This window comes from Monodelphis domestica, chromosome 5, assembly GCF_027887165.1.
Source record: "Monodelphis domestica isolate mMonDom1 chromosome 5, mMonDom1.pri, whole genome shotgun sequence".
Classification (NCBI taxonomy): domain Eukaryota; kingdom Metazoa; phylum Chordata; class Mammalia; order Didelphimorphia; family Didelphidae; genus Monodelphis; species Monodelphis domestica.
The window spans coordinates 44,531,536-44,603,624 of NC_077231.1; the positions used below are offsets into that span (position 1 = coordinate 44,531,536).

The 72,089-nt window shown below is 38.5% G+C and overlaps 1 protein-coding gene across 3 annotated transcripts; it reads right to left on the reverse strand.

Annotated features, from left to right (window-relative positions):
• Positions 1–21,093: 21,093 nt before the first annotated feature.
• Positions 21,094–58,168, reverse strand: MDM1 (Mdm1 nuclear protein). Of its 3 annotated transcripts, none has more exons than XM_056798445.1 (15): positions 57,994–58,168; positions 55,242–55,356; positions 52,138–52,514; positions 50,934–51,074; positions 46,435–46,596; positions 37,330–37,412; positions 37,140–37,239; positions 30,196–30,234; positions 29,668–29,843; positions 28,184–28,348; positions 27,501–27,649; positions 27,301–27,413; positions 24,048–24,297; positions 23,460–23,525; positions 21,094–21,973 (listed from the first exon to the last, which is right to left on the reverse strand). In XM_056798445.1, the coding sequence occupies exons 1-15, from the start codon at positions 58,009–58,011 to the stop codon at positions 21,861–21,863; spliced, it is 2,067 nt and encodes a 688-aa protein (XP_056654423.1). In that variant the 5' UTR covers positions 58,012–58,168; the 3' UTR covers positions 21,094–21,860. The 3 variants fall into 3 exon arrangements, with proteins under 3 accessions (XP_056654423.1, XP_056654421.1, XP_056654422.1); XM_056798443.1 differs by having other exon boundaries at positions 28,184–28,486; XM_056798444.1 differs by lacking the exon at positions 30,196–30,234 and having other exon boundaries at positions 28,184–28,486; positions 57,994–58,167.
• Positions 58,169–72,089: the final 13,921 nt, after the last annotated feature.

The following is a 72,089-nucleotide window of genomic DNA, read 5'->3' on the forward strand; positions in this document are numbered from 1 at the left end:
ATTCACCCATAAATGGACATCCTTACGGATGGAAGCTGGCAGTTGGGAGTAGAGGGGCTCATAGAGGCTGTATTCTTCTGGGAGGGTTAAAGTCAAGACCTGTAAGGAGGAATCAGTATTGTCTGTGACAGAAACTGCTGAGTCTGTAAAATCAATGTGGGCCCCAATTTTGTGCAAGAGATCCTGGCCCAATAAGGGAGCAGGGATCTCTGGAATAACAAGAAAAGAGTGGGATGCCAGATGAGATCCTAGATTAATGGAGCATTTCATAGTCCAATTATAGTGGTGGGTTCCAGTGGCCCCTTGGACCCAACTAGCCCATGAAGAAATATCTCAAAGGGGGTTTCTAAGAATGGATTTGTCAGCTCCAGTGTCTACCAAAAATTTAACCAGTTTTCCCTCCACTTTAGCAGTTACCCAGGATTCAGGGAGGGATGACAAGTCCTGTCCTCTTCAATCCTTTTTTATTTTTTATTTTGCCTTCTCTATCGCTACCCCCGGCGGGGTTGAGGGCAATTTCATGCCCAGTGGCCCTCTTCACCGCAGTTAAAACACCTGTTCTTCCGCCCCGGTAGTCTTTGGGGGACAGGTCTATAGGGTATCCCCTGAGGTCTTGGATTACCCATTGGAGGAGTCTGAGGAGTCTGAACCAAGATGGCTGTCAGGATGTGGGCCACCTCTCTTTGGCATCTACGGTCCTTTAACACAAGCTATAGCCTGGGTCTTCACAAGAAGTGAGACCCTGAGCCTTTCCTAGAGGAGGTTTATATAGGGGCAGTAAGGGAAGGGGGTGGTCTTACACTTGGGCGCCAAAAGGAAGGACACATCAATCTTAGTCTTTGGTACCCAGATGTTCAACATATGGTCATGAGGACCTAGGTCAGGTCAGTGACCCCTGAGATAATATATCTTTGTGAAACCTGAGATAACATATCCTTGTGAAGCCTGGGATAACATATCTTTGTGAAACATAAATAAGGATATGTCATTCTTAGTTCTTGGGATATGGAGCCCATTGGGGATTAATCTGGAGGGCAAGTTCCCATGATATTAATCTGTTTCTTCAATACCTATCAAACTACCAAAATATTTTTTTATAGAATTAGAAAAAAGTATTATACAGTTCATCTGGAAGAACAAAAAATCAATAATATCAAAGAAACTAATGAAAAAAAATGTGAAGGATGGGAGCCTTGCAGTACCAGATCTTAAACTGTACTATAAAACAGTGGTCATGAAAATAATATGGTAGTGGCTAAGAGGCAGAAGGGAGGATCAGTGCAATAGACTTGAGGTAAATGATAGTAGCAAGATAGTGTACAATAAACCCAAAGATCTCAGCTTTTGGGACAAAAATCCACTATTTGACAAAACTGCTGGAAGAATTGGAAAGCAGAATGGGAGAAATTAGGTTTATATCAACATCTTACACACTATACCAAGATTAACTCTGAGTGGATAAATGATATAAAGAAGGAAATCATAAACAAATTGGGTGAACATAGAATAGTATACCTGTCAGATCTATGGGAAAGGAAGGAATTTAAGACCAAGCAGGATATAGAGAACATTACAAAATGTAAAATGAATAATTTTTATTATATTAAATTAAAAAGTTTCTGTACAAATAAAACCAATGCAACCAAAATTAGAAGGGAAGCAACAAATTGGGGGAAAATATTTATAACAAAAGTCTCTAACTAAGGTCTTATTTATCAATTTTATAAGGAGCTAAATCAATTTTACAAAAAAATCAAGCCACTCCCCAATTGACAAATGGTCAAGGGACATGAATAGGCAGATAAAGAAATCAGAACTATCAATAAGAACATGAAAATCTAAATCTCTTATAATCAGAGAAATGCAAATCAAAACAGGTGAGGTATCACCTCACACCTAGCAGATTGGCCAATATGACAGTAAAGGAAAATAATAAATGTTGGAGGGGTTGTGGCAAAATCAGGACACTAATGCATTGTTGGTGGAATTGTTAATTAATACAGCCATTCTGGAAGACAATATGGAATTGTGCACAAAGGGCTTTAAAATAATGCATACCCTTTGATCCAGCCTTACCACTGCTGGGTTTGTACCCCAAAGAGATAATAAGGAAAAAGACTTGTACAGAAATTTTCATAGCTGCATTCTCTGTGGGCTTTTGTTTATATTATGTCTAATGTATTTCTTGGGCAGAGATCGCTAATAATTTAAAATGCTGGTGATTTAAACGTTAGCAAATAATGTCTAAAGTTGTGTTAATAATGAATTCCTCCCAAAAGTTGAAGAGACAGGACTAGAGCTGGCGATCTGGAGATGGGAATATCCAGCAGGAGGCAAAAGGAGGTCCAGAAATTCTTTAATTTAAATTAAAATTAATTTAGACCTTAAAATTCTTTAAGGTCTAATTTTTCTTCCCAAAGTTTTGGTATAGTTAATGTGTGAAATATTGTGTACCAAGTGCAGTTAATATTGGCAATGAGATGCATTTTATTCTAGGGATTAACTTGATTATTTGAGGACTGTCATTTCACTTTTTTTTTTCCAGCTGTTAATTTTTTCAAATAGGCAGGCTTTTCTGGAATGTGTGTGAGTTCTGGAATAAAGAAATTTCATTTTGGGATGGTCAACTACAGACCTGACTGGTCATTGAATTGTTGTAAATGACAAGAAATACTGGGGAAAAGCATCGCTTTAAAGGGTGAGGAAACCCTGAACATTTTTAAACTGACCAATAGATTTCCTCTTTAGGAGAGGTTTAACCTTAGGTCAAAGTGGTTTGAGGTAGGCTAAGAGAAAGGCAAATTTGGAGACAAAAGTAAATTAGAGTTAAGGTAACAAAAGGAAAGGAATTGTAGAGGTATTCAGAGTTAAAGGCAATTTTTGAGCTTTTCCTTAGTAATCCTAAGTTTTGTGTTTGGAGAAAAATGTTATGTCTGGGTTTTAGTTTTGAAAAAGTAAAAGGATCCTGGACTAACCTGATTTTGGAGTTTTAAGGTAAATTTCCAGAGTGCAACCACTACAACAGATTTGTGTTTTAAAAGTCCAGTGAATACTGATAACTAATTTTCTTTTTTAATTGGAGAGAACTAATGGTTTTGTGAGCATTGTTTCTGATGATCCTTGGCACATGACTGCTGATAGAGAAAGGAATTTCTCACCTCCTACGAAATTTCTAGGAATGCCCTGGATTTTGCCACCCCAGTTCTGGAGTGTGGCTGAAGTGATTAAAACTCATTAAAGTTAAGCTTGGCCTCAAGATGCTTCTTAGGAGCCAAAAGCCTGGACCAGATTTTCCTGCAGCCCAGAATCTGAAGAAGACATCTCTAGGAGAAATCCGAAGGAGCCCCAAGATACGGAATCCGGATCAGTATTGTTTCTCATCATTTTCATTGACTTTAGAAATATTTCTGTAGCAGACATAAAACTGGCCAATTTATTTCCCCTGAGAATTCTATTTCCCCTGAGCAAAGTCCCTTTAAAGTAGAGAACCTAGAAAAGACAGAGCTAGTCCCCAAATTTAGTTGAAGTGGGAAAGTTTAAATAGGAGCATTTTACCTAGATTTGAAACTAACATTTGTTAACTTGAGAATTTGCAGCAGAGATTCCAGAGTGCTATGTTATCTTAAAGTAGTATCAGAAGTTTGGAGTAAAATGATGGAGCCTAAAGATAAAGGGGAGTGAAAAGAAATTCTCAAGATCCCTAGTATCTCAACGTCCCCAAAGGGAGGTGTGTGAGAGGTTTTAAAATTAAGGAAAATTTAGAAGCATTTTTAATCTTGGGAATTTTTGGAGTTCATTTCAATATTGAGACTTAAAATTTGACTTGAAAAATAGTTTTGAAGCTGAAGTGGCCATGCAGTCATTCTAATGTGGTTTTGGATTTTGGGGTGAGAGAATATCTTGTTAGGATATTACTTGGTGCTAGCCAATATTATAATTTTTGGCCACAAACAAGAGGTAGGACCACTTCCAGCTTTACAAAGTACTGAGTAACCTGTGATATGGATTTGTTTTTGCCTTTATACTTCTAAAGTTTGTAGGGTTTTATATTCTGGTAAAGTGAGGCAATCTTTCTGAGTAAGCATGTAAATTACATAATTTTATAATGGAGGAAAAGACACGGTTAAAATTAATGAGATGGGATGGCAGATTTAAGGTTAGCAGCGTGGATGATCTTTGTAGTGAGTAAACATATATGGAGTTGGTCAAGTCCTGTTAAAGAATGTATTTATGGATTTCTCTTAGTTTTCTCTTGCGGCAGCAACAAAGCTGTCTGGTACAAAAGGAATCTGCAGGAGGATAGAATGGGAGAGGAGGCTGAAGGCATCATCAGCACCCACTAGATTCAAGAGACTTAAAAACTTTGGGAAAATGGGGTAGTGTTTTGATTGTTAGATTTTGCCAAGGGCAGACTGGCTGCCTGCCTTTCTGGCTCAGTTGTCAATGCCCCCAAATGCCAATCACCAGTACCTGTATCCCTAGATTTGCCCGCCATTAGTGATGGAGTCCAATCCCATATAGCATTACTCATATGTTTGGTCAGCAATGCTGGGTCTTGACCAAAAGGGGTGTGTGCCCAGGTGGAAATCTAGAAGGGCTGTAGAAAGCCCAGGTTTTGACCTTGTCACAGGAGAGGTTTCCCCCTGCGGGAAGGTCCCTCTTCACCAGACAGGGAACTTCCTGGTAGCTTGGGTGGGAATAGCTGATCCCATCTGATGTTAAGTATCTCTTTTGTCCCAGTGGTTTCTCCCCCTAGGCTAAAGTCCTTTACCAAGGTGGCCCAACCCTGGGCTGGATCTTTCCCTTTTCTGTCCATTGTAGGGCATCATCCCCTCACTGTTATTCCTGTCTGGAACTCCTCATTTTCCTTTCCTACCACAGTAAAGTCAATTGACTGTCCCTCTCACCCTAAGCCCCCAGGTTTCATCTAGAGTGGTCTATAGGCTCCCCAAGTTCTTTTGTTCCATCCTGAGCTGGTGGCACTGCCAGGGGTCAGTGACCAGAGCCAGAGTTTAATCCTCAAGCTCTGTTGTCGAGTCTCTTGGCGCTGAACCCCTTTTGCCCTTGATTACAAAAAATTTGACTATTTAATAGTTCTATGTTTTTCCCAGTTGACAACAGCACCCCATGCATATTTGTCCATCCTATGCATGCCTTGTCCGTGTTACTCCATAAACTCACCACAATAAGTTGTTCTCTCCTGGCACATGAAAGACACCAAAGGGATACGAGGCTGTTTATTGATTATTTCTTGCTCTTTCCACATGATCAATCCACTCATAACATTTCTTTTACTCCAATTCTTCATTCTCATTCCCAGTAGAATTCCCTATTTGTAAGTCATTGTTGCCTGATCATGCCAACCATGCATTTCTCTATTATCTTCAATAGGGCACACTCAATTTCCCATTGATCCTCTTTAGTTTACATGTATGAGCAGGTCATTGAAATTAGAAGTACAGAGATTAAATTGACTGTGTCCTCAGGTCTAATAGCTTTCCTTTAAGGAGAAGGAGTTCTTAAAAAAGCTTTATAGGAACTGAAAATCAATTCTAATCAATTCCACACACATTTATTAAACACCAACTGCCCATTAGCCTATAAGTAGCTTTAAAAATTTTTTAATTTAGGGGGCAGCTGGGTAGCTCAGTGGATTGAGAGCCAGGCCCAGAGACAGGAGGTCCTAGGTTCAAATCTGGCCTCAGACACTTCCCAGCTGTGTGACCCTGGGCAAGTCACTTGACCCCCATTGCCTAGCCCTGACCACTCTTCTGCCTTGGAGCCAATACATAGTGTTGATTCCAAGACAGAAGGTAAGGGTTTAAAAAAAAATGTAAAATTTAGACAAGACAGGCCATAAAGTTGATCACAGAGAGACTCATACACAGATGATTATAATACACATTAATATATGATAAGTGTGAAGGGGAGGTGCTAAATATAATGCTATGGGCAGTCTTGGAGTTTTATGGGACACTACAGTGATATGCTGGTCAACCAAGTCTCTGAAACAAAAAGAAAATGTACATGATACATTTTTAAGATTAATCCTTATTATTAACTTTCTGTATTAATTCTTATTATTAACTTATTAACTTTCAAAGTTATTTCTTAACTTTGGTTTCTTAAGTCTAGACAATTAACAAATGAAAAATTCAAGAACAGGTTTATGTTTGCCCATTTCCACTGAAAATTTGTTCTCTTCAGCTACTTTGAGCCTTTGGGAAAATAATCATTCAACTTCTCCTATCTCTAATACACAGACTCACATTCGTCCCATAGGTAGGACCCCAGCCCTTCCTGGTTAGGATCGGTGATATGTGGTTCTATGCTAAATCAAATGGTTATCTCACTCAACAGAGTCTTTCTTTGGGTTTCTTTGGCTGATTTTAAATAACATTATCAGCAATTCCATTATTTTCAAGTCATTTGGGAGCTGTTATTTAGATGTAGAAATTAGCCAAATACCCCCCCCTCAGAGTGGTTTGGGGCTCTCTCTCCAAAATGGCGGTCACTCTTGTTGAAACTCCCAATAGCAGAAAGAAGCGTTGCCATCTTTTGTCATTGCTAACAGCAATGGGATGGGATCAATAATTGATCAGCAGATTCTTTTTAGGGGTGACCTCTCCTATCAGATATCTAGAGCCCAAGTCAAGAAGACATTCATCACTAAGGTGTCCTTCCTCTCCTTGCTCCGGGGAGTACAATTTGAACCAGCCACCAGGAAACATTTCATTTGATATCTATAGATCCATTCTTCCCTCAACTCCAAGAGATAAGGTGAGTTCCAAGCAATCTCTGGAAATTAGCTCAGGAGTCCTAAAAGTGACCTCTGAGTCATTTCTCATTTTGAATTACATGCCCACTTCCCAGGGTTAAGCTCCCCTCCTCATTACCCCATGCATCAGTAACCCACCGCCCAACATGACCGCAGTCCGATGCACTAGTGTTTGCCCATGCAGGCAGGGCTACAAAGGTAGGGAAGCTGTCCCTGAGATTGATGAGTCCAGGAGGTTAGAGTGGGTGGTAGAGGCACAGCTTCCTCATTATGCCAACCCAGGAAGATTGGGTGCATTTCAGACTTGAAAGATGTCCCACTTTCATGTGAGTCAACAATCTTTGTGCCTTAACGCCCTTCCTGGTCAGACATGTATCCAGACAAGCATGAGGGGAGTCGTGTCTACCATAGTCAGTTTGTCTTTGTTAAATATTTCCATGTTGTTGTTCAGCCAACTTCCTTGTTAGATGCTGGATGGACTACAAGGGTCTCATTTCATTCTAATTCCGAATTGGATCCATTGGGCCAGCTTGAAACCCATCTAGACTAAAATAACTCCAAGCTCTATCCATGGCTTTAAACAGTCATGCTTCATTTAATCTTGGCAACTTTTTTTTTTAACCCTTACCTTCTGCTTAGAATCAATATTGTTATTGGTTCTGTCAACATGGAAATCTAGAGATCCCCAGTTTATTTAGTTGGGAGTAGAAACCCCAGGTTTTGACCTTGTCACAGGAGAGTTTTCCCCCTGAGGGAAGGTCCTGAGTTCCATCCTCTGAAGGAGGGTGTGATATACTGGAAATGGCTTCTGGGGACAAAGAGTCACTTGACTTCAGATTGGGTTTATCTCCCATCTGAAGTGGATGTCTATTGTCTGGTGAAGTAGGACCTTCCCTCAGGGGAAAACCTCTCCTGTGACAAGGTCAAAACCTGGGGTTTCTACCTCCCAACTAAATAAACTGGGGATCTCTAGATTTCCACGTTGACAGTTCCAGGGCAGAAGAGTGGTAAGGGATAGGCAATGGGGGCCAAGTGACTTGTCCAGGGTCACACAGCTAGGAAGTATCTGAGGCCAAATTGGAACCCAAGACCTCCTGTCTCTAGGCCTGACTCTCAATTCATTGAGCTACCCAGCTGCTCCCCAATCCAGAGAAATTCTTACAAATCATTTCCTTAGGCATAGCTATACCTTTACTCTGGGAATATCAAAGATAGGTTGACATATAGATATCTGAAGAAAAGGTGAAGGGAACCTCAATTCCCTTGCAAGCCTTCAAGCTAACAATATCCTTAATACAGATAATTTCCTTTTTTTATGTAATTACTTAATTTAGAATATTTTTCCATGGTTACAAGATTCATGTTCTTTCCCAGCCTTTCTCCAAGCCCCCTCCCAAGAATTTATTTCCTAACCCAAAGAGAAAAACACAAAATAATAAAAAAGAAAAAGAAAAAAATTCACCTTTCATCTATAATTCCCCCCTCCCTTAGGGACTGGGATTGCAATACAAACCAAATCAAGGATTTCAAGCTGGTTAGGAACCATTAAACCCATCAAGAACAGTCACTTCATTTTACACATGAGGAAACTCATTTTAGTAGACAGCTGGGTTTGTTCCTCCACATCATGGCTCTGTCTACACCTGAGCTCCAGCTCCTAGCTAATCCCTAACATAGTCCACACTCAAAACTGCTTCATCTAAGAACTCTTCTTTGCCAGAAATTTGGGCCAAGAACTCAACATCATTCATGAAAATGGGTCAAATTCTGAAGTCCCCAAGTCTCAAGCATCTTGAATAGAAAGAAAGAGTCAAAGATAAAGATTTGTGAGGGATGCTTCCAAGATTGAACTCAATCAAGCAAACCTAGAGCTGTGGTTCTGGACCTCTAGTTATACTAGATTTCCTTCTCATTATCCTCATCTGTCAAAGGAGCTAGAGAAGGAAATGGTGAACAAGCTATGAGACCCTGGGCAAGTCACTTAACCTTGCTTGCCTCCATTTCTTCATCTATAAAAGGAACTGGAGAAGGAAACAGCAAACCATTCCAGGATCTTTGCCAAGAAAATCCCAAATGGGGTCACAGAGAGTTGGGCATACAAAACAACTGAAACTACTTGGATGTATTAAGAGGAAGGGGAGAGGGTTGCTAGGTGGCTCAGTGGATTGAGAGCCAGTCTTGGAGTTGGGAGGTTTGGGGTTCAAATCTGACCTCAGACACTACCTAGCTAGGAAACCCTAGCCAAGTCACTTAATTCCATTTGCCTTTGGAACTAATACACAATATTGATTCTAAGATGGAAGGTAAGAGGTTAAGGGAGAGGAAGGGGAAGAGGAGAAGGGACCAGGCATCTCTTAAGCACTTACTATGTGGCAGGTACAGCACTAAGTGCTCTACAAATATTAGCTCACCTGATCCTCAAAATAAACCTGGGAGGAAGGTGCTATCATTATCCCCACTTTAGATATGAGAAACTGAGGCAGGCAGTGGTCACGTGACTTGTCCAGGGTCTCCTAGCTTGTTCACCATTGACTTGTTGGATTCACACAGCTAACAAGGGTCTGAGTTCAGGTCTGAGCACGGGGGTCTTCCTGACAACAAACCCAGTGCTCTGTCTACGGCAACCCCCCAGGATCCTTGATGAAAGAGGACACAAAGACAAATGACACACAAGGAGAGCTAGCAGAGGGTGATAACTGAGCCAGCAAGAGATAGAATGGGATGGAGGATAAAATACTGACCTTAAAACCAGGATTCAAGATCTGCCTTGGGTACATACTGGCTATTTGACCCTATGAAAGTCACTTAATCCCCTCCTGGATCACTGCCTTGTCATGGCAGAAGGGCTGGAGAGACTTAATGAAACTATGAGCTTTACCAAGCAGTTAGCCAAGACAGAGAAGACACAGTGGAGAGTCCAGACAGAACTGAACCCCTGAAGAAGGAAATGGCAAACCAGTCCAGGACCTTTGCCAAGTAAGCCCAATGGGGGCTCTATGTATGATCTGTGGGGCCATAAAGAATCAGATAGGACTGAATGACTGAATAGTGAATGGCTTAATCGTTTAGTGTCCTCAAGCAATTCTCTAAAATGAGGAGTGCAGAGTCCATGCTAATCTCTCCTGGTGGAAAGCATCTCCTCATCTGGGAAATCTCTAAGGATACAAACCAATTGAGCATAATTGCAGGGAAATAGAAAGCACAAAGATCCTCGAGTCAAGAAAGAACTGGGTTTAATCTTCCCTCACATCCATGCTGGCTGTGAGGAAGGCACTGAGCTATCTCAAACCTCAGTTTCTTCATCCATAATATGGGTGCATCTGGAGTACCTGCCTCACAGAGTTATTGTCAGAATTAAAGTAGAAAGAAAGAGAGCTACATATGATAGAATTGTACAGAGCTATATGTATTAGATAAATATGGAGAGAGAGCCATAATTATGGCTTCACATTTGTAAGAGTGCTAAGAACAGTTCAGCTAGCCACCTTAACTATTTCATAGTCTGACTTCCCTGCCAGTGCTCACTGGGAATGGATGTTGGGGCAGAGCTAGCTAGACACACTAAATGTTGACCTCTGAAATCAAAACAGAACCCCTCTCTTCCGAGCTTTGGAATGTCTCTGTCTCCAATACCAAGAGGTTATCCCATGTCAGCAAGAAATGAGCTTAGTTTGTGGCATTATTGGATGTGAAGTGACAGCGTGAATCAGTAGTCTCTACTTTTTTCCCCCAATTTATTCCAGTTCGACAAGTGGGCTTGTTTTCTCCTAAAAGACACCGAGGCCAAGTGATGAGTTAGTAGCCAATTATTTGTCTTCCTTGTTCAATTTAGTCCAATAAGCATCCATTGAGCTAGTGATAGATCAATGGAAAACAATGACTGCATCCTCAAGGAACGTACATTCAACTATGAACTGGTTACAATCCTATACATGAATCAGTTATGATGCAGAACACCCAGTGATGCACAAAGGAAGAGTCCAGACGGCGTCCAAGAGTTATGAAAAGGGAGAGAGAATTTTCGGTTGGAAAGGATCAAGGAAAAGTTCTTGGAAGAGATTGAAGCTGAACTGGACCTTGAAAAAAGAGAGGGATTAGATGGGGCAGACAAGAGGAAACATGGCCCTAATACCTCCCAAGCATGGACAATGCCTGGGCAAATCTGCAGAGAGTGGCAGAAGAAGATCAATGAATAGTTTCTAGTCCAATTTGGATAGAATACAGAATGTTAGCAGGGTGGTAGAGATAGCTAGTATAGAGATGATTTCTGAAAGGCTTTAATGCCAAGCTAAGCAGTGAGTATTTGATTCTCCAAACCACTGATCTCCAAAGTAGAGGCTATAGTTTGAAGCTAAAAAGTGTGTGATCAACCAATAAGAGTATAGGAAGATGGGTCAGAGCCCACTTTTCTCACAATAGCCAATCATAGTGTTTGACTCCAACACAACCAAATCCAACCTTATCCCTCACCTCTACCACCTCAAACTGACAATTTATATAAAATGGGTGAATAGTTACAAAAATGCAAATTTCCCAGATTAACAGAACAAATAATAGCGTATTTATATGACTTCATTTTAGAAAAAGAAATTGAGCGAGCCACAAATGAGTTCCTTAAGGAAGAAAACTATAGACAAATAGATTTACAAGTGGATTTAACCAAACATTTAAAGAACAATTAATTTAAATGGTTTGAAAAAATAGATAAAGATATCTGTTTCCAGTAGCTAAGATGCTAAAGTAAAGAATGACCAGAGCTTGCCAAGCATTCTCCAGATAACTACAAAAAAAAATTTAAGGTAAAGAAGGAGTTCTACCAAGTTCTCTCTATGATATAAATATGGTTTTGATACCTAAACCAGGGAGAGTCAAAATAGAGGCAGGGAAAGTATAAACCAATTTACTTCATTCATTTGGACTTTATTAAATTAATTTGAAATTTATCTTTACACTTTGATATAAGACAATTTGATTAAGACAATAACATGAACAATATTCCCAGGAAATGTTTAAAAAGCAAACAAAAGGAGTGGAACTATGATTTCATTGGTATAAGAAGCTCCCAGGGTAGAAAAAACCCTCTCAAATGAAAGTCAGTACCTTCTCTTCAATTTATGCTTTTTAGAGAGTTTCTTCAAGCACTTAACAAGAAAGTGAATCACTTATGGGACACAGAGTCAGCCAGCATCTATCAGATGTAAGAAGACCCTCTTCAATAATGTCATTGCATCATTTATGAAAACTGATATGCTAGTCATAGATCATTTTGTTTGTTCACTGAAGCAGGGTCCCTAAACTTTATTGGACAAGATTTTGTTATATCTAGATAGCTGAGTGGATTGAGAGCCAGGTCTAGAGATGAAAAGTCCTAGGTTCAAACCTGGACTCAGACACTTCCTAGCTGTGTGACCCTGGGCAAGTCACTTAACCCCCATTGTCTAGCCCTTGCCATTCTTCTACCTTGGAACCAATACACAGTAGTGATTCTAGATAGAAGATAAGGGATTTTAAAAAAATAAAACCCTTATTTCCTTCCCTTTCTCATCTACTTACAGGAGAAAGTTATAACTTTGGTCTCTGGTGATGTTATCAAGACAAGAGGGAACAGGACAGCACCTTGGGCATCACTCACATTTGGGGGAATGAAAAGAGGTCATCCTGAATGTTAAATGAGCAAAGGAGATCAAGAAGGAGGAGTCACATAATTAGAAAGAGAACTAGGAGAGAGTAGTGTCATGGACAGCCAGGAGAGAGATAAGATCAAAGTAGAGATTGATCCCTCAGGCAAAATGATTCAAGGAGGTCAAGAAGAATTAATAATGAGAAAAGACCATCAAATTTGGCAAGTAAGAGATTGTTGGAAACTTTAGAGAGAGGAGTTCAGAGATGAGGTCAGAAACCAGACTGCAAAGAGTTAAGAAGAAAGAAAGTAGAGGTGATAAGCATAGACAGATTTTGAGACATCTTTTTTTCCCCTATGAGTTTAACTAGGAAAGAAATGAGACTTATAAGACAAAAACTTGAGAGGATGGAAGGGTCTAGGGTAGGATTTTTTGTTCTTGTTTAAGGATGGGGGAAACTGAAACTTGTTTGAAGTCAGTAGGGAAGAAACCCATTGATAGGGAGGGAGGAGTCGAAGATTCAAAAGAGAAGAGAATTGATTGAGAATGCAACATGGTACCCTTTGACCCAACAATACCACTACTGGGTCTGTATCCCCAAAAGATCAAAGAATCAAAAGAAAAAAAGATCAAAGAAAATATTTAGAGCAGCTTTCCTTTATGGTGGCAAAGAATTGGAAACTGAGGTGATGTCCATCAATTGGGGGTGGCTAAATAAGTCATGGTATATGGCTGTAATGGAATACTATGGTGCTAGAAGAAATGCTAGGCAGGATGATTTCAGAAAAACCTGATAATACTTATATGAAGTGATGCAAAGTGAGCAGAAGCAGGAGAGCACTGTACACAGAAACACCAATACTGTATGATGATTCACTCTAAAGGACTTAACTATTCTCAGCAATGCAGAGATCCAAGACTACACCAAGGGACTCGTGATGAAAAATGCTCTCCACCACCATAGAAGGAACTGATGGGAGTCTGAATGCAGATCAAAGCAGACCATTTCTCACTTTATTTCCTTCACAAGTTTCTTCTTATATGAGTGACGTATCTTATTTCACAAAATGATGGATATGGAAATATATGTCGCATGCCAGCACATGAGTAATCTCCAGATTATCCGCTTTCTCAGGGAGGAGAGAGGAGAGGGAGAGGGGGAGAGAATTGGGATCACAAAATGTCAGGAAACAAATATTAAAAGTTGTTTGCATATTTAATTGGGGGAAACTACAATAAATATTGCTGGAGAAAGAAAAAATGACGTTATGTACAGAACAACTTGGGAAAAAAGAGAATGCTATATGCTAAAGATAAGCTAAGACAGAACCTAGTGTATGTGCCTTGGCTCCCCTTTGTCAGAGACTAAGGGAAAGGAGGAAAGTGGGGGAGATGATGGCAAGAGATTTTGAGATAGAGAAAAGAGGTAATTCTCATTAAAAGGCTTCAGTTTTCTCCCATGACAGAGTGTCATTCTTTGGTTAAGAAGGTGGGATTGAGGGTGAAACAGAGGAAGTGAATCTGAGAAGGGAAGAGAAAGTTTGGAATAACTTCATTTGAGGAATGAGATAGTAAATCAATTTGAGAGTAATAAAATTACTGCCTTGTTGTCTGTCCAGTGAAGGTTGGATAACATGACTTTATAATGTGCCCAGTCAGTATGGGACAGCAAAATGGTTCAGTGGATAGAGTGTTGGGTCTGGAGGCAGGAAGACTCGTCTTCCTGATTTCAAATCCAGCCTCAGACACTTCACTGTGTGACCTTGAGCAAATCATATAGGTCCTAGATGATATTAGTGTTCCCAGGTGCCTGCCCATTGGATATAGCTCCCCCCAGAAATTCTCCCCCATGCCAGTTATAATCAGTTATGCCGCATTATGGGTTGATTCGTCAGGGTAACATTGTGATAAGTTTAATGGTGGTTTGAATGCAATGAACAATCGTATACCCTGTTTGCCTCAGTTTCCTTAACTGTAAAATGAGCTGGAGAAGGAAATGGTAAACCACTACAGCATCTTTGCCAAGAAAACCCAACTGGGGTCACCAAGAGTTGGACATGGCTGAAATGACTGAATAACAACCACAGCCAGTATAGTCATGAGACTTCTTTCAATTTTATTCAAAAGCTTCTGAGTTTGGAGTCCAGAAGGCAGATGGTGGCAGTAATGCACAGCCAAAGTTTGGCAGAAGAAAGTGGCAATGGGACAAAGAGCTGAGGGATCCAAGAATGTGTAGGAAAACAAGAGCTGAAGTGGCTGGAGGGGGATCAAAGGCAAGGTCTTGAGTAAGTCCTTAGGAGTGGGAAGTTTGGATTGCCCAATAAGGGAGAAAAGGACTGAGGCAGAGAGGCTTTGAATAGCAAGAAGCTATGGTTAGATAGGGGAATGTCAGAGATTCTAATTAGGGAAGTGGAACATTTATGAGTAATTGAGAGGTTCTAGAGTGCGGCCGTCCCTATATGTGGTTGAGGTGAAGTTTAAGAGGTCATGGTGTTTAAAGAGGCTGGACAATTTAGAGACTAATTGATATTAGTGATATTAAATTATTTAAATAAAAAATTAAATATTGCCCCTCGTATGAGGGTAAACCAGCATGTCATAGAGCATAGTTTCATTGAGCTACACAAGCCCCTCCACCATGATGAGACTGTGCTCCAGGACAGGTTCTAATGGAGAGTTCTGACAAAAGATGACCCACTGGGGACAGCAAGGTGGCTCAGTGGATAGAGCCAGACATGGAGACAGCAGGGACTGGGTTCAAACCTAGCTTCAGATATTTCCTAACTGCTTGACCCTGGGCAATTCACTTAATCTCTGTTGCCTCACCCTTTTCATCTTCTGCCTGGGAACCACTATCCAGTATTGATTCTGAGACAGAAGGTAAGGGGTTTTTAAAAAGAATATGTGAGAAAGGCATATTCCACAACACATCAACATGTTTATTGTTTGTTGTTATCATTTAGTCATGCCCATTTCTCCATGGCTCTGTGGACAGGACTGTCCATGAGGCTTTCTTAGAAAAGATACTGAAGTGGTTTGCCCTTTCCTTCTCCAGTAGAGTAAGGCAAACAGATGCTAAGTGACTTACCCAGGGTCACACAGCAAATAAGTGCCAGACACCAGATTTAAAATCTGGTCTTACTGATTCCAAGTCAAGACTTTACTCACTGAGACATCTAGTGCCTCTTATTAAAATATACCTAAGATTAAAATTATACAGTATATATATTTTTTGTTTGAAGGACAATAAGCATTTTATAGTACTAGAGAATTAGAAATTCAATACCCACATCCTAACCAAGCTCATCCTTTCTCTCCAAACCTTCCCCTACTGCTGTTTAGGACAGAAGAGCCAAACACCCAATCTTGGTTGCTGCCCGTAACACTCCATAGTGAGGTTGGTAGGGCCAACTTAAAATATATAGTTGAAAAATATTTAATAAAATTAATTAAAAGAAAATAAAATATAATGTTAACATATGATTTTCCACGTCAACATGTACAGGTTAGTGACCCCCATTTCTATCTGAATTTGGCATTGCTGGTATGGTACAGCACTAAGTCTCCCAGACCCACAACCTCCGTGCCATCTTCCTTCTAGTTTTTACTCTCACATTACACATCCAATCCATTACCAAATTTTCTTGTTTCTACCTTCCTAACTCTGGGCGATGCCTTCTTCTCTACATTCATCACTAGCATAGAAGCCTCTCACCTCTTGCTTAGACCATTACCATCACCTTCTCTCCATTCACCACCCTAGCTTGGAACCTTCTCACCTCTTGCTTGGACCATTACCATCACCTTCTCTCCATTCACCACCCTAGCTTGGAACCCTCTCACCTCTTGCTTGGACCATTACCATCACCTTCTCTCCATTCACCACCCTAGCTTGGAACCCTCTCACCTCTTGCTTGGACCATTACCATCACCTTCTCTCCATTCACCACCCTAGCTTGGAACCCTCTCACCTCTTACTTGGACCATTACCATTACCTTCTCACTGGTCTCCTGGATTCAAGTCTCTTTTCACTCCACTCCATCTCCTACTGAATTGTCAAAGTAACTTTTCTGAATAGTAAGTCTGACCTTGTCAACCCTCCTCCTGGACTCATTTAACGCCCTAACTTTCAATAAAATACTCTGTTGGCCATTTTTTGGTTGTTGTTGTTCAGTCATTCAGTCATGCCCAATTTTTCATGTCCTCAAAGACCATAGAACACCAGGCATTTTTATATCTCTATGTAATATATAACTTTCTCACATTAAAATTCCAACTCTGGTTGTCCTTATAATGCTTTGAGAAGAAGATTGAAGGTTTTTCTCATTTGCACTTCTGGTACTGATAGCCATTTTTATATGGCTCCCATCATCATGCTTGACATGATGGCAGTCGGTTTACCTAGCACTTTCAGTTATTCTGTTGGCCATTTAACAGAGAGATAACATTAACTACTTCCTGGGCACATCCAGTTAGCTCACTGGCTATTTCTATCTCATTCAACACCATCACCACCCCCAAAATCTCTTTGCAAAGAGCAAAATCTTTTTTTATTTACACTCCATCCCATGCATCTTGGTTATCAAAAAAGAGACAAAACTTATAAAGGTAGGGGGCAAGTAGGTGGTTTAGTGGATTAAGAGCCAGGACTACCAATGGGAGGTCTTGGGTTTAAATCTGGTCTCAAACATTTCCTGTGTGACCCTGGGCAAGTCACTTAACCTCCATTGCCTAAGCCCTTCTTCTACCTTGGAACCAATACACAGTATTAATTCAAGGAATAGGTTAAGGGTTAAAAAAAAAAAAAGCAAAGGTAGTATATATTCTTAGAGCATGCCTCTTCTTTTCCAATTGGGAAAAGATTTTTCTTGGTATATTATAAGATTACATATTATAAGACTTCAAGTTAGAAGGAACTACAAAGGTCCTCTAGCTCAATCCCTTCATTTGAAGAACAAGCAAACAGATCAAGGGAGGTTGCATAGCTTCACTTATTTCCTACTCCTCCATGATAAAAGGGATTCTTAATAATGAAAGTTGTAATGGGCTTCTAGCAAATTGTATAACTGGTTTTGTAAAAAGTCTTTTTTTCTTCCCTATGATAAACATAAACAGGGAAGTTTTTAAACATTGAAACATAGTAATTTGATGAACTGAAATGTGTCCAGAAGTGGGGTACCCGGGATGGTAAGATGGTCTATGAAACACAGGGGAACTGTTGAAGAAACTCAAGGCTCATAGATGTCCTAAAATATTTGAAAGTCAGCCCCATGTAAGAGAGATTAGACATATGTAGTTTTAGAACACAAAACTGGTTGGTGGTTGTTGTCCTTAGTACTCGAAGAAGACCAAAATGGCAGATCTAGTGATGTCTTTTGACTGGAGCATAAATTGGATTTCACTATGGATCCACTGATGGTAACCACAGAGTCATAGATTTGAGTTCAACCTAAGGAATAAGTAATGAATGGAGAAATTCTTGAATGAAATGGGCTAGTTCATATGGTAGAGTTCACATAATCCAAGAACTTCCCTTTTACAGATGAGGAAATGATGTCTAGTCACACCAGTAGGTACATTCAAGATTCCAGTTTTCTTGTCTCCAAATCCATGTCTGAAATTGTATGACTTTAGGTATTTTTAAAATGTGTCTTCTTGAATAATGATGAAAGATACTCCTTACCAGAAAGATGTGTGTGTGTGTGTGTGTGTGTGCATGTGTATTCTGGATTTTACATTTCAATTTGGGATTCTGATATCCCTTCTAATAACAGCTGGGACAAGTCCCCAAGACTCACTGCTTGGACTTTTATTGCCTAAGAAGAGCAAAATATAACAGGTTAGTCCCAAATGCCTCCTCGCTTGTTAGGGAAAACACTGGATAAACTTCTATTCCAGAATCTCACCATTCTATCTACTCTTATTTCTAGAAACAAAGTATTGATATTGTCATGTCAGTTTGATGCTGAGTTTTTATGTGGTTTCTTCAGAAACTCAGCTCTTTTGACCTAATTTAATGTTTCAACTGGAACATGATATCAGCTAAATTGTTCATGATGGGTTTGTTCCTCCTTGATGATTTCCTCAGAACTTTCACTCATTACAGCTCATGGAATTGCTCCTGGCTTACATATTTCTACTATCTTAATTTCTTCCATCATGTTACATCCCACCTCCAAGGCTGATTTACTGTTTCTTCAACACTGTTAGCACCATGGAAACTCTGACTTCCAGACATACGCAGATCTAAGTGAATTATCAGACAGATCTGAACTCAGAAAGCCTTTTTAGAATTGGAAAGTGAGTGGATACCCATCCACTGGGGAATAGCTAAGTTATCTTACATGATTATAATGGGATTGTGCTGTGCTGTAAGAAATGACGAGCAGGAGGAGCTCCAGAAAACCTGGAACGACTTCCACGAACTGAAGCAGAGTAAAATAAGTAGAACCAGGAGAACACTTTACACATTGACAGGAATACTTTACAATAAACCACTGTGAATAACTTGGCTGTTCTCAGCAGCATAAAGGTCCAAAAACATCTGAAAGGACTTGTGATACAAAAAAATGCCGTCAACTACCAGAGAAAAATTGATGGCATCCAAATACAGAACAAAGCAAACTTTTTTCACTTTCTTTTTTTTTATTGGTTCCTCCCACAAAGGATTAATATGGAAAAATGTTATACACAATTGCACATGTAAAATCTATGAGATTGCTTACCACCTCAGTAGGGGGAGAAGGGAAGGAAGGGAGAGAATTAGAGCCTCAAAATTCTTTATTTTATTGTTGGAAACTGTTTTTACATGTAATTATGGGGGAAAAAAATTTTTTTTTAATTTTTGAAGTCTTTTAAAGGCTAATGAGACCTACAAGAGCTTGAGCCAAATTGGCATGGCCTTTGAGAAATCAAGGTCATCTCCACATGCCCCACAAGCACTGGAATAATAGCTAATATTTATATAATGTTTGCTATGTGCCAGGCATTGTATTTCTATTCTCATTTGAGCCTCACAACAACCAGTGGGAGGGTTGATGCTACTATTATCTCCATTTTACCAGTTGAGGAAATGGAGGCAAGCAATGGTTGAGTGATGAAAGTGTCTGAGCCTAGATTTGAACTCAGATTTCCTGACTCCAACCTTGGTGCTGTATCCATTGCACCCTCCAGCTGTCTAGAATTTGGTCTCAGAAGTTTTCATTCTTTTCTTGGAACAAAGGTCTTGCAGTCTACCAACCCAGTCTTTGCAAGCGTGCACATACTCAGAGGAAAACCTAGTTAAAGTTTCCTTGATCCCACGTCACAGCGATGAGGACGGGTATTTCACCTCTGGATTTCCTGACCCATGGGACAGGACCACGTCCCTTTACCAGACTTTGCATGTAATAGGTAACTGATTCCACACAGTAGAGTCGCTGAGTCACTGCACTAGTCAGAAGCAGGCACATCTCACCACACAGCGGAAACAGAAAAATCATTTCAGCATCTCCACCCAAAAATGCCTTTGCATTGGCTACAGATGTAGGTCATTGAGGAGAGCCCCGAGATGCCTCAAGTTACTGGGGAGGAACACAAAGAGGTGGTTCTTGTGCCTTAGATTTCATCCAAATACTAGCTCCTCTATTTTCAATAACAAATAGGGTTGGAAAGGGGGAAAAAATAGTTACATTTAATGAGAACTTGGGAGTTAGAAAGAATATTGGATGGTTGATTCCCCAGCCCATATGGTGATATTTGGGGGAAAGTGTCATTCTGAACAGCTTCCCTAAGAGAAAGAAGCACCTGGGAATGATGCTAAGACACTGATCATTCTGCTAGTCAGCAACTGGTCACTCACAGAGCCCTCTGCCCACCTTCCTTTTGTCACACACTTGGTGCTTAATAAACATCTGTTGAATTTTACAGCCTGCTGGCTAGTCCTTCCTCCAGTAGGCTGCCAAAGCGATCTTCCTAAAATGTGGGTCCAGCCAGGCCCCCCCTTCAGTAAGCTCCAGGGGCTCCCTATTACCTCTATAAAATCCCAGTTGGGTTTTAAAGCCTTTGCCTGCCACACTCCTGGCTCCCTTTCATGCACTTACTCTGCAGTCCACTGGTCTTCTTGCTGCTCCGCCAACAAGACCGTCCATCTCCTGCCCCCATCGGGTCTCTTCCATGACGATCCCCCAGCCAGCAGGCTCTCCCACCGCTCAGCCCTAGACTCCTGGCATCCCTCAGAAGCCTATGTGGGCTTCCTTCACGGCTGCCGTCTCTCCTCTGGACTTGCTCCCATCAACTCCCATCAACACTATTTCTCTTGTTTGTACTTGGGTGTTTTCATTAGAATGTGAGGCCCTCCCAGAGGACAGAGACTGTGTTTTTGTCTTCTTTGGTATCCTCAGTACCTACTTAGTACAGGGTCTAGCATAAAGTGAGTGCTTAATATATAAATTCTTGAGGACTTGTATGTACCCCATCAGTAAAGAGAAGAGATTCAAAATACTGGTTTTCTCTAGTTTTAGTAAAATAATGTTCTTACCCTCCCCCCCAACTCCCCACCAAAAAAAGGGTGAACCAGGTGGACTCATCTTCTATTGTATTATAACAAAAGCTTTTAAGGAAGTCTAGAAAATTTTGGTCACCTTGCTCTTGGAGGAAAAACCCTGAAAAAAGATTACCACTGTTCCATGAAATAACTTCCTGGAGAAACCAAATACACAATCTTTTTTTATTTGAAAATGTCTACAAAGTTTCAATGCTTCATTGTACAAATAACTTTCCCAACTTCAAACATTATTAAAATGTAAGACAAAGTTCTTATACAAATGAAAAACAGAGACCAAAAATATACATATTCTTTAAGCAAACTTTCTTGTGTAAGGTAAAAAAAAATATATTTATATACAGTTCATATTTTCAACCTAAGCACAACTGCCTCAATTATACTAATAGAGTAACTCTATTCTGAAGGAAATTTTTTTTAATTAAAAAAAACTAGAAGTGAATATTGTGGGCACAAATTCAATTTCAATTTATAATATCTTTAATTTATGAAGACAGGTAACCAGTCCTATAGAACCACCCATTTCAAACTTAGTTCCTAGCTTCTACATAGTTTATCTTTTCAAAATACTCTTGGTAACATAGCTGTAATTCTCAATTCTACCAACTCCGCTGGATGACAGTGAGTTCAGAACATGTGAAGGCCTGACTAATCCATTCATATCTTTTCAGATAAGTCTTACAGGGAATTAATTTAAAATTAAAATTCAATTAGTCTACATAAAGAAAAAAATGGAAATAACTAAACTGAAATAACTATTAGAATACAGTTACTCATTTGTATCCTTAGAAAAAGACAACTTTCCCTTCCCTCACAAATATAAATCTCAAATACTTTAAAAACCTCAATCCATATGTAATGAAAAAAAAATCATCACACAAGAGCGACCAAAATGGAAAGAGCTGGCCATAAAGAGCACTATTTTTTGCCCCAAAAATTCTCTTTCCTTTTCTGAGCACGTGCCAGAGTTTGTGAAGCCATCAAACTAGAGGCTGCAGACCGCGCAGAGATCTGGGATAATCTGTCATCATCTACAACAGAAAAATCCACAATTACAAGTCAGGGTAATAAAAATCCATTCTTCCTTATATGCGTTTATAACATAACCATAAATACTAGCAGGCCCTCTAGCTTAATAGCATCAGAACAGGAAAGCTCAAAATATGAAGCGTCAAAATCACTTATTAGTCACCCTTCATTTTCTAGATGAGAGAACTAAGACCTAGAAACCTGAAGTGACATAGAACAAGACCACTACACTGGCAAACAAGAAAAGTGGGCCTAGAACCCCAGTCTCCTCACTCCCAGGCCATAAACACTATTTATCATTCTGGGTTTCTTAAAAAGGTAACTCTTTTTTTCTCATCTTAAACTCTGACCTTCTGTCTTAGAACTGATGCTAAGTAAGAGTTCCAAGGCTAAAAAGTGGTAGGTAAGGGCTAAGCAACTGGGTTTAAGTGACTTTGCCAGGACACTCAGCTAGGAGGCATAAGAGATCATTATTTGAATCTAGAATCTCCTATCTCCAGGTCTGGCTCGCTAGCCTCTGAGCAGCCTCATTGCCTTTTTAGCTTTCCTCTTAAAAGCAGAACATTTGTGAAAATGTTCCCTAATTAGTGAGTGTTATGGTACACATCTTTAAGACTTTAAGGTAATTTGTAGAAAAAGAAACTGCTCAAATTTTAGGAACCTGTAATTTAGTTGAGTGAATACAGGCCCCACCTGGAGTCAGGACGACTCATCTTTGTGAATTCTGAACTTGCCTCAGACACTTATTAGTTGTGTGATCCTGGACAAGTCACTTACTCTATTTGTCTCAGGTGCTCATCTGTAAAATGAGCTGGAGAAGGAAATGACAAACTACTCCAGTATCTCTGCCAAGAAAACCTCAAATGGAGTCATGAAGAATTAGGACATGAGTGAACAATAACAAATCCAATTAAGTACTGTACTCCGTTTTCTTTCTCTGAATAATCAATTCAGGAAAATTTGGCTGAATGCTTAATGGAAAAAACAAATTCTAACTTTTAAAAATGTGCATTAAGAAATCTCAAGTATTCATATTTTTAAATGTATAATGATTCAATGACCATTTGCTAAATCTTCAGAAAGAGACTTCAGAGGGTCTAATCAGAAGAAAAAATATCAAACCCTTAAACATGTGGATAAACAAGTACTTTAGGGATTAAATTAATAACTGGGAAATTATAGATAGAATACTTTGTTAAGAGACATTTACACCTTCTTCAAATGTTTACATCAAGCTTTCCAAGCTCTTCCTTTGGTACTAAGAAACAATTTGCTAGGGTGAATATTATGCAGAGAAAAAATATATTTGTTCTTCAAGTGAGGGGAAGGGATTTCTGAGGAAAAAATACACAAACATGGGCTATTAAAATATGAAAGATTATTCTTGACTCAAATACTGATTGATGTGTGGGCGAGATCCAGGAAACTTGGTCTTTTTTTTAGGAACCTTACATTTTATCAAGTCTCGCTTGGTTTTTAGTCAATTACCTTCATCATTATAGACTTCTTGGTGAGGTGAATGATAGTAGCCTGTTCTTGGGCTCACAATATTTCCTATAAGGGGGAAAAAAGCAAAATAGATTTGTTCTCACTCCAAACAGCCAACTCATTTATTTAAAAACACTTGGACTACAAAAGCATACTAATTTGATCATTTCTGCAAATATCAAAGCAGTGTGATACAGCTCTCTAGTAAAGGTGGCTACTAGCCAATAGTGGGCCAGGCTGGCAGAGCTAAGGCGGTAACTGGCAAGCTAGAAATGCCCACAACTGGGCGATGCCCATTACTCATTTGATTTATAGAGGGGCCTCCAGCTGTGGTTGATACCAATTTGATATCAGTTGTGGGACACACACTGACAGCATATGCAACACTAATGAATTACTTTGTTTTCACCATAAATGTAAGGCTATGAAGTAAGGAGTCTCCAGCAATCAATCCCATTACTTCAGTTATAAAACATGCTAAAAGATGCTGATGGCGCCTTTATAAACAATGTCATTTACATCACGTATGTGTGTACCCATCCATGTTTGTGTGTATGCTGTAGGTTTTAAAGAAAAAGAAAAGATCACCGTTATGCTGGAACTCTGCATTCCTCAGTGACCCCTGAATGCGACAAGATGGATTCCAGTAAGATGGCGCACCGAGAGGCTTAGACCCCTGCATGGGGACAGTTATGGAATGTTCGGGATACTTGGGGCCTGGACGGGCTCCCTCGGGTTTGGAAATATTGATCTCAATGTCATCTCTCAAAGGGAGGGGATCCATTGTTTTCACACCAGCTGCCAGAGGAGTCGGTAAGGGTCTAGGCACATGTTCTTTCTAAAAGATAAGAAATACACTGAGATGCTGATCCAGGAGAGAAGTAATGAACTGGAATGGAAGCAGTCTCACAGGAGCAATGCCTCCTGTGTAGAAAGTCGAAAGGGGAAGAACATAAGGGTCTAATGGATATTCATTGAACTGCTAGTCACCCATATTCCCCATCCTGCCTGACAATACCAAAGTGACTTCCTGCAATATTTAATGTCTCTTTAGGCTTAAGGATAAACTCTTTTTCTCCTTTAGATTTTATTTTTTTCTACAGTAAGAATATGCTGAGGGACAGCATTGAGAGCCAGGCCTGGAGACTGGAAATTGTAAATTTAAATCTGGCATCAGATACCTCTTAGCTGTGAGACCCTGAGCAAGTCACTTAGCCCCAAAGGGAAAGGCCTTACTGCTTGTGGACTTTAGTACTGATTCCAAAGGTACAAGGTAAAAGTTGGAAAGGACAGACAGGACAGGAAGGGACAGGAAGGGTTGACTCATTTTAAGGAAGAAAAAAAAAGAGGTGACCCTAAATATCATGGAGCCTTTATCAGAAAACTGTGGTCCAACTCATTCTTTATATGTATTTTAATACACTCCTTTCTTTTCTTTAAATAAAACTATATAACTAATAAAACAGATAAACATAGCAAGTTAAAGTAGGTAATCTTTATAAAGTATAATTCTTTTAAAAAGATAAAGTTGATACCTTTTTCACTAATTCTTAACTATTGAGGTTCCTAGTCTCTTCTTGGATCTTCAAAACAATATATTTAGTGCTTTCTCTAATCTATTTGCTTCAGTATTAAAATCCCTAGGCTAATTCACTGACTCCTAGTTCTAGCTGGTAGCAAAATCCTACTAATCTTTCATATCTCTCTTTAGCTAATGGCTTTATTTTCCCTCATAATGATGAATGGAATCCTATCACATGAAAAACTCTGATTTACCTCACTTTTGCTAGTTCTCAATTCTTCCTCAACTCTAAGAGAAAAAGAAATAGAAAAATCACAGCTATATAATACAATATCTCTGCTAAAAACACAAATTCCTGGAGTGACTATCATTCAGTAGTCAAGGGCTACCTGGCAGAGAAACTTTCTATTTCTTTAGCTGTTATTTTTTTTTCTTTTTTGGAGATAAACTGCATGGAACTAGTATCTACTTGGGCCAAATTACCTCAAAGAGTTCCTCCTCAAAAGAGTTCCTCCAAACTAACTTCCAAAAGGTCTCATTAAAACAAAATACTAACATGGATAGGGATTCTTAACCTAGGGTCTGTGAACTTTAAAAAAAAAAATTTTTTAGTTAAAAAATCTTTTAATAAATTTCGATATTTAATGATATTAATATTACATTTTAAATAATTTATTATGATAAATATTATTAAATAATATTTTAGTAACCACATTTCAATACAAGTTTCCTTTATAATCTTATAAGATTTCATTTTATGTTTCATTTTATTTTTTAATAAAACATTATTCTGAACTAGAGATCCATTCATCAGAATGCCAAATGGATGCAGGATACAAAAAAGTTAAGAATTCCTGGACTCACATTTTCAATGAATAGCTGAAAATCACCTGTCAATCTACAGAATGAAATATTTTCAAATTCAAACTTGCTATTACCATCTTATAATACTCATCTATTTGAATGTAGCTTGTATGTTAGTGTGGTAGTTACTTCACATTCTTTAAAATTTTCTAATTTGACCATAATAAAAAATTAACTACAGAAATCACAGATTTGCAGCATAGAACATGCATTCAGTAATGCTGTTACAATCTAGTACTACTTCAGAGATTCCAAGGACAGAACAAGAACTGGACAGTCTTATAATTCTACAAGTTTATTATGTACCCCAAATAATGACAATATGTGGTTCTAAAAATTATGCATCACAAACAAATTAGAAACTCCTAGATAAACTTAAACCAAAAGATGAACTTTAGCCTTCATTCCCTCTTGCTTATGCTAGTCATAAGAAGTCATGTGATTCTAAGCAGCAGCCAACAATGTGGCCACGCAAGCAGAGCCATACCATCCAAGTCGCAACTGGCTCTAAAAGGCTGAGTCTGAATTTTATTTCTGATAAAGGTTTGATATGCACTTATTATACGAAAATAGTTCAGGATTTTTCTCTTTTGAAATGATACATGAATGGGATTAAAACTCTTTAATCCTGAAACCACTACTACAACAGATGATGTCAATCTGCTTGTAAAGAAACTGTTCTGGCATGCTCTATTGTGCAATAGTAAATAAATTAAATTAAGAATAAAAATTAAGTTACCAATAAGCCACCATGACTCATTCTAAGACTATATGCATGCTTCACCTATGTACAGTCAGCTTACTTGATCAAACTTCAGAACTAATAAGGCCAGAGTAACAGTTTCAATTTCTAAATTAGACTGCAGGCTACATACCCTTAACCCCAATAAGCCATCTCATTAATGTTTCCTTCCTCATTCACACATGGCAGCAGGTGAGAGACTAGTCAGCAAATTCTGCTACTATTAGGAAAACCATGTAAAGTGTACATTTCACTAACAGCAAATCATGGAGTCATCTTAACTTCTGAAAGATCACTTTTTGATTATTTATTTAGAATATTTTCCCATGGCTACATGATTCATGATCCCCCCCTTTCCCTCCTTCCTCCCTGAGCTGACAAGCAGTTCTACTGGATTATACATGTATCATTGTACAAAACCTATTTCCATCTTATTCATATTTGCAGTAGAATGATATTTTAACACCAAAATCCCAATCATATCCCCACCAAACCCCGTGGTCAATCACATTTTTCTTCTAAATTCCTACTCCCACGGTTCTTTCATTAGATGTGGATAACGTTCTGAAATAATATTTCTTAAAGAGCTAAAATTGTCAGGCATTTACTATATAATGCTAACATATTTATTTAAACTGAAAAGAGATTTGGCTTCCTTGCTCCCTAAACATCACCCTATTAAAAATAGTCCCCAAAATTGAGTTTTATCTTACCCTGTGATATTCATTTTTTGAAATTTCTCCCAATATATGTGGGGAGGCCTTTTTTTCCCTATGTTCTGGGAATGATGACTTCACTTTAGATGGAGACACTAAAACAGCACCCCCTGGGAAAATACAGAAGGCAACAGATTTAAAGTAAACTGGACAATGTTCAGCAGAAAGTATTTTGCTAGCTCGTCTTTGCTTATTACCAATGGCTGGAGTAGTTAGATCATGATGAGTTCTTGGGGCTCCACCAAGTTCTCTTAGCTTCGGAGTTGGGAGCCGGCCACCTTTTCCTGAGGACACAGAAGAAGAATCTGATCTATCTGCTGAAGTACTCTGGAGTGAAGCAGTCTCTCTGCAAAACAGGACCAAAGACATTTGTGCCACTGACATGCAATGATAAGTTCTAAACTTACAAGAGGGAGGTTTCCATTAACAAATATAATCAAATCTAGGTTACCAAAGAGAAGAGATGCCGTAAAGCACAGATCTTTCACTCACCTTGCTGGATGAGGGCAGATCCTTTTTCCAAGTAGCTATCCTGAAACAACCCTTGACAAGAACAACCAAAGCCCCGAATTCATTTGAAAGTGGAGTTGAGAAGGGCAGGGAACTTTGCTGAAGGGAAAGGGGCCATGGAACCACTGTCCAGGGCAGTTCTACGTTCCACATAAAATAACTGAGCCAAACTCTTAACCCTAGCAGTGTCACATGTAAGACCTCTTTTATGACATTTATGCAAAAACTTGACTACAAATTTCAAAACTTAAGACATTTTACTTTGTTACTAAGAAAATATAATACCAACAAATCTTAAACAAAGGATACAACTAGAAAGCCCACTGTAGAGAAAACGTACTTTCCTATAAAAGGCAAAAAAACAACACACCTTTCTTGGATCCTATCTCTCTTGATGTCGCTCTCATGTTCTACTACTTCCTTGCCCTCCTCCAGATGATCCTGCTTGTCATTTTCCCCCTTCTCTTCATCTGTTCTTATTTTATGATTCTGTATTTGATCATTGGTGCTGCCTTCGTCCCAAGCCAGTTTTCTCCTAATAGGAAGGGTGGGAGCATCAGACACACCCAATTTTTCTGTAGTATCTTTCTGGCATGCTATTGCCAGAGGTGGCCTTTCTTCTGCTTTTTTTCTGGAATCATGGCCCTGCAATGTCTTGTGACTTGCAGGAACTCTGTATGACCAAAATAAATTTAATTATAAGCTACTCCAGTTTGAAATAATTTCAATCCAGCTTATTTCCCTCCATTATCCATAAAAATATATCATTTATGCATACATAAATATAAATGTATATCTGTGTATATATACATATATATGCAATGTCTTATATCAAAGCATTGGATATAGTGAAAGAGAGTTAACACACACAATTAGGTTTAAAGAACAGTAGTAAGTTAAAACAGTCATCTGGAGTTTACATAAAATTCAGACATAAAAGCAATTGTTTGGTGTTGCACTTACAGGAAAATCCAATCATGAAGACACAGCCACAAAGCCCACACCTGCCAGCTGCCTTCACACAGGCGCTAGCCTGGATGGCCACTGGCACTGTTACTCAGGCTTCATACATAAGCGCTCATCAAAAGCACAAATATGTTTGAAAACGTGGAAACCTCCATTCAAAAGAAGAGATCAAATTCTCCTTTGGATAGATGAGTGTTTAAAGATAGCATTAAAGAAATCTGATTGAGGGGGTAGCTGGGGAGGTCAGTGGATTGAGAGCTGGCCTCAGACACTTCCCAGCTGTGTGACCCTGGGCAAGTCACTTGACCCCCATTCCTAGACCTTACCACTCTTCTGCATTGGAGCCAATACACAGTATATTGATTCCAAGACAGAAGATAAAGGTTTAAAAAAATTTGATTAAAATTGGGCACTCTCATAAAGCAGGGACTTTGCACTTATTGAGTATGTACCAGATAGACTCATGTCATCCTACACACAGTAAACAAAGACAATTTGCTCCTACTTCCCACAGCACTTTTTCTTTGGTGCATAATTACTGGCATTCAATTCACAATCAACAGGATCTTACAAGTGATCTTCACTTTTCAAATTGCTTTGGAATTATCTATTTCAGAAAAAATTCATCCCTCAATACTCATTCCCCAAACTACTATAAAAAATTCCAAAAGAAATGCATCAAATACATATCTTACCTTCCACAGTTTTATTCTATGCATTAATAGTCAACATTATTTTAATTTATCAGATGACCGATGTTTCATTAGAGATAAGTCTGAATGATAGGTGTCATGCATTATCTGATACTACTATACCTTTTTTTAAAAATCTCAATCTTATAACTACAAGGAATTATTTCACTATCAAACTAAAAAAAAGGATTCACACCCAGCAAGATCCAGGGCTCTGATGTTGTTACTAATAGTTCCTTCTGAGCTGGTCACAGAAGAGACATCCCATAAGCAATTGTTATCAGAGAGAATCTGGTTCAGATGATCCCGGGAAAAATGTGTCCCATACACCCGTTTTCTATACAATTCAGCTTTCTCTCGAAGTTCTTTAACCTATACAAGAAGAATCCAGATGCCAAGCATCACTGTAAAAATCTAAGTTTTCTGTTACAAATATCAATAAAAAGCACAAGACACAATCTTGAACATTCACAGCACAAATTAGGCCACAAAATGAAGAAAAAAGAAAAGAAAAATTAGCCACAATTACATGACTATATGCATTCTGAAGCAGAAATCAGAAGAGTCAAGCTAAAGCACAGTGCTAGTTAGTTATTCATTCAGCAGGCAGGGAGATGATGTAGCAACTAAGAATACAGCAATTTTGGAGTCTATTTTATTTTCAGTCTGAGCTTGCACAAATATTCTATGCATTAGATTTTTTAAAAACTCAGAAGTAACCAACCTCAGCATACCACATGGAATTTAGGGTGTTTTGAGAACCCTAGGAGGAGGAATATAGAAAACACATTTGAAATAGATCAAGTATGATAATGTATCACCACCACTAGGAACCAGTTAATCACATATCATCATCCTCATTTTCAGGTACACATAGAACTGATCCAACAGTATTCCTTTAACTCCCCAAATTTATTTTAGTAACCTTGGATCTGAATATCTTAAAACTGCATTGAAATTCATCACTGTCAGGAGCAGCTGGGTGGCTCGGTAGATTGAGAGCCATGTCTACAGATGGAAAGTCCTGAGTTGAAATCCAATTTCAGACACTTCCTAACTGTGTGACCCTGGGTAAATCACTTTACCCCCATTGCCTAGCCCTTACCACTCTTCTGCCTTGGAAGCAATACACAGTATTGAGGTAAGGGTTTAAAAAAAAATTCATCACTGTCATGCATGTCTGAGATAAATCACATAGTCTCAGAGCTAGAAAAGACCTCATTAACTCCAACTCTAACCAGAATAAAAACTCTCTACAATAAACTTGATCCACTGGTCATCTAGCCTTTGATTGAAGACCTCTAATGAAGTGGAAGCTACTTCTGCCTTCTGAGATATACATAGTGGAAAAGCTCTAATTATCAGATTTTTCCTTTGTAAAAAATAACATTACTTAAATTGCAAAGTTTAAATTCCCTTTAAAGAAGAATTTTAGGTAAAGAAACATGTTACCTCTCTGAATACAGAAACTGAACTGTTGGAGAAGATACCATGAAGAAGCCTCCAACCCATAAGCTGCACAAGAAGATCAAAATTGAACTTTGGGTGTAGTTGATTGAACATTCATTTGTATGTATACTTTCATGCCAAAGGGGACTGCCCCCTAACTGGCTTTTTGTCAATGCATCCAGCAATTATTGGTTTTGTTTTTTTCTTTTCTCACTTATCCTCAAATTATTGTAATCTTTAAGTTGATTATGTTTTCATGATCCTTTGGGAAAAAAATATTTTTTTTCAAATGATCACATGGAGAAATGTAAAAATGGGGACTTGAATCCAGGACTCCAGTCCCCAGAAGTCCTTGCTAGCTAGAATGCCCTCTAATCTCACTGAGATTTCCACTTGGGCGAGGTCAAGAATTTCTATTTAACCTGGCTGTAAAGGCTATTGGGGCTCTTTCCTACTTCCGCTTCCAAGCAGACGCGTCTCTTTCATGATATAAGTGAGGTTGTCTAGGCCTCTCTGGGCCTAGACATGTGCTTTCTTATTCTGTATTTTCTTTAATCCTTAACCTTTAATAAACCTCATAAAAATATAATACTCCTTCCTTGCAGAGGGAAACTAATTTCTATCTGCCTCAGTTTCCCCCCTAAATTTTAACTATTACACCTTATAAGCCAAAACCTGTCTCTCTCCAACTTAAACCCTCTGCTTCTGCTTCTACCCTCTGGGTCTGAGTAGAACAAGTCTAATCCTTTTTTCCAAATGAAAGTGCTTTGAATGTGTGAAGATTGTGATCTGTCCTCCACAACACTACTAAAGTGATATTCCTAAAGTAAGATTGTCTGACCATATCACTTCTCAGGCTCAATAAACTCCTTACTATTCCCTTTCAGATCAAATACAAATTCCTCTATTTGGTACTTTAGAGCCCTTTAAAAAGGGGCCCAACCTGCCTTTCCTCCTTTCATCTAAATTACTCTGCTTTACAAGCTGTGGTTTGATCAAACTGGCCTTTCTACTGTTCCTCAGACACAATAAATACTACAATGTCTTGTCATCAGGCCTGGAATGCACTCTCTCCTACACACTGCTTATCAGAATCCCTATTACCTTTCAAAGGCCAGCTCCAGAATGAGGCTATGACCCTCCTCACTGCTGGTGTCTTCCCCTGCTCCTTCCAAATAAATCCTGCTTGTATTTGGGACACACATAATCAATGTAAGCAATCTCTGAGGGTAAGGATTGGGTCATTCCTGGTTTTCTATCTCCAGCTCTTAGCAGAGTGCCTGACACCTGATAGACATGTAATAAACACTAAGTTGATGATCCTGCCCCCAAAGTGTTCTCTTCTCAAGGATAAACATTCCCAGGTCCTTAACCAGTCCTTCATTCATGAAGCCCTTCACCTCCTTGGTCATGCCCTTCTGCATGACCTAAGACCATAAGACCTTCTGGGTGCTCTTAAGTTTATCAACCTTGTCCCTAAAAGGGGACTCTGAGAACTGAACAGAGAACCCTGAGGGTGGTAAAGACCAGACAAATACTAGGTAGTCCTTAATACATGACATGAGGTTTTTGGTGGCTAAATCACATTGTGAACTCATACTGATACTAACCTCCAGGCTGTTTTCCAAAAAAAACTGCTATCTAGACACATTTATGTCAACTCTGTGAAGTGTATTTTTTTAACTCATGTAAAATTTTATATTGATCCTAATTCAATTTCATCCTATTTAATTAAACCCATTATTCTAGACCATGGGTTTTTACCTTTTTTTTTTTTGGTGGCATAGACCCCCATCTGTCAGTTTGGTGAAACCTATGGACTCAGAGCAATGTTTTTAAAAACATAAAATAAAACATTACAAAGGAAATTTGTGATTACAAAGGAAACTATAAGTTTTCGGACCCGAAGTCTATGGCTAGATAGTAAGTGCATGGTGTTCTATTAAGGACCTAGAGTCAGAAAGCCAAGTTCATATTCAGCCACAGACATTTTCTAGCCTTGTGATCCTGGACAAGTCACTAAACCTCTGTCAGCCTCAGTTTCCACAGTTATAAAGGGGGGGGGGGGGGATAATAACAGCGCCTGCCTCTCGGAGTTGTGAGAATCAAACAAGGTATTATTAGTAACTTCAACAAAAGTCTGGAACATTAGAGGTGCTTAAAAAGTGCTTGATTCGTTTCTTCTTTCCTTCCCAGTTCAAGACACCTCTTCTAGCCAAGATCTGTTAGTCTCAGATACTGCCTCTGTCCACTCAACCCATTAGTTAGACCAGGGTTACAAATTTCCTTCAGTTGAAGGTGACCAAATGCATGCCAAAGGAGCTGAATAAACAATGAAGAAATTGAGACTCAGGAAAGTTGTTACTTGTCCAACTAACAAGCAGCAGTGTCAGACTCCAAACCGAGGTTTCTGAATGCAAGTCTAACATCTTTTCTCTCCCAACTAAACAGTAAGCCCCAAGAAGGCTGAGCCTATTTTCTTCCTTGTGTGCATCCCGGCCTCCATTACCTGGCTCAGGGCTCCCTACAGATACAGCCATTGCACAACACACATTTTTAACATTTGTTAAAAGAATCTTTGGGTTTCATGTGCTACTGCTCTGCTCCCTGAGAAGCAAAGGCTATTTTCTGAATTCCTGCACTAGTCTGTGAGCTCTCTTAAGAAAAAAAGGCTATTTCTTCATAATATAGGGCTTGGGATTAAACTACAACAAAATATGCATTAGGAAAGGACAGGATAGAAATTTTTTTTAAATGTTCTTAATGTAGTTTTATCTTCCTACTAATAAAAAAAAAAACTTTTAACTGCTTTTTTTTTTCAATAAAAAATGACTTTCAGAACCCTGTAATTGTTTGAAATCCTTTTAATTATGTATATCACACTGCCACCTGTTGGCTTATCACTAAATACCACTTTAAGATGTTTTTAAAATAAATGTCTCAATTATACATTTTCCCCACAAAAAAAAAAACAACTGTAAGACCTATAAAGTTATCTTTGTTTATGATAGCAAAGGAGGGAAGTTAAAGGAATAAAGGCACTAAATCAAAAAAGAAAAAAAAGGGTACCTTTGGGTAGAAACTTACAACTGCTTTTACCTCTTAATGTTTATATTTGCATATCTTTCCAGCCAGAAGGATCATATTTAATAAGTCTTTTTTTTCCTAACTAAAAACTAAAAACAAGTAGGGAAGTTTGGCATTTACTGAAACAACTAGAGAAATACATTCAAAGCCCTGTAACAGAGCCCTGAGGAAAGTAAAGGGAGAATGATCATGCCAAGACTCTAGAGAATCCATCAAGTCCAAAGGAAGCCTCCCTCTTTGTGGCTCCAGCATCCCTAGTAGCCTGGTAGAAACAGAGTCCTGTCAAGTTTTTCTACTCTTGAATAGCACTAAAATTTAGTTTTAAAATTAATAATTCAAAGAATCTATTCTTCATTTGGAGATAATCCTTGTCATTCAATAATTATTCCTACAAGTTGTCTATGAAAGGTATTATTGTAAGTCTGATGAACTGCACAAATAAACACTAAAAGACATTCAATTTTTTCCCAAATGTTTCCTTTTGTCCAATGTTACTAAAATACTCCTATAGTTTAAATACATAAAGTCTTATGAAGCACTGTACTATATCACTTGCTAAATGATATTGCAAAGGAAATGTATATACATATATATATATGGAAGCATTACAAAGATGCCTTCAAGTTCAAACAATCTATAATTCTGTGACTGGTCTAATAAACATATCAAGCAAATTAAAAGCCATAATGCTGTATTTTTAATTATTCTGTCTTTTACACTATAGCCAATTTCATTAGAAAAAGTTAATTTTCATTGAAAATTCCAATGAGAAGCCCAACAATTTTCATGGTCATCCAACATATTCTATTTACATAATAAATTACACATAAATGAACTGCATTTATTTCTGGTCATGCCATAATTTTTTGGCCATCAAATCAGTTAAACTGCAATTTGAAGCAAATACATATTTAAAAGGAAAAAGAGAAAATTAAATGCAAAGAAAGAAGTGTAACTTAAATACCTTACATTTTACATATACATGAGAATTAACACAGCTAGAATATCTTCCATCTTTGGCACTTTTGTGTCTAGTAGCAAATGTTTCCTTTCACAAAAACTCCAAGTAATCTCTTCTTTTTAGAATTTGTTTTCTTTTCTATGTAATTTCACCTAACAGCCTCTGGGACAAATGCCAACATTACCATTTATTGAAGCTAATGTTTATAATCACTACAGCAATATCATGATTTTCTACCCATTCAAACATTTTCATTAAAAGGATAAACAATATTAATACAAAAACATAGGGAGTTTTCTCCTTTCCAAGAATTATGAAAAATATTGGTCTTTCATTAAAAAATTACCTCCATCCTGTGTGACCCTGGGCAAGTCACTTGACCCCCATTGCCTAGCCCTTACCACTCTTCTGCCTTGGAGCCAATACACAGTATTGGCTCCAAGACAGAAGGTAAGGGTTTTTATAAAAAAAAAAATTACCTCCATCTAAGTTCCCAGAAAATGTAAAACTGAGGACTGAATAACCTGGGAGACTCATTAATCTTATTTTACTTCAGTGGAAGAAAAATATTCTCTCATGACAAGAATTTATAGTCAGTAGATTAAAGGTTTTTAACCTGAGGTCCTTGAACATGTGGATTTTTAAAAAATATGTTCATAACTATTTCAACATAATTGGTTTCCTTGGTAGTCCTATGCATTTTATTTTGCACATTTAAAAACAATATTTGAGAAAAAGTCCACAGGTTTCACCAGCCTGCCAAAAGAGGACTCCTAAAATGTCTTTAAAACTCCTCTAACCCACTACCACCCACCAACAGTGTCTTCTTCCTCTGAAACCCTGGAAAACATTCATCATCTATATACAGGCCCCTCTCACAGTCAGTTTCCTGTTCTGGAAAATGGGAATAATAAAAGCACCTACTTACCAAGTTTTTATGAAGAATGAATAAGATAACATAAGTATTTTTATTTCAATTGCCTTTTTTCCTGTACAACTCATCCCTATTCCTGATTTTTTAAAAGTGAAATCAGGTCAAAATTAGCATAGAGGGTAGATCTGAATGGAAAAAGATGTTACCCTCTTGTGAAATGTAACCAGAGGGATGTGTCTAACCTTTGCAAGTAATAGGAGGCTTTAGGATTAATCAAGAAGCATTTATTAAACTCCTACTATGTGCCAGGTATTATGTATGTAAATACAAAGAATGAAACAATCTCTACTCTTAGTAAGTTTCTATCCTAAGGGACCAACCACATGTCTAAAGTTCATTTAGCTCCAGCTAAGAAAGCCACCTGCTTCCTAACAGCAAAGGGACACCGACTGGCCTCAAAGCACAAAACCTGGGACAAATTGTCCCTTCTTCATCCCTCAGTAATGGATCTGGTTTTCAACATGCTGCTACAAGACAGAATCCTACTCCAAACTATCCTCTTTCTCAGACTTAACCTATTTTGAAACTATGCCAAAAAATTCTTGATCTAGACAACTACTAGATCTCCACTTAAATTTTTTAATCATCTAGGTATGGAAAAAACAGACAACTCTGCCTATTAAGCTAAATTTTTTCACTAATCCTAATTCTTTCATAGACTAAAGTATTTTATTATTTCCCCTAATGGCTTCAAATGGCTTCTTGGCATTTTCTAACTCTGAGACTGTCTCTGCAAGCCACCCTCATATGCTATAGCAGTATTTCAGATCACAGGAATTATTCTCATACCTGTAGATTTCCCAACTCCATATTCAAGACTCCCCTAGCATCTGTCTTCCTTCCTGAATACTCCTATTATCTAATAGTTGACTGTAGTACCACATTTTTCCAGTAGGTGCCACCATCTAACAAAGGACAGCCTACAGCCTAAAAACTCAGGTTGTGGACCTCTACAATTAATGACTGGACTATATAGCTTTCTGCAGGGAGATCTGTCTAGCTAAGTTTACGCAGACAATGGACAACCAAATGGTACAAGAAAATTTTTCAGAATATTTTTAAATCCCTTGGTCTAAATCTGCCAACCACACACCTGGGTTTATGCTCTATTTTTAATGATACTATTTTAAAGGTGCTATAAACTTTTCTTTATGTATTCCATCATTAACACAAGGTCCTCAAGAAGAATTCAACATTTCCATAGCTTTAGGGAAAACCTAAGCTTACAAATACTCACCTGATTCTGCATATTTTCCTTCACCCGTTTCCAAGCACCATCTCTGTATAAATACTGAGATGGGGACAAAAATTTAGCTCTATATTCAGTGTTTGTTTTCCTAAAACAAAGAAAACAGTAACAAATAAGTTTTTACTAAATCCAAGATCTAAAAGTCATGATATTTTTGTTTTAAAATATGTGCCCAAACCTTTGATATTTACGGGGAGAAATTTTGTCTTTTGGCTCCATTTCTTCTTCCCTTTGTTTTGATGAATTTTCTTTTTTACTACTCTGAAATTGAAATAATTTAAATAGTTTTAGTTTTTAAAATACTCCTTTAGAAAATAAAAAATTCTATAATGTTAGAATCTATATTATGATTTTTCTTCATGAAGGAGACAAATTAGATTTGTTATACTCATTCAATAATTAAACCTAAGCACTAATATCAAACACAACTATGAAGTTTTTATGTTTTACATGAGGTTGTTAAGCCAGCCTGGTCAGTGATTTTTCCAGCTAAATTCCAGATATTGCATCATTTTATGACACAAAAAAGATTCTGAATATAGTTTTTTTTTAAAGAATACCTAAAAATGCCCACTATTTTGTAAATCAATGTTGGTACATATCTGACACTGCTACTGCATTCACCCAGTATTCTGAATATTTGTATAACCATTTAGTAGCACTATATTCCAGATGCAAAGCAATTGGGAAAGTGAAAGAAAAAACAGGGGTATAGTTCACTCTAGTAAATATTACTCTCTTGTTATTCTGAAAAAGAAAAAAATATGCCCATTACCTTCTCAACAAGTACACTAATAGCAAAACTTCCCTCCCCTACAAAGTAGTAATAATAATAATAATTTAAGGTATAATTAACAAGTTGCTTTAATTTTAGTTATTTATCTTTTGTGAGAAAGACCATGTATTTACAGGTGTGTAGATATATATACAAAATATATATACACATATATTTATATATACACACATGCATATTTCTGTGTGCATTTTTACCATGGAAAATTTTGTTTGAACTACTATGAAAATGACATAGAAAACTATGAATTGTTATACTAGGTCAACCTTCTCAAGAATCTAGCCAGATAGATAAGGCAGTCTCCAGGCAGTACACACATGCTCCTTAATCTTAATATCACTATTTTAGGCCCACAATAAGACATGGGATACAGAGATAGCTTCAAGGGGTTTAGTCAGAAGCAAAAATCACACACTGTACTCATCAACCTGAATTCCCAGTTCCCAAAATGTCTTGAGATCAGTGAAATAAGGTTAAAAAAGAGGAAAAGAAGTCATAAGAAGCCATTTTGAGTCATGCAAAATTTAAAAAAGTTAATACCAGCTTTGCCTTTGGGAAGAAAGGAATTTTATGAGAATGCTTGTGCCAGGCCATCTCCACTTCTCAACCCTCCTTCACAGCTCTCTTCCTAAGTCACTGTCCAGCTGTCAACATAGCCTCTGCTTTTCCTGCCCCAAGCAAAAGCATCGTGTCTAGGATGCCTTAGACAAATCTAGGGCAACTTTAAGGGTTAGGCATAATTCGGCTTCTTCTAATATGCTCCCATGATTCAAGAAATTGTCTCCAGCATCTTTTAATATATTTATATTTCTTATCACTACATCAGGCTTTGAAGGAACCATTCTAATAAATAGAGGATTGGCCTCAAACCCAAATCTGAATTTAAGTTCTGTCTCTGATCCATACTAGAGGTACGTTAATGCCTCCAGACAACTCTGAAGACACACAAGTTAAAAAGCGTACAGTAGTAAACTATTTGCACTGGTAGGTAACCTACCTACCTGAAGTTACCTACCTAGAGCAATCCATTTATAAGTCTATATACCCCCCTCCAATAAAATAAATATTTATTGAATTCTGGAAGATACAGGCTCAGACAACCAATCATGGCCTTTAGAAAAGAGAACAGGGGGGGCAGCTGGGTAGCTCACTGGACTGAGAGTCAGGTCTAGAGATGGGAAGTCCTAGGTTCAAATCCGGCCTCAGCCACTTCCCAGCTGTGTGACCCTGGGCAAATCACTTGACCCCCATTGCCTAGGCCTTACCACTCTTCTGCCTTGGAACCAATATACAGGATTGATTTCAAGACAGAAAGTAAGGGTTTAAAAAAAAGAAAAAGAAAAGAGAACAAGCATAGCAAGAGCAAAGGTAGAGACTGTCATAGGATTTAAAACATGGGGCAATTTTTACCATCCACCATTGAGTCTGTCAAATGTTGATTCCATCATGAATATCTGTAAGAGTAAAGTTCTCTAAAAGCAATAGTAAACTTCTTGGAAGAGAGGAGTCAGATCTGGCATTTCAAAAGCTTTCATCTCATGGGGTATACAAAGAAGTTACAGAAGGAATATAAGGTATAAAAATTTCAGAATAAAATTTCAGGATGTAAGGGAAAGGAAAGGTAATCAACGGAGAATAAAGAAAATGAAAAGTCATAGCTACATCCAGATGACAGAGGAAACAGGACCAAGGAAACAGGATCATCCAGGAGTTACCAGAGGGAGCTGGCACAATCATGAAGTGAGGTTGAAAATATAAATGAACAGAAGAAAAGAATAAACATTCCCTTTGACTCAGGAATGCCATGACTAGACATATACCCCTGGGAAAACATATGTAAAAAAAAATTTATAGCAATACTTATAAGCATAGAACTAGAAATGAGCAAGGGTTCATTAATGATGAGTGGATTAAAAAAACAGATGTAATGTGACATACTGCAAGAATGAACATTGAGAAATGACTGAAATAGTTCCTAAAAAAAAAAAACAACCTAGGAGGATTATGAAGTAATCCAGAGTGAAATGAATAGAACCAGGAGAACAATTAATACAATATTGACAACAATGCAAAGGAAAACAATTGCAAAAGACTTAAGATCTCTGATTAATGCAATGATCAATCATGACACTGAAAAAATGATGATGAAGCGACAAAGCATACTCCTCACCTTTTGCCAGAGAGGTAATATCTGAAAGATGTAAAGTGAGATAATTTAAAGAAAAATTAATATGTACTTTTTAACACAACAAAAACAAACCATGTGTAATAAATATTTGCTAAGTAGCTACTATGTGTAAGGTATTATGAGGAATAATGGTAGAATGGTAGAGCAGAAACAACATTGGTTCTGGAGATCAATGACTTGAGTTCAAATCCCACCTCTGAGAATTATTATCTGTGTGACCTTGGGCAGGTCATGATATTTCCCTGGGCCTCAGTTTTCTCATCTGTAAAATGAAAGTTAGACTAGATGTCTTTGGAGGGGTCCCTTCCAGCTCTAGATCTAGGATTCCATGACATGTTTGTGGTTTAGATCGCTTAACATTTGTTGGTAAGAAAGACCTAAATCTTCCAAGTATCTTTCCAGCTTTTAACTACTCTTCTGGGGTGTTGGTTATACTTCCAACCTCCTATAAGCTATCCTCATCTGTGCCAGGAACATCTTAGACACAGGTCTGGCATTTAAAACCCTTGACAACATAGTTCCCAATTACCTTTCCAGACTTATTTCACATTACCTTCTTTTCATAAACTCTATATGCCAGATAAAATGCCCTACTAGCTGCTGCTGCTGCCAAAATTTGGTATTCCATCTTCAGTCTCTGTCTTTGCAAGATATCATCCATGCCTGGGTGGCTAGGTAGAGCAATGGATAAAGCAGTGGGCTTGGGGTCAGAGAGGCCTTAGTTCAAATCCAGTCTCAGACACTTACTAACTATATGACCCTAGGCAAGTTACATAACTCTCTACCTCAGTTTCCTTATCTGTAAAATAAGCTGGAGAAGGAAATGGCAAACCCCTCAAGTATCTCTGCTGAGAAAAACCCACATGTCAGAGTCAGACACAATTGAACAATAATGAAATACGTGCTTGAAATTCTTCCTTCCTTTTAGAATCATTGGTCTCCTTCAAGTCTTAGTTTAGATACCAAGGCCTCCAAAAACTTTTCCTTACCACCCTAGGAATTAGTGTTCTCTTCCATGAAAATTACCTTATATTGCCTTATCCTTGCCTTCTAATTCCCCCAATAAAATGTAGGCTCCTTGAGAAAAGGGATTAAAGGCTTTTTGTGGTTATATTCCCTAGAAAAGCCCTACTAAAATTTAAGTTCCCTTAATAAGTGTTTGAAATGAACTAGAAATAAACAATAGGAAACCAAACTCATTTTCTTTCCTTCAAAACCAAATCTTGTAGACTTCCATTTTTCTTATATCAAAAGTCCTACACATCCCAAAACCTCATAATTATCTATAACTCCTTCTACTTCCCACATCCAAACAATTATCAAGTCTTGTGGCTCTAGGACAGTATCTCATGACTACTCTCTCCTTTCTATAATTATAAACCTTAAAATTTCTCAGACTTGTGAATGTTAAAAGATTCTCAGACTCTACCTTAGAACATTTGGTTAAGACCATTCCCCATTTTTAACAATGAAGGTACTTGATCAGGAATGTGAGAAGTCTGACCTTATTCCACACATACTTAAGCATACTTTAGGGGAAGATAAAGTTGTAAACCTACTGAACAATGAAAAAGTACTTAACTCATACTAATTGTGAGGCAAAAGCCCTTAAGCTAAGTACCTATAAAGATCAGGCAACTGACCTTTTACAAGGAACAAAGAACTGGGAAACTTACTCAGAGCTTTCCTGGTGTGAATTACTCAAAAATCCACACCTTCTTAGGTGTGGACTAAGAATGGTCTGTCTTTTGAAAAACGTCTACTGTGATTGGTAGATGTAAGAATTTAGGGGAGGTGACAAAGGAAAATTTCCCTTTATAAGGAAAGGAAAAGCTGAAAAACAGGATCTCTCTGGATCTCTGGTCTCTCAAAAGACAGTCTCTAAGGAGGTTGTTGAGAGAAACTCATTCTGAAACATTCAGATTGAGGATTGAGCTGGTGAAGTCAGCTGAGATGGAGCTGGCCTGGTGTCACTAGAATCCTTGCTTGGACAGATCTTGTGATGAGTGATTAAGATATAAGGACTGATTGATCTTTTCTTTTAGGGCTTGGGCCTGGGTTGGCCAGGGCTGCCTGGGCCGGCCTATTCTTTTCTCATTTATTTCCTTTTTTTCTCTCTCTCTTTCTTTGATTCCTCATTGTAGTATTAATTAAAATTCTCTATAAAACCCAGTTGACTTGGGTATATTCATAATTGGGAATATTTCCCTGGCGACCACCTTATATTTGATTTAAAACAAGACACTGTGGTGAAAACATATTTTCTGTGGTCACAATTTACTCACCCACTCTTATATTGATCACAATTTATATCTTCAACCATTTTAACTCTTACAGTTTATGGCTCCCACTCTTTTAAATGCCACAGTTTAACCTTTTAAATATAACATAACCCAAGCTATTCTAGTTTAGACCCTTGTTACTTCCCATTTGAAATACTGCACCATATAACACCACATATTCCCAAAGTATTCTTTAGGCATGGATCTAACCCTATCATTCTTCTGTTTCAGTGACTCTTACTACCAGCCCAAAGTAGTCCAAAGCCCAGCACCTGGCACTGAAGGAAACTTCATGACCTGGCATCTTACCTTTCTAAATGTACTACACACCAGCCAAACTTGATTACTCTCTTTCCAGAGTTATCTATTCTCAACTTTCAATTCAACAGACATTTGTCAAAAATGTACAAAGGACTGCTATATTCTGTGGATAGAAAGAAAAATTCAAAAGGGTTCTCCTTCCCTCCAAGAGCTTGTGTTCCCAAGCTGACCCCACACTGCCTTTCCAGACCTAATATACATTATTCCCATACATGCACTCTTTTGTCCATACAAATTGGCTTTCTCACTGTTCCTTGTGTTCACTGTGCCTTTCTTTGCTTAAGCTGTCCACCATGTCTGAAAAGTTCAGCCCCCATGTGATCTTCATGTAAGTGAGGCCTTTCCTGATTCCTAAGCAACTAGAGTCTAGTGCCCCCCACACTCCTGGGCCTCCCAAAAATTGCCTTGTATTGATTTGCATTTCTAAGAGTCTACTCTGAAAGAATCTAAATTTCTTGAAGGCAGAAATTGTTTCTTTGCATCTATATGTCCATCATCTACCACAGCTCTAGGTATGCACTTACAAAGAGTATAATATAGCTAGTACACAGACATGAATTTAAGGCTTTTGAGGACGAAACCTGTGATTTTACTGGTTAAGAGAACTCCAAATGAGGAAGCTCTTTCTACAAATACAAGTCAGCACCTGCAGCACAACTGAGGCCCTTAGAGAACACACAAGTGAAGAGGAAGATGAGAGTACTCAAAATGTCAGTCAGGGGATCTAGGGGAAAGAATCAAGGAAAGCTTCTTTCCACAGGAGATGGTCCCTGAGCTGAGCCTTGAAGGAAGCTAGATGCAAATATAGCAGGGATGCATTCCAGACATAGCAAAGGCATGGGAATGTGAAGTGACAAGGTCAGACCTGGGTACAGTGGTTGTGCCTTTGATCATGTCTATGCTATTATACCCTCCATGAAGCCTTTCCTGATTCCCTTAGTGCCTTTCTTTCTTTCAACCACAGAGACCTTTTTTTTCTTTTCTTATTTTACAATTATTACATAATGCTACATATTTGTTATAAGCACATGAAAATGAAGACTCAAATTGCTGATGGCCCATAGACAATGGACAGACACGTGGAGCCAAAGAATATTACCAATAACCCCCAAATGCAAGAAATGGTATAAAAGATATCATCCAAGAAATGGAAAATTAGAAAATGAGAAGGGTTAGTTATATGAGGGATAACAAATTAATCAATGGTCTTAGTCTTATACTTCTACCCAAATAATCTCAAAATCCCTAGAAAGTGGCCTGGAGAAACCTGTGAAGAATATGGGAATCCTTAATAAGCATCACAAATGAGAAGAACCACAGATGGGTTTTGAGCTATATCTTTCCAACAGAGTATTGGCATGAATGAGATCATAGATTCACTGAAGTTTAAGAGACCATATCCCTATCCCACCCCATGACAGCAAGGCTACATCCAAAGAGTAAGGAAAGATGGCTTATCTTTCTATTTTCCTCACTATATCTTGCATAGTGCTTTAGGATAATGGATCCTGACAACTACTTAAACTGAGCATGGAAAGAAGAAAAAGATTTTAGCAAGATGGTATTTATTTTACTTCTTGTTATGAGAACATGAATAAGTCATTCAGTGTTTTGGATCCTCAGTTTCTCATCTGCAAAATGAAATGTTATTTGTATCCTCATATCTATAAGATTGTTACAAGGTCAGCACTCTGTAAGTCTTAAATCATTACCTTAATTTATTATTAATATTAATAAATGGTTATTGAAATGTATAATTTCAAACACTGAAATAAATAACTGGCTATTGCAAGACAACATCCATTTAAATAACATTTTGAGATAAAAATAGATTACTTATGAAGACTAATTGTCAAATGGTACCAATAAGAAGTGTTAAAGGAAGTTAAAAGAAGGAAAAAGCTCTTAGGGATGGAATAAGTCAGAAAGATCTTATGAGAAGAAAGGATTTAGGACAAGTTGCTTCAACTATGTGGAAGTAGCTCTCCTGATTTGTGAAATGACAGCATTAGACCAGATAATTTTAGTTCATTTACAGATCTAAATTGGATGACCTGTTATTTAACTAAGACCTTGAGGATGGATAGTAATTTAAAAAGACAAGATAGAATGGCATTCTCATCAGGGAGAGGGGCAAAAGCAAAGAACAGAAGTAGGAAAGGTTGAATGAAGTTTGTTCCAGGGGCAAGGAACAATGAGGTCTACAAGTTTATTATCACATTATAGTTGGTATTTCCTCTTATTTTGTCATAGATTTATTTACCTCATCAAGTTTTAAAAGATACTTTACCACCCACTCTAGTAACTCAGGTCATAGAAAACAAACTATGTTTACATCACACACATTCCTGAGATTCCAGATCCCATCATATAGCCTTGCAAAATAGAAAGCCCTTAGTTCTTCCCTGGTACAGTTTCTGGATTCCAGGGTTATTAGCCAAATAAGGAAATGGAGATTGGACAGCAGGAGCTTTGGCATTCCTTCTAACAGTATTTCTGTGGTGATGAGCCCCACTCTGTTCTCAAATAACAACATTTCTCTAATATAAAGCAATAGCATGACCAGACCAAAATAATGATGATAAAGATGAGTTTACCTGTCTCTCCCTGAATCTTTCCCACTTCTATTATATCTTTCTGAAGCTAACTGAATTACAGTATACAAAGTATTTCAGGGAGAAACATAACATACTTTGTAAAGGGTAGAATAATGTTTTTGTATTTTATTTCTATGGATCTCAACATAATGCTCAACATATAACTCTTTCTGGGTTACAGTAACATTTTTCTGAAGACATCTATAGAGCATTTATTAAGTATTTACTATATGCCAGGCACTGTTAAGCACTGCTGATACAAGGCAACAATACAGTCTTCTCAAATTTTCAATCAAAAACTCCCAGAACAGGCTCATTTTCTAGCCAACTGCTGAGAACCTTTGCTTTTATTCCTTAATGTGGACTGTTTATATCTAAAATCATTATCTTTCAGAGGGCAACCTCATATCTCTCTTACTTAGGATGTGGTCTTCATGACCAGAAAGTCCCTTGAAGTACTACAACACAGTCATGCTAAAAGGGACAACAAAGGGGCATCTATTCAAACCACTTCATTTTGCCACTGTGATAACTATAGTTCAAGTAGTTAAGCAATTTCTTTGAGGTCAACTCTAGCTCGTATTCTAATATTACTGACATTTAAAAGGATTAGAGCACTTACAAAATGCTCCATTATCTTCCTGAGTTTCAGCGAATTTTAATTTTCATCATTTATGAATTTAGTACAAAGAAGAGAAGCTTCCCTAAGGTGAAATTAATATCGCTGACATTCCAAAGAAAATACATGATGTATATACAGAGGTAATGCATATGACATTCATTACACTGGATAAAATCTTGTCTACTATATCTTTGCTCAAAAGAATGAAACAGCCAATTCCTACAACCACATTTCTTTTTCTTTATTTAAATTCTTTCTGTACCCATGGTTCTTTGAGAGCTATGATACACTTCCTAGCTATGTGGGCAAGTCACTTAACCCCAATTGCCTAGCCCTTACCACTCTTCTGCCTTAGAACGAAAGTAAGGGTTTAAAAAGGAAAGAAAGTTATGACAGGCTATTTTTCTAGTAGACTAAGCCATTATATATCCAATAGGAAACAGAAAATGGTGGTTAAAAAGGATAAGAAATGATAAATACCTTCTCGGGGTAATCAATTTCAGGATTTTCATTCTCTTTCAAATCATGTCTGAATCTTTCTTTCTCTGGAGACAAACCTTTGAAATTCCTCTTGTATTCTGTTTCAGGGATAGTTGCATCAATTTTGAATGGTGGAACAGATTTATTTTTACTAAAAAAAATCTTAAAATAAGAACAAGAAAGTTATCTTTCCCATTTTCAAAAGTCAACCACATAAAAATGAGATCACTAAGAATAGAAAATAAAATACAATAGAAAATTATGACTAGAAAGAAACAAAGGGATAATTCATCCAACCCATTTAACTTTAAAATGTGAAAAAAATACAGACCAGAGAAGTAATATGACTATCCAACTAGTTTATAGCAGAGCCAAGAACTCGACCCAGGTCTCCTGATTCAGAACATAACACACTTTTCACTAGACTACACTGATAAGAGATTAAGTTACAGGACACAAAACTGTATTTATTGTTCCTCACACTTCCATTTGCATGCCAAGAAGTTAACACCCAAAGCGTAGTAGATGTTAATACTTCTATTCTGTTCTCAGACTGTTTTAAATTATAGTTACCATTAAGGGCTGTTAGCCATAATGTTGAAAGATAATAAAATGTATTTGTTTGCTTCTCAAAATGAAAGGAGGTTTCCTAACTCTGACCAAGATTACCATTGATCTCTAAATCCAATGACCTTTTTCAGGTCAATTCCCAAAAAGAATTGTCAACAATGACCAAAATCCCCTCCATCTACTTTCCTCCCCTCCCAATTCCTACTCATCTCTCAATCCCTTGTAATTTGGCTTCTTACTACACCACTTTACTGAAACATATCTCTCCAAGGTTACCAATAACTCTTTTGGTCTTTTCTTATTTCTCATCCTTTTTTTTTTTAACCTTTCTGCAGTTTTTGACATTGGTCCATACCCTCTCCTCCTAACAGACTCTTTTCCCTTGGCTTCCATACACTACTCCGATTATACCTTCTCAGCCTCTGTTGCTGAATTATCCATCTCCCACCTTTTTAGCTTAGATATCTCCAAAGTTCTACCCTGGGCCACCTTCTCTTCATTTTCTTCATGGCTTCAATTTCTTTAAGCAGATGGCTCCTAAATCAATAAATTCAGCCTTAATTTCTCTTAGTCTTAACAAAAATTGCCTTTTGGCACATAATGAATACATCCAAAGTAGAACTCTTCTTTTTTTTTTTTTAAGAGTCATTCTCAACTCTTCCCTTTCCTTTCACCCTCACCCCACTCCACATAGCTGAAATTTGTCAATTCTTCCTTCTCAATAGCTCTCAAATCCATCCCTTTCTCTCTACTCATACCACTACTATCCAAACTTGCCCCCCTAATCATTTTTTTCCTGAATCTCTGTACTAGGCCCCAAACAGGTTTTCCCCATCTCCATTCTCTCCCTCTCTCTACTCCAGCCCTCCAAACGCCTGCCAAAATGATAATCCTAAAGTATAGGTCTGAGTACATCACTCCCCTGCACAAGATTTGGTAATTTACTCTAGGAGAAAAATACAAATTCCTCTGTTTAACACTGGAAATCCTTCACTACTAGCTCCTGATCTATCTTTCCAGAGCTCCTGAATTAGCCATCATTTCCCCTCACTCAGTCTACACCCCAGGCAGACCAGCCTCCTTGCTATTTTCTGTAGGCAACAATTCATCTCCTGTCTTTCTGTGTCTTGGCCTATGCTGTCTCCCATGCTGGAAATGCTCTCCCTCCTCATCTTGGAACCCCTGGCTCTCTTCAAAGTACAGTATAACTGCCTCCTCCTTTAAGATTTTTCCAGTTGTTAGTGCCCTCCCAAAAATTATCTGTACACACACACATCCTACACTTACTGGTAATCATGGTTTATCTATTTCACCAGTGAAATTTAAGCTCCCAAAGGCAGGAAGAAACTCTCAATTTTACCTCTGTATCTAATAGCTCCTACCATAGTGTCCAGCACTGTGCTTAATAAGTCCTAACTGATTGACTGATTTTCCTCAAACTGACCCACCTCCTAACTCCTCTATTTCTCTGGAGGATACAAATACCCTACTAATCATCCAAGTTTATACCTCTGGAGTCACCCTGATTTCCCCTCTTTCTTACCTCCTATTCAATCATTCCCCCCCCAAGTTTTATGATTCTGTTTCTATAGTTTTCATATCCAATCTCTTCTTTCTACTCACCTGCTAGCCTTCCACTTGAGGAGCTCATCACCTCAGGCCTGAACTATTACAAAGACTTCCCAAATGGTCACTCAGATTCCTCCTTGAAGTTGTCAAAATAATTCTAACCATGTCACTCCTGTGCTTAAAAGTCCTCAGTGGCTCCCTACTGCCTCTGGAATAACACAAATTCTCCCTGCTTCATAATCTGACCCCAACCTACTCTTATTCTACTTTGAAGTCAAATTGGTCTACAAGCTGTTCCCTGTGTCACTTCCTACCCCCCACACCTCCTTCCTCTTTGCAACTCTCACACATGACAGTTCAACTGAGATGTCAAGTAACTACACAAACCCCTTCCTGATCTCCACTTGTAAGCAGATAAACAAATCCATCTTATCCTCAAGAAGAATGTTAGCTCCTTGATGCTGGAAGCCATATTTTGCCTTTGTAACCCCCCGCACCCCAGCACAGAAGACAATGTGACAAGTACTAGAATCTTAACAAATATCTGTTAATCTGAACTGTACAATGCTAGCTAACTACTTCTGAAGATGAGAGCTAAAGAAATGAACACTGGATAGGAAAGCGAAATGCCAACCAAACACAATTTAGTTATTGTCTGTCATAAGGTCAATCCAGTTAATGAAAACTACCTGTGACATATACCAGCTACTTAAAAAATTGTTGCTACAAGGTTCTAATATTTTAAAGCTCAATATACCATTTTGAGGGCAAAAGAAATAGAGTCCATTGACTTAAAGTGACAGGGCCACTTTACAGTTAGTCATTGAACAAGTCACCTAATTCAAAATCCATCACTTTAAAGAAGAAAAAAAAATGAAGCCCCGAGAGATAATCTTTAAGGCCCGTTCTAGCTCTGAAATTCTATGAGTCTGAATGTAATGACAAAATTCATTATTCTAGACTTCTAGATTTTAAGAGTTCTTTCTACCATAACATGCTATCTCTTTTAAGAATTAGCTTTTTAAGATTTATACTTTATTCATTCACTTAAGTGTTTTATATTTTATTTCCTTTTAAACACAGCAATATTTGTTTAATTCATAATTTGATCACTAGAAATAATAAAGAAAAATACTTGTCTTTGAAAGCTTGAACATCTCTTGCAATTTTTAAAATTTTTATCTTAAATTAACACAACTCATAAAGCAAGAAAAGTTCTTTTTTTTTCAGATTTCTCTCTTTTCTCTCTGATACTATTTTTGCAAATATCAGAATCTGACTCGCATTTTCCTTATAAAATTTTAGTTTACTATATGGAAAAACAAGCACAGAAGATATGAAATTTAAAACAGAAAAAATAGTTTTTATTATTTCTTCCTAAAGTGTGAAGCTAAGTATAAACTGTACTGATTTGGTAATTTATAACCCCAAGGATTTCTTAATTTATGGTTCTATGGTTAATTTACAAGCTTATCTAAAGCCTCTTTTCAGTGAACAGACTTTCAACATAATAGAACTTTACAAGTTCACTGTCATTTTCTTTCACTTGGCTCTCTGATACATACACACAATTCATAAATTGATATGGTTCAAATGAAATACCAAATTTGAGTCCAAAAAAACTCTTTTAGAGCCTTCTCTAATGAGAGGGGTAAAATTAATGCCTAAAACATTTAAAATTACTCATTTGGATCACTCTAAGGAAATAACATTAACTTAACCCAGTTCTTTCATCTGCATATTAGCCACCAGATTTATGACAAGCTCATCTCTGGTTTAAGTAACTCAAATAATTCATCCAAAAATTTAAGAAATTGAAAAGTTGAAAAGTTTTCATTTTCTAACTTTCAAATAAGATTTCTAACCTTGTCAGCAGACTTAATCTATTAGGACTTCTGTCATTAGGTTTAAAAAAAGCAAAAATATACCTGTTATCAATTCTGGAAAGCTATAGGTAAGTTAAAATCTTTGCACTGAATATGACTAAAATGACTAATAACTACACAATGATTATAACTGACAAAATTAATGGCATTACTGCCTTATTCTAGGTATTACTAATAGCATAGCAATCTAGTTCTAATTCTTGAATGGATTGGAAGTACAAAAATGTGCAGGAAAAAAATGAATATGAGGTCTGAATATACTTACAAAGAAAAAAGAAGGAAATTAAATCTCTGGGAAAATTTAAATTAATAACAAGGAACTTATCTCAGCAATTTAAAACAAAATTTTCACTTTCCTAGACTTGGTTTCTTTTATGCTTTAATTTAGTCTTTTTAAGGTCTTAGTCCCATCCTAATGTGCATCCCTACTTCATAAAAAGTTACCAAACATTGTCAACCCATCCTTCAAACTACCTGATCAGCAGCAAGAAGTGGAGAGTTTTCCTTTGGGGTCTTCCATACAAACTGTCTCTGATATTCAGAATTTCTGAGGGAAGGATATAGGGGAGCAGCAACAGGCAATCCTGCCTTCCTCCGTAGAATCCTGTCCCACGGCTTTAAAAAAAAAATCAAAAATGTTTTATTCAAGTTTTTTAACTTCCACCATCAATACAACAACCATTTAAACCAAACCTTAATTTCCCTCCTTCAGGCTATTAAGATTTTTCAAAAATAGTTACAACAAATTTAATAGTGACAGTATTTATTAATATTATGTTCATATTTTAGTTATAAATAGCTCTTATTCACTCTCCATCCAGCAGCTGTCCTTATTTACTCAGTAACTACTGGGGACACTGTCCCCTACCCAGCAGGATTCCCCATCACCTTACTTGAATCCCTCCTCCTTGTCTGCTTTCTCTGAGGCCACAAGCTCTTCTCTAATACTAGTTAGTGCTCTTCTGTTGTCCCAATCACCTGCTAACAGACATGAAACTAGAAAAGAGAGCTCTAACAGGGAAAGGAACCCAGGAGACAGTGATAGCCCTCCAAATGCTGCTACAAACCCCTTATGTGCCTTCACAACAACCTTGCCTTGGCATCAGAAAGCAAGGCTGGCAGTGATACTGGGGAGAGCCAGCCAGGCCTCTCCTCCTTCCTCTTAGGATTTTTGTCAATCAAGATTCTGTTGGCTTTCCTGTTGGTCCATGATAAGAATTTGAAAGAGGCCTATTGAGAGGTCAACCCCTAAAAGACAGGCCAAAGTATCTGAATTCACCACCTACTAAGATCGGCTCCCTCCTCCCCTCCTGTCTTCATTTGATCTCTCTCTCAGGATTCAGATATGGAGATGTAGTGAATAAAACCCAAAGGCAGATGATCCACTGCTGTGTGTCATTGGCACTGTTTCCCAAGTTTATGTGGATAATCATGAGTCAAGGCTTAGAAATAATGCCTACCTACAGTCAAAACCTAGCATTTGCCACCAATCCCTGCAACTATAAATAAGGCTAGAGCCTCAGTAAGCATATGCATCTGTGTACAAACACACACACAGAGTTTAGGTATTGTAAACCTTAAAATTTCACAGTTTAAGGCTACAACTTATTTTAAATCTTACAGTATTTATACTAGTACTGTTATAGTCATTATGAGAAAACTCAATGACAATTCTTACCTGGTTGTGGGCATTTTCTAAAAGACCTTGGGTAGACTTTTGTGCTTCTGTATCTCTATTCAATGGTGTGGCATCTGAAATTGCTTCTTTATTATTAACCACTGGGTTGATGGTTTCTTCAGCTCCAGAGTCAACAGAGTGAGATCGAATCCTCTTGGGCACTCTTGGGCCTTCAGGAGTTAAAATTCTTTCTTCAGTCAGGTCATTTTTTTCTTTTGTTTCCTGAGATTTGGGCACTTCTGGGGCTTCAGGTTCTGGTAATACAACCAACTCATTCTCGGAGCCATCTTCTGCCTTCCATTCAAGAGATTTGTGAATTTCTGGGTCATAATAAGGAACTCTTTTCTTTGAGATAAAACTTGGTTCTTTTGTGATTCCTATAAAACACAGTTGATAATAAGAATACTTAAGTAGTTCTAATGTTATAAAGACTTAATTTTATATTAGGAAAGGAGGAGAAATTCAAGTTAAATGAATCAACTTACTTGAAATTTAGAATCTTGGGGAAAACTAAATAAGGATTTTTCAACATCAAGTCTACCCAAATCCTGAAAGTCTTCTCAAAAAAAAAAAAAGATCATGCTGTTCAAATCGATGATAACAGACACCAAGGTCATAATATCATATACTCAGCAAGTCAAAAAAGGACATAATGCCATGGTTTCTAATTATTTTTCCTGGCTACTTAAAAACATAAACTGGTGCTATCTAAATTTGAACCTTTTCAAAAGGCTTTCTCATGCAGACTTGCCTGAGAAGAGTGAATTTTCTACAAAAATTGAGGGAATCCTCAAGGATAATATTAGTAACAAATAAGCAGGCTTTTGTAAGAAAAAGATTCCCAGAAGATTCCACATTAGCATAAATTTCCTGAGGACTAAGAAAGGAGCTTTTCTGAACAGCTGACACTATTGCATTGAATTCTGTTTGATGAATCTATTAAAATAGATGCCTAATTGAAGAGCAAACTTTTAAAAGACAAATGGAATTTACATGTTAGAAACCTTATTTATGAAACAAACCAAAATTGTCCAAATTTGGGGGAGGCTCTTTAGCTCAAAACAAAAAATTTACTGTGTGGATTTCATAAATCATATAGCTAGAGTCTCAAGAGACCCTAGAGGCTATACAGTCTGATTTGATTTAAAAGAGAGGACACTGGCATGAAGATTAAATGATTTGCCCAAGTTCACACAGGATTTAATTCTAAATCCTTCATTTTCAAGTAATGAAGAAAGAAGAGATGGCAGAAGCATGACAGTGGAGAGAAAGTTAGTGAGAGAGTCTGTTACTAAGTGACCATATAAGATGTAATACAAGGCCTAAAGTGTCTCTGCACATCTTCTGTTTGCCACACTCACCAGCTCTGCTCTCTACCACCTACATGACCTTGATTGAACCTGCCAGTGGCTTCTGAAAATCAAAGAGCCAGCTTCCATTTCTTCATCTGTAAAAGGAAGGATATTGACTACATGATCCCTAAGGTGCCTCACAGACTCTATGATGGGTAAAGATACCTCAGGATCCTTTGTGTTTCTGAGTGGCATCATCTCCCTATGCCAAGTAAGACACATAAGAGCAGTTTTTTTTTTTCCAAATTAAGCAACATACAGAGAAAAGAGAGTTTGTTCCTACCTCCTAATATTACAGAGTCTCTGGAAATGGAGATTAAAAAAAAAAACGAGCTGACAGGACAGGAAAAGGCAAGGACAGACAGCCCCACAAAATTTCTTGAAACTTATATTTAGCATTTTCCTACCTTATTTTCCCCAAACTTCCAAGATCCTTAACTTCTCCAGGCTGAAAAGGCTCTTTCACTGTCCAAGCTCCTTCTCACTATAATATTCCATCTAGGCTTGTTCTCCACCTCCCCAATATTCCTGTTATCCCAAATGATTTACTCTCTTCCACTTGTCTCCCCTGTTACCCTTCCCCTAAAATCTAATTGGGGTCAGCTCAATCCAAGAAGGGAATCTGATCAAACCAATTAAACGCAAAAGTATAGATTATCAAACAGTGTTGCCCCAACTAAAGCCTGCACTTTAGGATATTTGTTTGGGCTTTATAATTTCACAGAGACTCCAATTGACAGAATCCCAGGCAATCTAACACCTGTCAAAGTCATGCAGTGATGCCTCACCATGGCATATATGTGAACCTTAAGTCTTGAAAGTCTATCAATAGAACAAGCTCTAGCAGGTACTACCAATATGTAAAGGCTTCAAGTTCTGACCCTGAAAAGAACTGTGTCTCTCCTAACTGAGAGAACCAACCTGAATTTAAAATAACTTGCCCACTCCAAGGCTGGCTATAGCATCTATCAAGGCATGAAGGAGCTGCCACTGGCACTCAGCAGCAAAGAAATCACAAAGCTTTTGAAGTTTTTAAGGATAACTAAGACAATTTTAGGCAGCATCCAGTAGCTATTTTTGAACAAACAATCCATTCTCAACACTGTTCAGAAGTACAGAAGTTGAACTGTCCCTGGTTATTATTATGAATGCTATTCTCCCTTCCCCCATATGATCACAGAAATCCTATCTGATTTAATCTGTTAAAGCTCTCCATTTCCCTGGCTCCTGTTCTGTTACCCTGAAACCAAGGTCACCAAATAAGACAAAACCTAAAGCATTTTTCTAGGCTACCAAACAGGAAAGCCACTTCCTGTTCCTGTCCTGCATGGGAAAGTCTCATCTGATTCAGGATAGGAGTGAAAAGTGGGAAGAAAGCTGCCCCTCAAGAGTAAAGGTAGGGTTAGAAGAGTTGGGTGATAAACACTGCAGACCCTTCCACCAAATCTGTTCTCTCCAACCTCAGCTTCACAGAACTTGAAAAAATTACACAAAACAAAACAAACAGGAATACAGGTAAAAATTTACCAAGTGCTACTGTGCCGCAGACATTCACCTGACTATTTGCAGCAAAGTATAAGTCAGTGTAGTTTAAATTAACATTGAACATATCAAGTTCATATATGTCAGCTAGGACAACCACAAGAACTATGGGAAGACCTCACCATTCAAAAAAATGTAAAGCCAAACTTAAATATGATTTTGCCCAGTAAGAAAAAAGTTATTTAAGAGTCATCAATTTAGAAAACTTACCTATTTGGTCTGATCGAAGTCCAGCCCATGGACTTTTTTGCTTTTCTGGAGAATTACTGAATTCAGAGAGATGTGATTTTTTCCACAGAAAGTTTCTCTGATACTCACTCAGACCCTGTAAAACACAAAGATGTAGAAGTTCAAGATAGAAACTTCATAGCCAAACACCATTAAATAATATTTGGAATCTTTTTTTTTTAATTCCAAATCTCAGAATTAGTAATCAAATACAAACGTTATCCCTTATATAACTGGGTGATGGGAACTTAAATGTTATTCCTTAAAGGTAGATTATCATTACTATAAAACTATCTTTACTTACTAATTCATGTCTGACTATGGGATATTCATCTATGGGAAGTCTTTCTTGAGTTCCCTCCTATTTATCATTCTCTCCCTCCTCAGATGTCTTCATTTTACTTCTCTATTTACATACATATCCCTCAGAAGAAAGTAAGCACCTTGAGGGAAGGCACAATTTATGCTTTTTTGTCTTTGAATCTTATTACATATGGTAGGAATTTTATCATTCTTGTTGAATCAAATTAACCAAGTCTTATTGAAGTGGCCACTGGATGGCAGGATCTAGGTAATATATGGTTCAGCATTATCAGTTTTAGCAATGATTTAAACTCTAAGAACACTCAGCCACCCTGTAAGGCCATGTGATAAGCAAGTCACTTTTTTATCCATTATTTTAAAGGGCAATAATCCCTAAAGCTAGAAAATATGGTTCTCTAGCTGAATCTCCATTGCAAAAAAGAATGAAAATGCAGAGGATCACAGATTTAGAGATGAAAAAGACACTAGAGTCTTGGATTATCTAGCCTAATCACATTTTACAGATGAGGAGACAGAGGTCTAGAGCTGTGAAGTCAATTACCCAGTCATGCACTGAAGAGGCACAGCAAGTACTAGAATCTTGGATTCTTGAGTCAAAACTTACCAGGCAGCTGCCTTTGCCTATTCCAAAAGTTTTGGCAAGTAGGTCATTTAATTTAAGCTAAATAAATGACAGAACTTCAGAAGACGGAGGTCATCCCAACTTGTCCAGTGCTCTTGATGCACTATGCCACCTTGCTGTATTTGTGTGTGTGTTACAGATGTATGTGCATATATGTGCACAAGCATACATAATCAATACACACATATGGAGTGTTACCATATGGATGTGTATACATACATGGAAAGAGTGTCCCTAAAGTCTTAGTGTGGTCTTTTGTGCCCTGTGCCTGTATTTTTGTGTATGCATGTGTGTATGGATACATACACACACATATACATATAGGGTCTCCCCAGAGTCTTAGTGCAATCATCTATACACCATGCCTTCTGGCTATAGTTGTGTGTATGTATATACTACATATATAAAATACATATGTATTTCTATATGTCTTAGTGCCGTTATACACTTTTTTTAAAAGAACAGTTTAATAGCTCTTAAAATATAATTGCATTAAGACTTCTGAAACACCTGATATGCACATGTAGATAATTCTGAGGGCGTATGTAAAGTACTTTACCAATTTAAAAATCATTGTTATTTGATATCTCATTTGGTAAGATCAAATCCTGTCTTAGATACTAACTAGCAGTTGGACCCTAAGAAAATCACTTACTCCTGTGCCTTAGTTTCCTCAACTGTAAAAAGGAACTAATAATAGCACCTAACTTCCAGAGCTATGTGAAGATCAAAGAAGATAACTGAAAAGCACTTATCAAAGTGCCTGGCACATAAGTGTTATACAAATGTTGGCTGCTCTTATTACTAAATAAGGTAACCCCAGAATGCCCTCTGCAAGGCACAAAGCACTATATAAATGGTAGCTATTATTATTATTGAGGGAGTAGGCCTGAAGTCAGGAAGACTCATCTTCATGAGTTCTGACATTTCCTACCTGTGTGATACTGGGTAAGCCACTTCACCTTTGCCTCAGTTTCCTCATCTGTAAAATGAGCTGCAGAAGCAATTGGGAAATCACTCTACTGTTTCTGCCAAGAAAACCCCAAATGGGGTCATAAAGAGTAAGACAATGGGGGCAATGAATTAGCACAGTGGCTAGAGCACTAGGTCTGGAGTTGGGAGGTTCTGGGTTCAAATCTAGTCTCAGACGTTTCCCAGCTAAGTGACTGAGCAAGTCACTTCACCCCATTTGCCTCAGTTTCCTTATCTGCAAAGTAAGGCGGACAAGCAAGTGGCAAACCGCTCTAGTACCTTGCCAAGAAAACCTCAAATGGGGTCACTTAGAGTCAGACCCGTCTGTACAATAACAAAGTTATTCTTTTTATAGAAGGCGGCCCGGGAGTCCAAGCGCAGCTTTCCACTTCACTAAAGTCCCGCCTCTGCTCCGAAGCTTCAGCTCGCGCCAGGGCTGTGGGGCGCCTCGCAGAGACCCAGCTGGGTCTATTCCAGGGCGCCTCGCAGAGACCCAGCTGGGTCTATTCCGCGGGTCCTCCGCGCTCCTCTCCCCACCACAGCCATAGCAGCCGCCCCTCCCCCTATGCTGAAGTGTCTCCCCGGGAAGTCTGAAGAGAAAGAAGGCCGAGCACGGACGACAGGCGGAACGCCTGGGCTTTTTCCCTGGCTCTGTCACTAGCCGGCCACACAATCGAAGCCACGTCCATTTCTGCCTACAGGTCTCAGTTTCCTCATCTGTCAAATGCGGGGGCAGGAGCTGGAGTTTCCTCCAACGCCGGGCTCATGCCCTCCCTGGCCCGGGCCAGGCCCAGCGTCCCCGGCTCTGGGGCTCACCTTAAAGCGCACAGGCATGTTTCCGCCTCCGCCAGGCCGCAGCCCTCCCTTTGCCACCGGACAGTTAACGGGACAAAGAGCCCGTGGGGTGGGCGGGGCGGCCCAGTCCGTGGCCTCGACTAGGCGCCTCGGTCCGGCGTCCCCAGCGACGCGCCGGCGCGCTGCTCCCCGGACCCGCCCTTAAAAGGCGGGTGTGTTCCGCCCCCCTCTCAGGCCTCCGAGCCAATTGGCACAGGGGCTTTACCTGCATCGGACCAATGGGGCCTCAGAGGGGCCGATGCTCCCGCCTTTACTGCCCGCCCAAATCCGGAACGCCAATGGCAACCACGGGGCGGAGTCTAGGGGCTAGCCCATCACTCACTCGAGCGGGCGGAGCTTCCAGGGGCGTTCAGGCTCCCGGGAATGTTCTAACGGTCTTATTCTAGGGCCACCGCCGACCACGGAAGAGCCTATACCCAGAACCCTGCCCAAACTGTAAAGACTCCCTAATCCAATGGGGTTCAATCTGAGGACTTGAACTTTTGCGGTTGTTGCTATAATTGCTGTCGAGGAACCACAGTGATTTGAATCAAGAAGACCAGAGCTCATAAGTCAGCCTCAGACGACCCTGGGCAAGTCACTTAACTTGTCTGCCTGTCTGTCTGCCTCAGTTTCCTCACCTGTAAAGTGGTGGAGAATAATAGCAGCTACCTCCCAGGGTAGTGAAATAAAGTTTGCAAATCACTTTGCAGCCCTTAAAATGCTATATAAATGCTAGCTTTATAGATATATATGTATATGTGTGTGTCTCTATAGAGATGTGATCTTTCTACATAAAGATATATTTGTGTATAATATACATATATAAAATATATAATGAAGATATGTCTTCAAATATTTGTGTGTGTGTGTGTGTATGCACACATATAACGTTCCAGTTAGCCAGTAGACACAATTAAGAGAGCATAAAAAGGAACAGCTGGGTAGCTTCAGTGGATTGAGAGCCAGATTTAGAAAGGAAGTCCCGGTTGAAATCTTGCCTCAGATACTTCCTAGCTGTGGGACCCTGGGGAAATCACTTAATCGGCCCCTCCATTGCCTAGCCCTTACTGCTCCTTCACCTTAGAACCAATACACAGTATCAATTCTACACCAGAAAGTAAAGGGGTTTTTCTTAAGTGCGTAATAAAAATAGGAACGATAAAATATTTTCCCCTTAAACCTCCCACAAATACACAAAAGGTCCATGGGAAGAATTGGGCACAAACATCATAGAGTGTGAATTTAATAAAGGACACAAAGGCATCTCACAATTCCAGTGTTTCTGGGTTTCCATGTCCTCTCTCTCTTGGTTAGCTAGTAGGTTGTCTTTTATACTTGAAGAAGACCAAAAGAACTTCACTGGTGAAGTTTTTTTAATTGGATTTAAGTGAGGCAGAGTTGCAGAAAGTCGTTGGCATCACTGTCTCTTTCAAAGTCAGCAAAATCCAGTGGTGAGACCAAAGTCAAGATGACTGATGATGGCTCAGGATGCAGTGGATGACCGTGGTTTCTTCAAGGTCTGACCAAGTTTAATCACTCCAAGTGCCTGCTTATAAAGCCTTCATGGCTGTTGGAACAAATTATTCTCATTCATCCCTTCCAACAGGGGAAATCATTACATGCTTGGTGTAGATACCTCCTAATTCACAGACAGGTTTGAGGTCTATCAGTTACCCTCAACCTGGTTTAGCCCATCCAACCAGACAGTTTACCAGATATAGAAGTATGCTACAGCTTCTTAGTGAGAAGGTGAGAGCTGGGTAGCAGGTGGACACTAAAGAGGAAATCAGTCCTGGAAAGAGCTCAACAAATACTCACCCCCAATGTACTAGAATTTCCTGAACACCCCATACAGCCACCCTCCTTATGGAGTTCTTATAACAAGCCCTCTTTAATGCAGCATCTCTACTGGGCTAATTACACAGCTGGACCCCTGCTCTTTTCTAAAGGGTGGCTCTCTACTGCCAGGGCTACCTCTCTCTTGAGTCCATAGGCAACTCTTTTTTCAACTGCCAAAGGTCCCACTCAGCAAATAACTGCCTCTTGGGTCTCTGCTTGCCTGGAGAGTGGATGTCTTTGCTTCCTACTGGATGCATCTCAACTTCAGCTCAAGCTGGCTCTCCCAACTACTGAAGAGGGTACACTTTCTATTTGGTAAAAGGCTGTCCTGTCAGACACCAGAGGTCATAATTGGGGATGTGGGAGGTCTGGAGAGAATAAGAGATGCTCACTCTCCTACCAGCCTACCTACTCTTGCTACTTTCTAGTGTGGTCTCACTCCCAAAATGCTGGAGCCTGACCTGCCATTGAGAGACTCCAGTCTTAGCTGTTTATAGGCTTCCCCCCAAAGTCTATCAGAGGAGCATGGTTATACTTTGTAAAAAAAAATTAATATCCAGTTATCTATGAGTACATCAACTGAGATGGGGGAAGAGAGGGAACAAATCCTTCCCCTTGCACATATTATACTTATGAAGAAGCCTCACTGGGTTAGATGCTAGGGATAAGAAGACACGAATGGCACAACCCTTGCCTTCAAAGAGCATCCCTGTAATAATCTTAATAATAATAGATGACAATAATAATAATAATAGCATTTATTAAATACCTATCATATGCAAGGCACTGTGCTATGTATTTTAAAACATTACTTCATTAGATCCTAACATCTGGCCCTAGGAAATAGGTATTGATCTGTCAGTCTGATCCCAAAGAATAGGACTAGTTAGGCAGAAAAATGTTTTCTTAATTCAAGGATGAGATGAGGGCTATGCCTAAAGAGCAATTTAAAGATTTCACCTTCCTGATAGTTATCTTTTCATGAGTAGTCATAATAATAATACAGTTATCATCCCTTCCACGTTGTGACTTTCCCCATCACGGTTTTGATATCTTGGGTTGGGAGAAGAAATTAATGGGTATTGCTTGGGAGTTTTGCAGAAGCCAGAGATGACATAGAAAAAGTTTAGAAACTCAGAAATGTATACAAAATGCAAAATTTACAATAAGGTATTAGAAACACCCTCCAAAAGAAAATGAAAAAATTCAGATCTTCTCTGGAACAAAGGAAGAGCCAATAAATTTTACGTGGATTTTCCAGATAGCAGGAGATCCTCACTCCCAATCTCTGAGATGAAAAAAGGATAATTGTAGCTATGATTTCCTAGACACTGTGCTAGGTTTACAAATATTATTTCATTTGAGCCTCACTACAACCTTGGGAGGTAGTTGCTCTTATTATCCCCAGTTTAGAGCTGAGGAAACTGAAGCAATGCATAAAATGCCTGGTTTGGAGTCAGGAAGACTCCTCTTCCTGAGTTCAAATCTGGTTTGGGCACTTGTTAGCTATGTGACCTTGGGCAAGTCACTCAGTGTGCCTCAGTTTCCTTATCTGTAAAATGGGCTGGAGAAGTAAATGACAAACCACTCCAGTATCTTTGCCAAGAAAGCCCCAAATGGGATCACAAAGAATTAGACTTGTGAACAGGGGTACCAAAATTTGAATAAGATAACTAGGGTATCCCAATATATCATGTCAACAGTTCAGCAAGATGTGCTTCATTGCTCAACAACCTAATGGTTTTCAGTGTTGAATTTACCCAATGGATACTACCAATAGCAAAGGAAGACAAAAAAAAAGGCAGCTTTCATCTTCCGTGAAGTATTTTGCCAATTTAAATGTAGTCCCCAGAACATCTCAAAACTTCAGCTTTTCGGTGATTTATGGAGAAATGGTTGGAGACAGGAACTACATTGAAATATTGTTCCTAGATGATTGTTGCCTTTGGAAAGATGCCAGGAGAGCATGGGAAAAGGCTGATAAAAAATAATGGATCTATCTAGTGGAAGTTGGTCTGAAAATGTTAAGTGGCTGGTATTAATTTGTTTCATAGTCCACCTCTCAAATAGGTGAGTCCCATACAAGACTGTGCTAGACCCAGCTAATACCAACTCTGGGGAGTCAATTGTTAAATTTTCAAATTTTCAGAGGGAGCATGAATACTTTGGATAGCTACAAATATGACAAATCAGGGCTCGATTTTATTGTTTTGTTCATTGTTTAGATTTTTTAAAGTGAGGAGGAAAAGGTAAATCTTCAGATTAAGTTTAAAAGTGGGTTGCACGTACATTTTTTTTAAGAGTAGGTTATTAAACATTGACCATCCTACAGTGATAACTATGAAGAGAAGGCAGGTGTATTCCCCAACTGGCTGTGTTTTTCAAGAATTAAGGACTTTTCTGGGGTTCAGGGGCTGTTATCTAAAATTTGTGAAGAACTATGCTAACTATAGCCACATCACTCAATGATCTCATTCAGGGATATATGATCAGGAAGAACTTAAAACAGAAAGAAAAGAAAGATTAGCCTGGCCTAAATCCTCTAAAAAAAAAATGGAACAAAGGGAATAAGAAATTGGTTCTTTGCAGCTTTGCACTTATTTTGGAGCCATATACCCAGGGGGCACCTGATACATGCTAATTGTTGAGGACAGTCTCTCTGTCATTTAAATCAAGAATGGCAGAAACAAGACACTTTTCAACCTAACAGCTGGGAAAATAGCAGCTCTCTTAAATGGAACTCTGCCTGCAGCTCTGAGAGGCAGTGAGTTGAAAGAACACTCATTTTAGAGTCAGAAGCCCTGAATTCAAACTCTACCTGGTCACCAACCGCCTACCTAACCTGGAGTAAATCTCTTGCCCCCTCTGGGCCCTGGAGAGAAGCTGTTTCCTTTTATTCAACAATACAGTTATTTTTGCTTCCTTGTGGTACACATCTTCGTTTTTGAGTGGTTCTGGGTTAATATTTCATTTTCCAGTTTCACAAGATCAAGAACTAGAAGGACCTAAACAAACCATAATAATACAATCCCCTCATTTTTATTGTTCAGCCCTTCTTGACCCCATTTGTGATGGGGGACCCTAGGTTTGCCTTGCACCCCACATTATAGAAGTGTCTCAGGCAACTGTAAGCAGGAAAATTCCTTTACTTCCTTGCATCCTTGTTAAGGCTAAAGAGAGGGTAACCCTGGAACTTCAATGACCAACCTACCCACCACTTGTGCCTGAGTTCATACCCTCCTCAAGTCATGTATCACCTGCTGTAAAGAATACAAAAACCTCATAGTTCATTCCATCAAGGAGGCAGATTTCCATTAATGCTGTCCTCCTGGCTAAATTCAACATGAATTCCACATTAATAAATTTCTCTTTTTATTTCTAAGCCAAGTTATGGAGTCTTGCATTCTTGCAAGGGGCACCCTTCCCAAACCCAGGGGGTTCACCTCAAGCCCCCCACAACATTTTTAGTTTTCTCAGCAAAGATGCTAGAATGGTTAACCATTTCCTCCTCCAGCTCATTTTGCAAATGAGGAAACTGAGGCAAATAGGGTTAAATGGCTTACTCAGGGTCCCATAGCTAATAAGTGTCTAAGGCCAGATTTGAAGTCAAGTCTTTGCTCGTTTCAACATCTAGCTGCCCCTCATTTTACAGATGAGGAAACTCAGGTCTAGAGAAATTAAGTGGCTTGCCCTAGGCCCCCAAAATGGCAGAGATGGGATTCAAACCCAACCTGATGACTTCTACTAATACTCTTTCTAATAACCTGTCCTGCCTTTCAGTGATCATATTCTACCTTCATCCAAACTGATCCAATCACCCAACCTCAGTGCCAATACACAATGTCCCAGGAATGTATACCATTCCATCTCTATTGCCTGAAATCCCATCTTTCTGGGACAACAAGGTGGATAGAGAGCCAGGCTTGGAAATGGGAGGTCCTGGGTTCAAATCTGTCATCAGACACTTCCCCATCGCCTAGCCCTTACTTCTTTTCTATCTTGGAACTAATACTTAGTATCAATTCTAGATAAGGGTTTGGGGGGGGGAATCTGGAAGGTGGATGAGAATCAAGGCATATAAATCAAGAATATTTCACAATAATCTGGACTATTTATGGTAAGAAAGCTGAATTAAAGAGCAATTGTGTGATTAGAGAGATGGAATAAGATATAAGAGATGTTGAGGAAGTAGAAATGACAAGATGTGGCAACTGATTGTAAATATTATTGAGTTTGATCAATCAGGTTACAAAGCAGAGAAAGTGAAAGAACAGTGGAAACTTCCACAAAAATGAGGGCTGGAATATAGGTGAGTTTGTGGAGAAAATAAACAATGAGATCAGTTTTTAACATGTTGAATTTGAAATGGCTCCAAGTCATTCCATTTAAATATCCAATCAGCAACTGGTGATGTTGGAAGAACCTCAAGGGAGATAGCTGGACTGACTATTTGTGGACCATCTGCAAGGAGAGGATAATTAAACCCTTGGGAGCTGATGAGGTCATCAAAAGAATGAAAGCATAGAATAGTAGGAGGCCTTGAGGAACACAATAGGGGGAAGAGGGGCTGTCTGAATAATTAACTAGTACAGGGGACTGAGAAGGATCCATCAGACTGTCAGAGAAGAACCAGAAAAGAGTAAGGTCCCAGAAATCCAAAGAAAAGAATGTCCAGGAGGGGAGGGTGCTCAGCACTGTCAAACCCAACAAACAGATCAAGAATGAGGACTGAGACAGGGAAAGAATATTAGATTTGGGAATTTAGGGATCCTTGGTAAATTTGGAGAGTGATTTCATCTGAGTGATGAGGTAGGAAGCCAGGTTGCAAAGTCTTGAAGAGTGAATACAAAATTAAAGGAAGCTGAGACGATAAAGCCATCACAGACAGATTTTTCTAGGACTTTGGCTGGGAAAGAGAAGAAAAAGATAGAATCATAGTCTGAGGGAATTGTAGGGTCTAGAGGAGGTTTTTTAAGGATACAGGGAGATTTGGTCACATTTGAAGGCAGTGGGGAAAGAATCAGTAAGAGAAGTGAATTGGAGAGAGGATGATTGAGATTGCAAGCTGCTGAAGAAAAAATGAAAAGGTTGGGATAAAGGGAACATGTAGAGGGGTTGGTCTTGGCAAGAAGGACCATTTCATTGTCAGACACTCCAGAAAATTGGAGAATAGGGCAGGAAGAGAGGAAGGGAGATGGTGTTATGAGTTTTTAGATGCAAAGAAAGGGAGAAGGGGTAGCTTGATGGCTCAGTGGATATAGAGCCAGACCTAGAGACAAGAGGTCCTGGGTTCAAATTTGGACTCGGTCACTTCCCAGCCAAGTGACCCTAAGCAAGTCACAACCCACCTTGCCCTTACCACTCCTCTATTTTGGAACCAATACTTACTACTGATTCTAAGACAGAAGGTAAGGGTTTTTAAGAAAAGAAAGGGAGAACAGATAGCTCACATTGAATTTCCTCAATTTTCTCAATAAAGGAGTAGGCAAGTTCTTCAACTGAGAAAGAGAAGGGTGAAGAAGAGGAGAGAAGAGAAGATCCAGAAGATCTACATTAACTGTTGCCTGCCATGTTCCACTATGGGCTCATACCCTTAGAGTCCACTAAATTTCCCCATTTTTTTTCACATACTATTGTCTATCTGTTCTTCCTCCATTCTGTATTTCTGCAATTTATTTTTTTATTCATCTTCAATAAATTTTCTCTTCTTAGAGACTACTTCTTTCTAGCCTGTCAAGATCTTTTGGTAGATAACTCATTTACATTTTTAAGCATGTTCATGAATGTGAATAACAACCCCATGAGTAGAATCTTAATTCTTAAAAATGAGGTGCATGTAAAAAAATAAAGAACAACTTAAATAGCAAGAGGAATATGCAGTGCTCATGGCTAGACTGTACTAAAACAATGCCAGAGTTCATTAATTATTTTAATACTATATAAATTAAATTATCAAAGGAACACTTTACAGATATGGAGAAAGTCTTTTTAATTCACTTGGAGAAATGGAAGATTATCAGAGAAATGATTAAAAAGGTAGAAATGAAGGGAAATAACTTCTCAAACCATATTATAAAACAATAGTCATTAAAACAGTTTAGTGCTGCTTAACACAACACAGAATTAGATTGGTGGACCAAACTGGAACAGGTGAATTAGAAATAATGGAACTCAATAACCTATTTATTATTCAATGAACTTCAAAAAGATAAGTTACTTAGGAAAGGTTTCCTTATTCAATAAGAACTGCTACACCTTACTACAAATTCAATAAAAAATTTTAAATGGATTCTTGATCAGAATATTAAAAATCAGACCACAAAAATACTTTTCCCAGCTATGGGTAGAAATTTATTCTTTTTTTTTTAAACATTATTTTATTTGGTCATTTTCATACATTGTTCATTGGAAACAGATCATTTTCTTTTCTTCCCCCTCCACCTCCCCTCCCTCCATCCCTCCCCTAGCTGATCTGAGATTCCACTGGGTATCACATGTGTCCTTGCTCTGAACCCATTTCCTTGTTGTTGGTATTTGCATTAGGGCGCTCATTTAGCGTCTCTCCTTCATCATGTACCCTCAACCTCTGTAGTCAGGCAATTGCTTTTCCTTGGTGTTTTTACTCCCTAGAAAATTGATTCTTAAGTAAAGAGAGGAGAGTAACAATTATAAAAGATAACACAGGAAATTTTGATTAGATGAGCATTTAAAATTCTGACTTAAAGTAATACATCTAGGAAAAGACGAGAAGCTATCAAATGGTATAAAAAATCTTTATTTCAAATTTAGTTGAGATTTTGGCATCCACACTATTTACGACTAGCAAAAACATAGAAGACCAAAAACCTTTCTCTATAAATTACTCTATAAATAAGTGACCAACAGATATGATTAGCAATTCTCAAAAGAAGAATTCTAACTACCAACTATATGAAAGTTCCATATAATTAGTAATAAATGAGCTGCAAATTAGACAACACTAAGGTTTCACCTCATGCTATTCAAATTGGCAAAGATGACAAAAGAATAGCCAGTGATAGAGGATTGTGCAAAGTTGTTCAGCAGTTTCAGTTTTTCTGATTCTTCATGACCCCCATTGGAGTTTTCTTGGTAAAGATACTGAAGTAGTTTGCCATTTCCTTCTCCGGCTCATTTTACATATGAGGAAACTGAGGCAAACAGGGTTAAGTGACTTGTCCAGGGTCACACAGCTAGTAAGTGTCTGAGGCTAGATTTGACTGCAGGTTGGCATACTAACGTATTTTTGATGGTGCTGTGAATTGATCCAACTGAATTGGAAAACAGTTTGAAATTATTCAAAAAGGGAAGAGGGTCTATAATCTGTCTATACCCTTTGACCCAGAAATTCCACTGCTAGGCATATACCCCAAAGAAGGCAATTAATAAGAAGAAAGGTCTTATTTTTACTAAAATATTTATTGCTACACTTTTTATTATAACAGAGAACTGGAAACAAAGTAGATGCCCATTGGAGAAAGGCTAAACAAATTATGGGAGTCAGAAAAAGCAAAATATGTAATAGAGAACAACATGATAGGATCACCACAAACTTATGTAAAGTATGCAGAGCAAAAATGCACACATATACAAGTGTGCAATACACACACATGCCCCTACAACAATGCAAATGGAAAGAATAACCACCAAAAATAATAAAAAAGGAATTATCCAAAACTAAAAGGCTAAACTTATCCTCAGAGAAGAGATTTGAGAAGATAATTCCCTCCATTATTTGGCAGAGATTGGGGGTCTCCAAATGTGTAAAGTTTCTTTTTATTTGAGTTTGACTTCTTCCTCATTCGTGTCATTCTGATAAGAGAAAAGATATTATTGTAAGGGGAGATATCTTGGACCAATGCCATCCAAGAGTCACCAAGATCCACAAATATAGGCTTTAATCTTTCCCTCTGAATTTATTATTTTCTTTTAGATGGAGGAAATTATTCTAAGAGGCCACAATCTTGAGAGCTTCAGGAGGTCCAGGAAGTGAACCCCCCAAAAGTCCAGGGGTCCAGCTCATGTTGGGTTTTGCGACCAACTGAGTGAACTTTGAAGCCGAGGAAAACTTGAAGATCTTTGGGGTCCAGCCCAGAAACAAGTGCAATAAGGGCTCCTCCATGGAGCTCCTTCCATTAGAGCATGGACTTTGCAAGGCCAATGTTATGTAGAAATTGCATTGTCTGAGCCCATTCGTCCCAGAAACCAAGATTGGTATAGGAGAGATGATGCCCTGAGATTTGGGGTGGAAATGTTTGTACTTTTATTCTTGATATATCATCACAATGAATATCCCTTTGTAAAATCTAATTAATGTTAATTGACTAAATAGAACCTGGGTCCTGGATAGATATTAGTGGCTCATACAGAAAGCAGCACCCCCAAATGAGGGCTAAAGTAATTAAACATTTTAACAATATATACCAGGAATATCAGAAAAGCAAAAAATGAGCAAATGAAGAATTACTTCTTATGTTCTCAGTTGCATACATGGCTCCAGTCATTCTGTATCCATTCTGGGTAGGAATTATCTTATTGCCTCAATTTTTCCTCTTCTGCTGGTCCACTTGAGTGGCTATTTTTGCTCTCTCCAGTAGTAGTAGTCTATACTTCTGCTCTGACCATTAGTAGTAGTAGCAGTGGAAATGTAACAATAATTCCAATTTATCTTGGATCCTCAATACACCAGTGCCCATATCTTGTACGCCCTCTGCCTCTACTCCTCTTGAAAAGTTCCATTTCCCCTTCTCTCTCTCTTAAGAGTAGGGATAGTCTTCAGTACTAGGTCATCACTCTGAGGGTCTCAAGGGCTCTACAGAGCATGAGTTAGGGGAATTCTGGTTATTTCTACCCAAGCTGCCAGAGGACATCATCTTTGATGTCCTGTTACATACCATTAATTAATTGTAAATATGTGAAATAGGAAATCACCAATAATCACCAATACCCAATAGGAGTCTTCTATAATAAAACTGGAAGATTTCAATGGCATCAATCTGGAAAATTCACATAATAAAAACTAGAAGACAAGAGAGAGCTTCAGCTAAGGATGGCTCACAGCTCCTGCCCCCAGAACCAAACATGTTTCAGGATATTACAGATGAAAATAAAAATCCTCTACCTCCAAGGAACAGTTATCTTGTAATATTCCCCATCCTTGACTATGTCAAAAACAGAAGGAGTGGGCAGGTTGGCTCATCTCCCAAAACTTAACACTGTTAGTTGCAAGTGTTTTCCAAATAAATTTCTGTTTATTTTCTAACTCACTTAGTAACTGTAATTTGTAATCTACATAAATTTCCATAGCTGTCATAACATTTTTTTCAAATGTGTGGCTGCCTCTGTGCATACCAGAGGTATGAGTTGTGGCTCTGTCATAGGCTGGAGGATAATTCGAGATCCTTGGCTCTGACCTAATGCTTCCTCCAAAGATGTTTGGGATTGGGATTTTTTTTAATTGATGTTTTAAATTGGGGCATTCTGTCTGACTTCTGCAGAAAATAAATTATAGGACCATTTCAGAGTAACCATGCCAAAGCATCTCTTTTCCTTCTCTGATTGGACAGAATGTTCCATTGGTCAGCACCCAGGATTAATGAATTTAAGGTCCCAGAGGGCATTCCTCAGACTGACCACTCAGCAACTCCTTGCTTTTATAGGTTGTCTACACATATTTGTTGGCATGTTGTCTCCATGCCTTCTCCCCATTAGATTGGGAGCACCTTGATGACAGGGACTATTTTGACCCCTTTTTGGATCTCCATCACTTAGCACATTTCCTGCATATAGTAGGAGCCTAATAAATGTTTCTCCAGTGGAAACAATTAAACCTAAGCCACCTGTTCTCTTATTCCTATCCCTTCTTGACTTTAACACATTCACAGGCTTTTATCATTTGGCTACTACATATAAGAACTACACTAGACCCCAGAACATACAAAGGCAAAATGTAAACAGTCCCTTCCCTCAAGGAGTTACACTCTATCCCTCAGGTACTTTGTTGTTACTCCTAATACCCTCCCTGTCTAACACTGACCTCATCCTGCATACTGAATCTTTGGGTTTTGTGTTAGGTTAGCAATAGAGCTGGGGTCTCCTAACTCTACTTCTCAGCCAGTCCCTGCCAAATAAGATGCTCACTGTGGACTGAATTCCAGATTTAATCACACAACAATTCCCTTTTACAAATCACACAGGAGTAAATGAACTTGAAAATTGAGGCGAATTTCTAGCTCAGTACAAAAAAAAATTTAGACAGATCTGTGATTTCATTGATTTAGAAGTTCCCTTCAATGATATAAATCACAATCCACTGTTAAATTTATTGTTTGACTGCATATTTAATTGGTCGCCAGGGATTTCATTTAGAAATCCCAAAAATGAATTACTAAAGTAAAATGAAATTTATGGTAGTTTATTTTTACAATAGAGGGAAGATATTAAGGAGGAGAGAGAGGCAGGGGGAGAGAGGGAGAGAGGGCTTGCTCCAGCTTCCTCTGAGCCAGGTAGAAATTCTAAGGCCCCAGCCAGGGGAAAGGAGTCTCAAGACGATGGACCTTTTCCAGAGGCTCATGACTCCAGAAAGGGAAAGGAAGGAAGTCAGCCTTTACACTCACCACATTATCAGTTCAATCAGCAGATTCTTTTTTCACCTCAACTCCAGCAGGCTCCACTCCAAATGTGTCTCTTTCAAACTCCAAATGTCCCTCTTCACTCCAAGTGACTCCCTTCAAGTCTCTCTGTGTGTCTCTGTTTCCACTTTTAAAGACCTTTTTCTCTTGTGTCACTTCCCCTAAATTTTTACATCTACCAATCACAGTTGATGCTCCACTCCAAGACTGCCCACTCTTTCACAGGGGGGTCACAGACCTCCCACTCAATGTATGAAATGAGTGTTCATACCTTTTTGTGGTTAAAATCCAAAATGGGTAGATCTCCATACTCAACTTTAAGCTCTGTGCTTTACACATTTGGGATTAAAATCTAAAAATAGACAGGAGATTATAATTTAATCTTCAAAATCAAGGAAGAACTAAGTACCTTCATTGTTACAATCAGGAGAGAACCAAATCCAATCTTCACACCACCCATGCCTGTCCACATAACTCTAATTATTACTTTCCCACAAATTTGCCACTAAGGCTCCACCCAGTGTGCTGCAGGCTGTCTTCACCAGCATCTAGAAGGCACAGATGATAAAACACTGGATTTGGAGTCAGGAAGACCTGAATTCAAATACAGCCTTAGATATTTACTAGCTAGGCAAGTCACCTAACTTCTATCTGCCTCAGTTTCCCCAATAAAATGGAGATAATAGCAGCACCTACCCCCCCCCCCACGAGTGGTTATAAAAATCACATGAAATAGTATTTGTAAAAGTCCTTAGTACAGTGTCTGGCACATAGTAAGTTACTTTCTTCAACTGTAAAATAGAGATAATGTCAGCACTGAGAGTTATTGTGAGTGTCAGATGAAATAATATTTGTAAGAGACTCTCCCTTTTCCTTTCTTCTAGCAAGGACCCATTCAGAAGGACACTTATGTCCCTGCTTATTAAGAATCCATTGTTGCCCAGGAGATTATTTTAGGCTTCCTGCCAGCTTAATCTGAGAAGCTGCAGGAAGTGTGTACACATTGGGAGAGAAAAGTGGGTTTAATTCCTCTGAGGGGGTGGGTGAGTTTATGTAACCATGGTTTTTAATCTCCTCAACTTTATGCCACAAACCTAGAAGAAACATGCTAAGTAAGGTTTGACAGCTGGACTCTTTTTCTATCACTTTCTTGTCCGGCACCATCCAGCATAGCTATGGTTTTGGAGAATAAAGAATGTCTTTGCTTTAAAAAAAAAAAAGCACAGAAGTTTTGGTTTATGACATAATGAACTGCCCAAAACTTATTCTAATTTTCTGGAGTTATGTGTGTACACATAGGAGTGACTATAGTCCCCAAAAATAAATTGTTTTTAACTTATTTAAATTTCCAGATTCTGGGTGTTTTCTTTGACCTAGGAATTATAATCCTGCATCATTCCCATTTAATGATACTTTTCTACAGGACAGAAACTAGGATGGGCAATTGGGATTCTGTACTAGGGGACCTAAGTAGAGAGGGGCAGAGATCCTGATGGAGAATATGGAGAGTAGGGTCAGAGGCTGGGGTTGGTAAAGGGCATGGGCTACCCAATCTCCTGCTCTCCCTTGTGGGCACACTGTCTTCTG

What these genes read in the sequence shown, in the direction of transcription:
- MDM1 (XM_056798443.1), bottom strand. An exon ending in TAGAAAATGCCCACAACCAG is followed by an intron (nt 51,075 to 52,137) that starts GTAAGAATTGTC and finishes TTTTTTTTAAAG; the next exon opens with CCGTGGGACAGGATTCTACG. An exon ending in AGAAGTCTATAATGATGAAG is followed by an intron (nt 21,974 to 23,459) that starts GTAATTGACTAA and finishes TTTCTGTTGTAG; the next exon opens with ATGATGACAGATTATCCCAG.